Source organism: Gastrolobium bilobum, unplaced genomic scaffold (assembly GCF_033153095.1).
Source record: "Gastrolobium bilobum isolate Gb01-03AN ecotype WA unplaced genomic scaffold, APGP_CSIRO_Gbil_v1 utg7290, whole genome shotgun sequence".
NCBI classification, from domain to species: domain Eukaryota; kingdom Viridiplantae; phylum Streptophyta; class Magnoliopsida; order Fabales; family Fabaceae; genus Gastrolobium; species Gastrolobium bilobum.
In genome coordinates this window covers 578,705-649,956 of record NW_026898915.1, presented here as the reverse complement: position 1 = coordinate 649,956, position 71,252 = coordinate 578,705, and the positions used below count along the sequence as shown (strand labels likewise).

The 71,252-nt window shown below is 34.4% G+C and overlaps 4 protein-coding genes across 8 annotated transcripts; 2 read left to right on the top strand and 2 right to left on the bottom strand.

The window, feature by feature from the left end:
* Positions 1-11,841: 11,841 nt before the first annotated feature.
* On the top strand, positions 11,842-26,109 carry LOC133285410 (calmodulin-binding protein 60 A). Of its 2 annotated transcripts, XM_061482619.1 has the most exons (8): positions 11,842-11,879; positions 21,165-21,242; positions 21,833-21,911; positions 23,016-23,068; positions 23,241-23,728; positions 24,221-24,381; positions 24,837-25,043; positions 25,130-26,109. In XM_061482619.1, the coding sequence occupies exons 1-8, from the start codon at positions 11,842-11,844 to the stop codon at positions 25,712-25,714; spliced, it is 1,689 nt and encodes a 562-aa protein (XP_061338603.1). In that variant the 3' UTR covers positions 25,715-26,109. The 2 variants fall into 2 exon arrangements, with proteins under 2 accessions (XP_061338603.1, XP_061338604.1); XM_061482620.1 differs by lacking the exon at positions 11,842-11,879 and having other exon boundaries at positions 20,767-21,242.
* A 9,323-nt stretch (positions 26,110-35,432) lies between these two features.
* LOC133285412 (LIM domain-containing protein WLIM1-like) lies at positions 35,433-38,409 on the top strand. The gene is made up of 5 exons (XM_061482622.1): positions 35,433-35,682; positions 35,972-36,068; positions 36,181-36,221; positions 36,501-36,590; positions 37,957-38,409. Exons 1-5 carry the CDS (start codon positions 35,545-35,547, stop codon positions 38,164-38,166), a joined length of 576 nt encoding a protein of 191 aa, XP_061338606.1. The 5' UTR covers positions 35,433-35,544; the 3' UTR covers positions 38,167-38,409.
* Positions 38,410-44,055: 5,646 nt separating this feature from the next.
* LOC133285437 (uncharacterized) lies at positions 44,056-46,152 on the bottom strand. Its single transcript, XM_061482653.1, has 3 exons — positions 45,691-46,152; positions 45,436-45,581; positions 44,056-44,979 (listed from the first exon to the last, which is right to left on the bottom strand). The coding sequence occupies exons 1-3, from the start codon at positions 45,977-45,979 to the stop codon at positions 44,860-44,862; spliced, it is 555 nt and encodes a 184-aa protein (XP_061338637.1). The 5' UTR covers positions 45,980-46,152; the 3' UTR covers positions 44,056-44,859.
* A 17,140-nt stretch (positions 46,153-63,292) lies between these two features.
* Positions 63,293-70,097, bottom strand: LOC133285448 (nucleobase-ascorbate transporter 6-like). Of its 4 annotated transcripts, none has more exons than XM_061482670.1 (15): positions 69,599-70,097; positions 69,337-69,485; positions 67,806-67,903; positions 67,463-67,639; positions 66,958-67,058; positions 66,573-66,648; positions 66,425-66,484; positions 66,093-66,277; positions 65,614-65,710; positions 64,703-64,789; positions 64,518-64,576; positions 64,339-64,430; positions 64,142-64,219; positions 63,874-64,034; positions 63,293-63,777 (listed from the first exon to the last, which is right to left on the bottom strand). In XM_061482670.1, exons 2-15 carry the CDS (start codon positions 69,449-69,451, stop codon positions 63,559-63,561), a joined length of 1,605 nt encoding a protein of 534 aa, XP_061338654.1. In that variant the 5' UTR covers positions 69,452-69,485; positions 69,599-70,097; the 3' UTR covers positions 63,293-63,558. The 4 variants fall into 4 exon arrangements, with proteins under 4 accessions (XP_061338654.1, XP_061338653.1, XP_061338651.1 ...); XM_061482669.1 differs by having other exon boundaries at positions 69,787-70,097; XM_061482667.1 differs by having other exon boundaries at positions 69,915-70,097.
* Between the last annotated feature and the right edge of the window lie 1,155 nt (positions 70,098-71,252).

Here is a 71,252-nt window from a genome sequence, read left to right as displayed (position 1 = left end):
GCTATCTGTGAACTATTTATGATTAATGTATATGTGATGTGTTACATGTACAGATATCATGAGCAGGGCACGGGGTGGCCGTGGAGCTAGAGGTGCAGGTCATTTAGTAGCACCAGATCCTATTACTGCAGTTCTGAATGCTCTGCAGGAAGAGACTGCTGCCAATAGAACTATGACCGAGACCCTGATGAAAAATAATCAGGATATGATGCATGCCTTCATGAATGAGATGAGGGAGGACAGGGCTCGGCACAGGAGGGATGATTCTCCTCCATATACGGCTACGGATACTGCTACCCGTACGCCATCTGTTACTCCTCAGCATGAGGGGAGTGGGGCTAGTCATCATTCGACAGAGGCTAGTCATCACACTACTGATCCCACCTATGTTCCAGATCCTTCTGTGGATCCTTCTGTGGTTGCTCAGTCTGCTGGGATTGCTGGGCAAGTGTTTGCAGGTACTAATGAGCAGAGGCTCATCTCTTTTAGAAAGCACAAGCCGCCAATATCCAAAATCTGGTTCTTCGAGGACATCTGCTCCTCCCGGCAATAATAACAGAGGTGGCTACCATCAAAACAATAATAGAGGAAGGGGGTTGCAAGTAAGACAGCCCCCAGGTCAGTTTAAAAGGGGTGGTGGTCAGAGAAGTGGGAATAATGACAGAAATTCTGCTGGTTTCATCAAGGGCCTTGTACTGTTAATCAGGTGACTTGTTTCAGATGTGGAAAGGTTGGGCATTATGCCAACAATTGTCAGAGCAATACTGGGCAGGCTGCGAATCTGCAGACCTTGCCATCTGCACCTACAGTTGGGCGTGTTTATACTACTAATGCACAGCAGACGGCGAAGGCGCCGAATTTGGTAAAAGGTACAATTTTCATTTCTAATATTGATTTATCTGTTTTATTTGATTCTGGAGCTACGCACTCGTTCGTGGCTGAATATGTGGCTAAGGGGTTGGGATTAAAAGTATCACGGATGATTCCCCCTATGCGTATTACGACGGCTACAGGAGAGGTTAGTGATTCCTCCTTCATTTGCAAAGAGGTCGGGTTTGTCTACGAAGGCAGGGGTTACACTATTGACTTAATTATATTGCCCCTGGCCTCTGTTAATTTGATATTGGGTATGGATTGGTTATCTCAAAACTGTGCAATGATTGATTGCTGTGGCAAGAGGTTGATATTGTCTCATGAGAAGCCCTCGGTTACTCCGTCTCCCTTTTTATCTATGTGTAATGCTATTAAAGCCTTGAAGGCTGGGGATCAGGGTTATATTTTCTTGGGTGGTCTAGTGGGTGGCAAGGAGATTGAAATTTCTACGATTCCGGTGGTTAATGAGTTTGCGGATGTATTCCCTGATGAGATACCGGAATTTCCACCTGAGAGAGAGATTGAATTTTCTATTGAATTGTTGCCCGGTGTGGGGCCTATTTCATTGGCTCCATACCGGATGGCGCCACTTGAGTTAGCTGAGTTGAAGAAACATATAGAGGAATTGTCTGCAAAGGATTTTATTAGGCCGAGTGTGTCCCCGTGGGGAGCACCGGTGATCTTTGTGAAAAAGAAGGATGGAAGCATGCGACTGTGTACTGATTACCGGAAATTGAATAAAGTTACGGTTAAGAACAGGTACCCATTGCCGCGTATTGATGACTTGTTGGATCAGTTGAGGGGTGCCTGCGTATTTTCAAAGATTGATCTCCGGTCCGGATACCATCAGATTCGGATTAGGCCGGAGGATGTGCCTAAAACGGCTTTTCGCTCTAGATATGGACACTACGAGTATCAGGTGATTCCTTTTGGGCTTACAAATGCCCCGGCAGTGTTCATGGACTACATGAATCGTATCTTTAAACCGTATTTGGATCAGTTTGTGATCGTGTTTATCGACGACATCTTGATATACTCTAAGAGCAGAGAGGAGCATAGTGAGCATTTGAGGACTGTGTTACAGGTGTTAAAGGATAAAAAGTTGTATGCGAAGCCGTCAAAGTGTGAATTCTGGTTATCGGAGATACAGTTTCTGGGTCATGTTATTTCTGAGAGGGGTGTTGCTGTTGACCCAAATAAAATTGATGCTGTTATGTACTGGGAACGACCAAAAACTGTTACTGAAATCCGCAGCTTTCTGGGTCTTGCTGGATATTCGGAGGTTTATTGAGGGGTTTTCTACAATGGTACTGCCATTGACCCGATTGACACGAAAGGATACTCCTTTTGTGTGGACTCAGGAATGTGAGAGTTGTTTTCTGAGCCTTAAAGAGAAATTGACTACTGCTCCTGTGTTGACCCTCCCCGATCCGGAAGGTGAGTTTGAATTATATTGTGATGCTTCCAAGAAAGGTTTGGGGTGTGTGTTGATGCAAGAAAGGAGAGTCGTTGCTTATGCTTCGAGGCAGTTGAGGCCTCATGAAGAGAATTATCCGACACACGATTTGGAGCTTGCTGCTATAGTATTTGCCTTGAAAATTTGGAGGCATTTTCTGTATGGGATGAAATTTGCTGTGTTCAGTGATCACAAGAGTCTAAAGTATTTGTTTGATCAGAAAGAGCTGAACATGAGACAACGGAGGTGGGTTGAATTTCTAAAAGATTATGATTTTGAGTTAAAATACCATCCGGGTAAGGCTAATGTGGTAGCAGATGCATTGAGTAGGAAGTCTGTCAGTGTATCCCACTTGATGTTGTGGGATAATGAAGTAATTGAGCAATTCCGTGACTTGAAACTGACAGATGTCTTTATTGGTAGTGTGGATGAATTCTGGACTACACGGGTTACAGATGGGTTGCATGAGAGCTGTCGGGTGGAAAATAAATTATATGAGAAGATTAAAGAAACACAGATACGTAACGACAGTGTCAAATATTTGAAAGGGCAGAGTGGAATATCTGTGAATGAGCAGGGGTTGCTATTGTATCAGGGCAGAATTGTAGTGCCCAAGGAGTTAGCAGCAGAGGTAATGGTTGAGGCCCATAAGGGTCAGTTTGCTGTACACCCGGGTGCCACAAAAATGTATCAAGATCTGAAAGTTAAGTTCTGGTGGCCTGGGATGAAGAAAGATGTGGCTGAATATGTGTCAAAGTGCTTGATTTGTCAGAAGGTTAAAATAGAACATCAGAAACCGGCAGGGTTACTTCAGCCATTAGACATACCAGAGTGGAAATGGGAGAGCATCTCTATGGATTTTGTTGTTGGTTTGCCTCGGACTCAGGCTGGTCATGATTCGATTTGGGTTATAGTGGACAGACTTACGAAGTCTGCACATTTTCTTCCAGTGCGAGTGGACTTCTCTACGGAGAAATTAGCAAGACTATATGTGAAGGAGATTGTAAGGCTCCATGGAATACCGGTTAGCATTGTTAGTGACCGGGACCCGAAATTTACTTCTCGATTTTGGGGAGCCTTGCAGCAGGCTTTTGGCACTCAGCTTCGGCTGAGCACTGCGTATCACCCGCAAACTGATGGTCAGACTGAGAGGACCATACAGACACTTGAGGATATGTTGAGAGCTTGCACACTGGAGCAGGGCACTGCTTGGGACAGATATTTACCACTGGTGGAATTCTCTTATAATAATAGTTTTCACTCCAGTCTGGGCATGGCACCTTATGAGGCTTTGTATGGGCGTAGATGTCGTACTCCTACTTGTTGGACAGAGGTAGGTGATAAAGAGAGGTTTGGGCCGGACTTTGTGCAAGAAACCACGGCACAGATTGAAATGATCAGGGAAAAACTTAAACAGGCACAGAATCGGCAGAAAAGTTATTATGATAATAGACACAGACCGCTGGAATTTGAAGAAGGCAGTCATGTTTTTGTGCGGTTATCTCCAGTTACCGGTGTTGGACGTGCATTGGGAGTGAGGAAGCTGAGTCCTCGTTTTATTGGGCCATATCAAATAATGAAAAGAGTAGGACCAGTGGCCTATCAGCTTGCCTTGCCCCCACAGTTGTCAAATCTACACGATGTTTTTCATGTATCACAGCTGCGGCGTTATATTCCGGATGAATCACATGTGGTGATACTGGACGATATTGAAATCAGAGAGAATTTGAAAGTTCCTATAGGCCCTGTTGAGGTCCTTGACCGCAGTGAGAAGAAGCTTAGAAGCAAAGTGATTCCAATGCTGAAAATTCAATGGGAAGGACGTACACCTGAGGAGGCTACTTGGGAGCGGGAGGAGGAGATTCTCCGGCTATATCCTGAGTTAGCGGACAGGTATGAATTAATTTTGCGGACAAAATTCTAAAAAGTTGGGGTGAATATAACACCTCACAATTTGAAATTAAGTATTTAAGCCATTAAGTGTGTAATCAAGTGATGGATTAGTGAAAATCCTAAAGATTAGGCCAAAATACAAAGAAAGGGCAAAACGGTAATTAGCCAACACGCAACCCTAGGAAGATAAAAATTGAGTAGAAGGTCTCAGATGGTAAAAATAACCCTGGAAATGGATTCAGAACGAAAAATTGAGTGGACAGGCAAGTTTCAGAAAAATCAGTGAATAGTGTTTTTCGCGGGTAAAAATACCGCGTTACAATTGCACCGTAAAACGTGCCAGTTGAATTTTGAGCTCTAGGTTTCAAATATGAGTTATAAATGGTTTGTTGAGTTAGGAAATATAATTTTGATGAAATTTGATGGAATTGAGTCATTTTGGGAAAAATTGATGAATAGTGATTTTTCAGTGTAAAAATACTGCGGTATAATTGTACCGATAAGCGTGAAAATTTTATCAGTATTTTTGGGAAACAAAAATATGACATGAACAAGAAAAATACGTAGGTCATGAATTTATGGTTGAAATTAGTGAATTATTTAGAGTTAAATCGCGTATGGGACCCACATGTGGTTTAAGTGACTTAAAAGTCACATTTTCATGACATTTTCTCTCTCCTCCCTCTCTTCTCTCCCGCGCGCAGCAGCCACCATGGCCAAGGATTGGTCAAGCTTTCTTCCTTCCATAACTTGGTCATTTCTACACCGAATCCAACGATTTTTGTCTTGAAACTTGTTGGAAAACACCTCCTAAACACATTGGTACCACTCTTGAACCTTGAAATCGCGTGTGTGAGGAGATCTTGCCCTATTACAGCCGCGGTTTTGAAGGTAGATTTGGTGTTCATGGAGCTTTGGAATGCTCCAATGGTGGAGTATACCTAGGAGGAGTCATTTGCCTTGCATTTGGGTAAGTTATTTCAACATTTCAATGGTTGATTGGTGAATTGTGTTTATGAACCCTAAAGAGGGATTTTATGATGTGTTGTGTTAGAGAGCTCAAATGGAAAATGTCTATTAGATGATAATGCCTTAAAATGATGTAGTAATGCTAGAAATGCAATGAAAATTTTAAGTGAAATGTGATGATTTTTAACTTAGAAAAATTGATGATCATGATTTTGGAATTTGTGAATTTTGGTGTTGAGACTTGTTTGATGATGGTGGCATGATGGTATGATGATATAATAGGATGTATGATGGTTGGAATGATTAAAGTTGTATGGAAATTCCTTGGAATGCCATAGGTTAAAATTCGATTCTTTGAGGAAAGATTGTGGAATTGATGTTGAAAAATGGTTTGGATAATGAATTGTGTAGTTATATGGTGCTTAGATGGGTTGTGTTGTGCTTGGAGTGTGTTTGAATCATTGGAGAAAAATGAATTGTGTTAGAGACCTAAATAAGCCCAGAATGAAATATTTCGCAAAACGATGCGTAAATGTCGAAAAACGGAAAAACGACGATTGAACTAGCCTCTAAACAACCTAAGGGAGTGTTATAAAATGAGAAAGAAAATTTAGGAAAATAAATCTCAAATTTACACCTACATGGCCGAACCTCCAAGGGGAAAAGGGGTGATTTGGCGATTTTCGCGTTTTGATGTAATTCGACGCGAAAATGACGAACCGGCACTTGAACCGGCCTATTGACAACCTAATGAGACGTAACAAAATGAGAAAGAAAATTTAGAAAAATAAATCTCACATTTACACTACAATGGCCGAACCATCAAGGGAGGATGGGGAGGATTTTTGTGTTTTTGCGTTTTGATACTATTTGACGAGTACTGATGGATGTACGTTATTGTATAGGTTGCCGTACGTCGACCTGAATCCCGAATCTTGAATCAGTGAATTGCCCTTGGTCCGGGACCAAGTGGATTGAGGTAAGAAATTGGTTCATTACATGTGTAATTATAAATTAACATGTATGGGTTGAACTGAGAGTGATTGGGAATGTCCTCTGTGTAGGCATTCCGCTGTGTACCGAGTTGAGGGATAAGCTGCTGCGGAGCTTGTGGAAACGCAAATTAAGGTAACCTCTTGGTACTGGGGCTTGTTCCCCTTTTCTGTTCCACCTTGCCAGTTGATGGCAACGGTAGGAAGTGTGTATGAATAGTATAGAACACATGAGCATGCATGCATTATTGCTATGGGTACTTATGTACCGAGTCTCTGGCCAGTAGACAGTTTTTATTAGCCTTCGGGCATTTTCGGACTTCCGCTGGATAGGTCTCCAGGAGGGAGTTCCAGTTGACTGCGTGTCATGGTGTGTGATCCGGGTAGGAGCACACTAGGAATGTCTTTGGCGTTTTGGTTGGTTTGGGCATCATGGTTGTGGTTTCTGTGAACACACCTTGGATGATACCCATAGGCTTATATATGCCGAGGGCGTACGTGGAATTGGGGTTACCATCCCGTATCGTCGTATTTTGTTTTCTTTATATTCCCCATTCTCTAAATCCCTTGCTATATCCCGTTTTCAAGTGGTTGTTGTATTCTATTGATATGCATCGAAGTGAACCATTGGGTGGAGTTTTCTCCAGAACCTCTTGGTTACTGAGATATATTCGTATATCTCACCCCGTCTCGGGGCATTTATTTCAGGAGGTAGCAGTGGAGCAGGAGCCTCGGGCAAGAGGCCCGCAGAGTGAGCGATGGAGCGTTTCTTATTTTGCATTTTGTTGGCCGTGTGGCCTAGGCTAGACTTAGGGCATGAACATGTCATTTGTATTTATTAGTAGCTTCATTAGCATCTTGTTCATGCCATTTTGCCTAAGTCTAGTAGTGATGTATTTGGTTATGTTGTCTTTTAAATTAAGTTGAAATTTTAGAAGAATGTAATTTGAAGTTTTAGTTTCAAGTTGTAATTTGTAAAGCCATATTGTAATAGTATTGATGCATGTCTAATTATGATGGAAGGGCCTTAGGCCTATTTTAGGTTATGATAATATGTATGATGGAAATATGCATGAAAAAGGTGTTAGTGATTGCAACTACTTAAGAATGATTAATATGGACTCTATGTTTAATAACTATAAACTGGATTGGGTTGTAAGTGCCCCAAGGCGTTGTTGGTCCTTGTGTGTGCCACCCATTGGATTATTACTGTATTATCATGTGTTTATTAGGTACATTGAGGTTTTAAATGATCTTTTACAAATTTGGGATTATTGGAAAAACAAAGGAAACTCTGGCGAATTTTCTGTAGAATTGGCAGATTTTAGGCGAACTTCGGAAGAGCATATCTCCCTCTATAGAGGTCCCCTAGGGACGTGCCATACGTCATTTTGAAGGTTGAGATGTCCTCTACCTTGTGTCAAAATTTGAGGAAATTCTGGGTTGATCTTCGGCCTGAAATAAATAGAGAAACACGAACTGCCCATGTGCCCCTGCACCTGAGGCAGATTCTGGACCGGATTTGGGAAATTAATTCCCGCTTCGTTTCTCCGTCAAATTAAGCGTGTGATATATCAAAATGAAGTTTGAGATGTCTAGTTTGTAGGATAAAAATTTGAGAGCAAATGGTTGAGTCGATTGAGTGCAGTAATTCGGGCAAGGTGAGTGGTTTGGGCGGTTTTGGGGTTGTTTGGGCTAATTGCTTATCCAACTTCAAACGGCGATAACCGGAGCAAATGAGCTCCGAATTGAGCGTATTTTAGCTTGTTAAAAAGGGAATTAAGTAACACAAAGATATAATCTGAGAAGTAGGGTTGGTTGCGATCTGTTTGGTCGCAGAAAAACTTAGAGTGTAACATATTCGAATTGGTGTAAAACGTAAAGTTGGAAATTGGCTAAGTGAGTTTATGGGAACTCCTTAGTAACTTATAATAAGTAACGTAAGTGATAAAAATAGTTTAAATAAGTCTTCCGCAAGAGTTTATGGTTACGGTCACAGCTTTTAATTATTACGCCTTTTTATGTTTTAAATGCTCGCGTAATAATCGGAAAAAATTTATTCGCGTTTCATAAATGAACTGCTGTGATTGTAACTGCGCTTAATATCATAATTAATGTTAACAATACCGGTACGTAACGGGCTGTTACAGTGAATCTGCTGTGTTTGGACTTTGAGCTGTGGACTCTTGGCTTTTGGAGTTAGCTTGCAAGGTAAGCTTTCGTGTCCTCGGTTTAGCCATGTTGTGGTTCCACCATGTCCCATGGGGGTATGGTTTATGCATGATGTGTACATGCTTTTGGATATTTGATATGTTGATTGAACTTTACATGTAATGGCTTTTAATATGCATGTGTTGTTTCATCTTGACGGGAAGCCTGAGTATGTAGCGCCATACAAGATGGTGTACCGGGGTGAATGCAAGTGGTACTTGCACGGTGTGTAGGTGATAGACGAACGTTGCAAGTTCTACCTTACCATTTTCCTTCCAGAATAAGCTGGTGTGAACATACTGATGATGATGCTTTAAAATGTTGACTTGGGCATTGTCAACATTCCAAAGTAGCCAAATACCACCTGAATAACCCACAACTTCAGTAAAAAAATTATCACTAAAACCAAGTCTTCTAATTTTACGACCTGCTTTCAAACCACTAGAACGGGTCTCCAAGAGAACAAGAATATCTATTTTGTGTCTTTGAACAATATCTTTTATTAAGGGAATGAAGCCTTTCTTGCCCACACCCCTACAGTTCCAACAAAAAACAAACATACAAAAATCTTCAAAATAGGACAAAGAACACATGATCCGATTAACTTAAGCTCGTATAAACACGAGTAGCACCTAGGGCTTCCAAGCTGGCCCAATCTCCTTCCCCTTTATGAGTTTGATCATACCATTTCATAAGTTTTAAAGGATCAATAGGCTTCTCCTTGTTAACATCATCCTCTCCTTCATTTCCTGTTGGAAGTGGATCCAGAGGTTTCCCTTTACTACTCAGATTATTCTGCTCAACCAAATTCTTATTTTTAGCCAAACTGCTTTGAGTAGATTTCTGCAGTCTAGATCCACCAGTAATTTTTTTAGGAGCAGTTTTTCTTTTAATCTCAAAGCCTTAGAAGAAAGGTTATCTCCACCAAGATACTTTTTCTCATTGGGTGAAGCTTTATTTTTAAACCCAACTCGAATTCCCATCTCCTGATACGAATCCATACCAACTCCTTGGGACCCCTCCTTTAACAGGGAAGAATCTTGAACATTTTCATTTATCACCTCATCTGGAGTTTTGCCAACTATCACACTTCCAATCCTTGTGGAATTCCTATTATCCAACTCCATCTCAGAGTTTTTATTCTCCACACTTTGTGTATCATCCATAACCATAATTGGAGCCTCCTCATCAATGTTTACTCTTTGAATATTCCGCATAGCTGGACCTTCTGGATTGACACCTTCAACATTAACTTTCATAACTGGACCTTATGTTTCTTTGATTAAATTACTTCCTGCAATCACTACATTTGAATTACGTGGGCCCGGCTTTGATCTCCTACCCTTGGGTTGGCTCTCATCTAATCTGACCGTTACCTCATGAGCTTTACTAGTATTTTCAATGACCGTAACTGCATTCTCCTCAACATTATTGCCATCCTTCAAATTTTGTGCAATCTCCGCAAATCTAGAATCAGTTACACTTTTATTCATAACCTTTCTTGTTGTTTCATAACCTGATTTAACTCCTGCATTAACTCCGATTGAATTTTCTGTAACCGCTTTCAGTTGTCTTCCACGCTGTGGTCGTTGCACCAGCATCCATCCTCCAAACGGTTCCTCCGTCGCGAATGATCTTCCAACTTCTGGTGCAGGCTTCTTCGGAAGAGATTTACCAGCCTCATATTGAACTACTTTCTCAACAACCTTTTCACCAGGAGAAATTAGAGGACAACTATCCTTTCTATGCCCATATTTTCCACACACGAAACAAATAAGATGAAGACCCTCATACCCAACATGAAAAATCCGATTACCAATTTTGAATTTGGATAAAAAACTCATTGTAAGATCCACTTCAACACAAATTTGAGCAAACCTTGCTCGATCAGTGATCTCCACCCCTCCTGTGTCATTACCTCTAATCGAATTTCTATCAATTTTTAATGGCTTCCCAAACAAGCTGCCTATCTTCCATAAGTGTTGGGATGTATAAAATTCAATTGGTAATCTAGGAATACGAATCCAAATGGCTAGTTTCTTCACCAACTCGTCGTATGGATCAAATAATGGCCTCCATCTCTGAACAGTAACATAATGGTCAGCTATCACCCATGGACCTTCATGTAGAACAAAATCATAATCTTTTTTATCAGCAAAACAAACTAAGAAATGATCATTCTCCAGAGCAATGAACTCAGCCGTTCCTACCAAATTCCACATCTTCTGCAACCTAGAGATAATAAACTTTGCTCCAATTCTCTTTCCCAAGAGTTTGATGATTAAAGAACTCCTCCATTTTTGACAATCCTCCTTATAATCTTTAATATAAAAATTATAAGTTGGACAGAATGGGTCTTCGTCACCTTTCCCCTCCTCAATCACCTCCATGCAATCCATAGGATCCTCATCCCTTAGTTGACTTGCTTCCCAACTCTCTTCTACCAATGCCTTCTGCCTCCATACACCATTAAATTGGAAAAGGGAGTCTTTGTAAGACACTACTTTCCGCTGCTCTGGTTCTCCATTCACCTTCAATCCATTCTTCCCTTTTGGATTAATATCTTTAGGTTTCTCACTACTACGCAGTAAAAGATCAGCTTCCTCCTTTGATGGCGGAGGAGAGTTTTTCTCCCCAGAGACCCCAGATGACCCTATCATTTTTGTTAATTCTAATGTTATTATCTATAATAACATTCACCAAAAAAAGTAATTTATAATTTCGATATGTTAGACAATATTATTCAAATGAAATTTTTAGAGATCTTCGTGACATATTATTAAAGTAGGCCCGAAAGCATTATTAGGTGCCACACATGCCGAATTACCGAATTGGCCTTTTGAAAATGAATGAACTTGTTAGCCTGTAATTAATGAAGTAAATGAATCAATAAATGTTATTGAACTTACTTGAATGAATTAGTTTAATATTTACGTACATTTAACAACTTAACTTAAGATATCCGTAAATAAATAATTAAATGCATTAACATATACCCAAGAACCATAAAGAAAATGAATCAATATATTGTTATTGAGTTTATTTGAATAAACCTACAATATGTATTGCTAAAATATCCACATTCATCAATAACTTAATTAAGTTTGCTACCTCCATCCTCAATTTATTACCTAAATTATGATTATGAAAAACTAGAAATAGTTTTCAAAACAAATTATAAATATGTAATTAGATATTCGTGTAACTATTAAGTAAATTTAAAGACACCATCGCTTTTAACAAAAAATTTATTTAGCATATAAATTTATGTAATTATTGATGAGTAAATTAAGTCAATATAATATATTTTTTCCAACTAATTTATCGATGATTCAATTAGTCTAATTCGAGTATTATTGGATCCGTATTAGAGGTGACTCTCCCAAATTTATTTTTTCACGATTCTAATTGAGACCTCTAATTAAGGAAAACAATCATCTTACCACTATGGTATGGAATATATATATATTTTTTAAAAAAGAGTTTATGCCTATAATAAAAAATTATTGAATTCATCACCAAACACATAGATCAACTGATAAGAGATTGTTCCAATTTAATTAGTGATTTCGAGATCAAGTCCCTAGGAACGCAAATGTGTTAAAATTTGGTAGGAAAAATTTTGCCGCCCATATGATCCTATCCGGCTTGAATCAGACTAGTCGAGTAATCGATGAATAATATAAAAAAATAAAATTATTGAGTTCCCTTTTCTTTTAAGTAATATTTTAAGTTTGGTGTATTGAGAATAAAGAAAATAAACACTGAGATGACTTTGTCTCCCTTAAATAAGTTTACCTAATTAACTTGGTTTTAACTAGTTAAAATCCAACATAATTGTCAGATCCGAGAGTCTCCTTAAAAAATTGCATAACCTAATTAGGAGAACCCATCTCTGTTGTCTTAACTTTTAATCTTTCACCTTTCTAACTACCATGTAATATATTTTATTTATCTTTGTTTAGATTGTGATCTTAATTAGTGGTATAATTTTATTATGAGAAAAAATTTCTTCAAACGTAAAGAGCACATGCTTATATCCAATGCCTTTGTTATATGTAAAGAACACATTCAATCCAAAAGTATTCAATCCAAAAGTTTAAGTTATTGGATGGGGTTATATTAATGTTTTTATATATCTTTAATACGCTATCTCACATAAAAGCCATTCGACTTAAAGGGTGGATGATGTATTATGCACAACCTACCTGTGCTAAGAAACTCCATTAGTGTTATGGTCCTGTATAAGGCCTATATACTTGAGAGGCCCAATAGAGAATGGACTGTTGAATAACATATAGACAGCTGATCGGGCCCAGTAGAAGGAGGCCTAAATGGTTCAAATCCTAAGGGAGCGTTTGGTATGAGAGATATTTTTTTATTGAGAAAAAAAGATGGTTGGGGATTTAGTAGGAATTTTTTTAGCCCGGGTAAGTTACGAAAAAGCATTTCTGTTCGGTCTTAGAAGAACCGTGATAAATACTGTATAGTATGCGCTCAGAGATACCCTATAGAGAGCTATCTTGGTTGGCTTAAAGCCAATCTTTCAATCACTGCGCACAAGCAATAGGCTTATAACCAAGACGTGAGTGTGTGCACAATGTTGGCCGTAATAGTAAATAGGTTCAAAAAGTGTATATCTGGTATCTTTAACCTCTTATTTATAAGGATTACCTCTTGGGCTTGTGTAGATCTCCCAGTTGTAGTAGGATTCAACTTCCTTGCTGTTGGGATAAGGGCTCTAGCCTGAGCAACCTTACTGTTTTATATTGTTAGGATAATTGGGTCATTATCCTTTAATGGATTCTTGGATAGGTAGTTAGGATATGGTATATATCCATAACAGCTTGGTTGGCCAAAATTTTGCCAGAAGAATTGGGTTTATTTTACTGATGCTATGTTTGGTTGATGATAAAATATTGATGGGAATGTGTATCAGAAATACCAAAATACCCTTTAATTTTTTGAATATGAAAAATGATTCATATTCAAACATTCATATTTCTAGGTTGTGTCTCTGTGGAGCAAACGTTCATATTTCTACACCAAGTCTATTGACGAAAAAGTGTCTCTGTGGAGCAAACGAGAGTGACGATGGTGTGCTTCTGTGTTAAATCTCTTGAACACATGCGGTCATAAATCAGAAGGGTGTTTTTGACTCAAGATATTATATTCAGAATCCAAGACCATAGGAGAAAAAAATACCAAAGGATTAGTAGGATAATTATTTGCGTTTGTGTAGTTGAAAAAGGAAGTACCAGAAAAAATATTTTCTGGGATTTTTTTCACAATACCCATACCAAACATGTAATTAAATATTTCCTACTCCACTTCCCCATCATTCCATACCAAATACCCATACCAAACAGCCCTTAAAGTAAACACTATAAATAGAAGCTAAAGACCACATGTATTGACTAATCTCTCTACTATTATTACTATGCAATCACTGTGCACACCCCCCCTTTTTTTTGGCTAAGGCCTAATAATTGTGTACAATGATTTGCTACCCCTAAGATACCTAATTCATAGATATCTATAGAAAGCACAAGATTCTATATTGATCTAGTGGCCCTTGGCTAAATATCTTTGTCACACAGATAGAACAATAAAACTTAATTATTTATTAATTAAATAGGATACAATGAGAATTGAACCCATAACACCAAGGTTCTGAAACTATATAAAGAATCAATTTAATTCAAATTTTTTAAACTATTAAATAAAACTATATTAATAATTTTATACACCTCTAATATTGTCCCTCTCAATTGAGTGAAACATCGAGCGTGATAGAAGACAATTTGTGCAGCGGGTCCTCTTTTCGGTGGGGCATGCTTTAATGTTGGTGAGAATTGAGAGGGGTAAAATCTGAATAAGGGGAAACACTGATGTATCGAGGAAGATTCCTGGAAAATGAAAATGGATAAAAAAGTTGATGAGTACCTTACAGTATATTAAACAAGACGAATGGTACTTATTTTTTTTGGATAAACGAATGGTACTTATTATTTGCGCTCTCTTCGTTCTTTCATTCAACAAATATGACGCTTCCGAAAACGACATCTAGTCTTGTTGATCAAATCTAACTTGTTAAACAGTTCATCGTACGTTATTATTATCACAAGATGCCGTGATTTCATTGAGTTGTGCATAAGATTATTGGGTTAATATAATTTGAACTGAAAATAATAAAAGAATAAGAAAAAAGTGTATATCCTTTTAAAGCATATACACTTATATCCTTTTAAGAGAGATGAAGGAACAAATTTAGAGAAAAGAGAATGGAGGGAAAAATTTATAATTTGAAATTTGAAAAAATACACTACATTCATCTAAAAGGATCATCCTTTTAAATGACAAACAATAAACTCAAAGAATAAAGTCTATCTCCTGTTTTTGGCACATCGTTATTCCTATATATCACCATCTTTGTGGTTTCGAGTTTATATTATGGGAAATATAAGAATTATATTGTAACAATGACACTGATCATTCATGCAATAAGAATTTGATTTCATATCCTGTATTTTTTTTAAGTGTGGGATCCACACTTAATTTATTTGTGCATATAAAATGCTCTTTTCATGTGATATGACAAAAAGCGAACCCTTGTACTATTTCAAATGTAGCATATCTAGAATGTTCTTGAATTAGTTGTTAAAAAAAGACTATTTAACACGTATAATCAGTTTTTTAAAATTAAGTATAATAAAATTATTTATATGTTTGGATGTATTTACTGAAAAGTAATTTTATAATAATGTGTTTTGTTAAAAATCACTTTTATACAATAAATTACTAAAAAACTTAAAAATATTGTTTGGATATAATATTTGATATCTAATTTTTGTAAAATATAATGGATGAAATCTTAAAAATGCTCCTCCACTACAAATTTATAAAAAGATTATAAGCAAAATGTTAAAATTATAGTTTTTGGGAAGAAAAAATTATTTTCTAATACAAGTAAAAATAATATTTTATTATAAGAATTTTCCTTCATATTTTCCAAACAAGATATAATTTACTTAAAATAGATTTTGTAAAACGAATAAAAAAATTATTTCTGAAAATAATTAATCCACCCCAAACACCCAGCCAGTTGAAATTGTTTTTTTTTTTTTTTTAATAATCCAGTTATATTACTTTAATCTAATCCATATACCCAATAAAGTAATGGGGTTTATATTAATTAGAAGGGATATTATATTATGTTTATTTTTTTTCTCATGCTTGCTTTATTTATTTATCCTCACATCATTAGGTCACAATTTTAATTAACAATAAAGTAAAAATAAATTGAGATTATGACCTAACAATGTGAAAAGAAATAAATAAAATAGGTATAAAAAATAAATATAGTATCATTTTCCATATTAGAATCTACTATGTATAATTTATTAAATTCCCTTTTGCCAGATATATTAATAATTATTTTATATGATTAACAAATATGTCTCCCTGGTTTATTTTGTTTCACAGTCAAACTAGAGCGTATAATTATTTCCATAAGTGAGGTAAAAGTAAGTAGAGAATTTATATCACTAAAATCATTGCGTATGTATTGAAGCTGATTTGATATTATCTTTACGCTTATCGTTTTCCGCATGCAAGGTTGAGTTTAAGCGTAAAGATAAACATTTTTGTAGAAATTTGAATAATGTATAACAGTATGCAAATGTAAAATGCTGACCGTATTAATAGCATCTTTCTTTCATTTTTTGTTATTTTTTCAAACAAAATACTATATCCTTCTCATTTTATTCTTCCCAAAATATCCCAAAAAGTGGAATATAACTTTTTTTGTCTCCCCACTTTCATTCATCTCATTTCATATTGTCCGTTATCATTCATAAATGATTACTCTTCTTAAAGTTCCGTTCTTTGTTTAAAATACAAAACGGAAGATTTTATTTATAAATTTTATTTACAAACTTTTATAGATTTAACTATATACTAAGGATAGTACATAAAATAACTCATGTACTACCTTTAATATATAAATTTAACTAAATTCTTGTTTCAATTTTAATAATTAACTACATGGCAATATTATTTGTTATATATTTAGAAGTTTATGCAAATTAATTAATTTTAAAACTTAAAATCACACTACATTGTTTATAACACATACTAGAACTTAAATTATAGTAATTGTTAAAAATGAAATCAATCACATAAATAGTTTACGAAAGTTCAAGGTCAAGAAAAGCAATTTTATTTGTATAAGAAACTGGCAACGTGTGTGGCTGAGAATGATAAAATAAGAAACGCGTATTTACAAAAAAAAAAAAAAAAAAAAAGAAACGTGCGAAGAATTTGGGAGGAGCGTCAATAGAATACAAGAATGCAAAATATGCATAGTTTTCACAAAACGCAACTCCATGACTATGAGCATGGCACGCCGCGGATTCAAGCTGAGTCTATTGTTTTCGCTTAATCTGTGGGTTGTTTACTTGTTAGCAGTGCGATCGTCTCTCTCTAAACACTTGTATTGTATATTTGTATGCACATGCTGAAAGTAAAAAATATCTTAGCATTGAATATACTATAACCTCCTTTCGAAGGAAAGCAAGAAAGACAAATAATCATAGTTTCAAATATTTAGGAGGTCAATAAAATAAGATTTTTTTGTTGGTAAACAATTAAATAAGATATTAAAACTAATAGATTGGATATTAGCAATTGATTATGTTACACGAGATTAACTTTTACATGATCATAACTAGCTAACAGATATCTCGTCAATCGTATGAGCATTTTTAAATTTAGGTAAAATATAAAAAAATACGAATCAAAAGAAAATATATTTAAAATTCTAAAAAATATATATGATATAAAAAATATAGAAAAATAAATTTATAAAAATATGTGCTTAAATTTAAATTTAATTTTTTTAAAAAAATTAGAATGATATGTGTCATTCGTTAAAAGGGAATATATTAAAATTTAAATATATATAATAAAATATAATAAATATAAAACAAGACGAATTAAACCTAATAAATAGAATTGGTTTACCGATAAGTGTTGTAAGTTATAATTTACGTGGTCTAGATTCAAATTCTATTGGTGATATTTCTAAAGCATTTTGTCCAATATTTCACAATTTTTTTATTTATTTTTTTTTAAATTTGATGCCAATTTAACATCAGTTAAACCTGATTGAGGACTGATTGATCACTTTTATACCAGGTTAAATGTATAACCGGTCAAATATCTGAACTGAATCAATTGGAGATCTGATTTACGGGTCAACAGATCGGACAGGCCGAGTCGGGTTTTATAACACTTTACATAAACATATTTTAATGCAAAACAATTTGGAGATTAGATAATAAAATTGATGGTTTTTTTTGTTGGATGCTATCTTGGGAAAATGTTATTTAAAGGTAATGTAATACAAAGTTATTTGTTATTTGTTATTGCATCATTCATGTAATCTAATGCAAAACATTTTGGAGATTTGATAATAAAATTGATAGATTGTTTGTTGGATGCGGGAGAATGCTATTTTAAAGTTAATTAACTTTTAAAATAAATAAGTAAAGATATATTGACAGTATAATATAAAAATAACATTTTGTGATAATGAAAAAAAAATAAAAGCTAAAAGCTCCTAAAATATTTTTTTTAAGATATATACTATTATTTTAGAGTTCTCATTTTTATTTTTAAGTTTCATCCTTATTCTAAATTTATATTTATTATTTTGACTTTTTATCCTAATAATTCATCCTAATAAGTAATAACAATTTATTTCATATTCATAATAAATTTATATAATTATCAAATAGTTTTAAATTTTATTTTTTTAAGTTTTCTTTTTGACATTATCTTAAATTAGTTTTTAACTTTAAAAAAAGTGACAAACAGGTTAAGAGTATAATTACTTAAAATAATTTATTTATAGATTTAAAACATTAACTTATTGAGCATATAGTATATTGACTCGAGACACATGAGAGTGTAGATTTTTGCAGTCTTATTTATTCTATCACATGTTAAACTATTATATTAAATTTTTCCAACTACCAAGGAGATATACTAGTTTATATGTTGCTTTGAATAAATTCTCTATCTGACATCCTTAGCCTTATGTTCTTCAACAACTGGCTCAACCACCAACCATCCATAATGTGTTTCATTAGCAGGAAAAAAGCTTCAATTTTTTTTGTTCACTTGTTTCTTAACAATTTATTCTGAATTGATTTAATTTATACATAAAATTTGCAGTTAAAAAATTATAAACTGATGAATTAATTTTATTTTACGCGTACATTTAAAAGAAAAAAATTGCTCTAGTGGTCATATTTAATTATTTGAACCAACAACAATAAAATAAATATTAAAATAAAAAATATCTATTGTTTGTAAAAAATGAAAACTAACGTTCAACTTAATTTAAATTACATTTAATTTTTATAAACCAACTTATAAAGGTAAAATTATTTACAATCAACTCTTATCCTATAATTGGAGAGCGCACTGAAATTTTCCCTTTTTATACTAGTAAATCATAAAAGCAAAATTAATTTCCAAATAAAATTAAATTATATCTATTAACTAATGAAAAGATGTTTGTGGATAATTATTTTAGTTAAAATGACTATATTTTATTTAATATTTAAATTGAAAAAATTTATGTGTAAAAAAAGAAAAAAAGGGATAAATATTGAATTATTTTGGAAAGTGATTCACTAATAATAATTACTGGGCTGATCAAATGTGGTGTAGCATTTAAAAGGACAAATGCTCTTTGATATATGGACATGATTGGAAAAGGATTGACAGATTTGAATACAACATATGTTAAGGGAAGAAAACATTTGTGCTGATTAATTGACTAAATATATAATAGATTCTTCGGAGCAAGCTCACCAGAAATTAAGAACCCGCAAGTGGTATTCATCTATTGTATTTGGGAGACCTTGGGTCTGTGTGGAGAGATCGTGCTATGGCACTTCCCGAATAAGTTTGGTAGTTTTTCCTGTTTTTTCGGTTCTTTTGCTTGGGCTTTTTTAGCCCTCTTGATTAAAAAATAAAAGAAAAGACAAACGCTAATACCATTAACTAAAGATTCCAAGTACATTACATTGAAATTAGTATTTGTACAGCAATACAATACTATAAACACATAATCAATGGCACACTTTCTTTTCTCATACCCAAAAAAAAAAAAGAGTTATTTTAAAAAATAAAATTTGGACAAAACTTTAAAGCACAAAATCACGAGAATCTCATATCAAATATAACCTAATATTATTAAAAATTTAAGCGGTTAAATAAAATTATTTTTATTATTATTTTAAGGGACACAATTTTTATGTCACATAAATGTATTTTGATGCATATTTAATAATTTTTTATTTTTCTCTTTCACATAATTAGAAGAAAAAGAAAAGAAAGAGTATTGCATATGAAAGAGAATATAAAAAAATAAGCAAAGATTACCAAAATATAATTGTTTTATTTTCATAAATAACATAAAATTATGTGTTTAAAATATGGAAAAAATATTTTTGCAGATAAGTTATCTGCATTTATTTCTAAAACGACGTTGTTTTAGTATTAAAATCTTAAAAAATTATAAATATAAAAACTATTATAATCTTGAAATAATTAAAATTATAAAAATATCATAATTTTCGTCCCAAAACGACGTCGTATTGAACTTACTGCAGATAACTTATCTGCATCAGCACAAAAATGAATCCTTAAAATATATATATATGGGTTTTATTTGTATCAAGTAACATGACCAATTACTTTTTTTCCATTTGATAGAGTGAGATATGGGTCCCACGCAAGAGAAAAATAAAAAAATAAAGAAAACAGAAAACGCTGCTTTCGATGGGAGAGCAGGAAAAAAAAACATGTTTACAGTAACATGAGAATTGATTTTTCATATATATATATATATATATAGGGTTCTATTTTTCTCATGTTGTAGGAGATATTTATCTCCTACTATAGATACATAATATGGTGGAGCCCACCATCCATTAAAAAAAGAAAAAAATGATGTCATAACTTTTTATGTGAGAGAAACATGAGATAATTATGTCATGTAAAATGAGACAATGATTTCCCATATATATATATATATTTATTTCACATAAAAATAAAAATATATGAATAATATCACATGTAAGTTGTAACGTCATTTTTTTGAAGTTTGAAGGCTTGAAAGGGGGGAGACGAGTCAGGTTTCACGGGAAGCGCGTTGAAGGATGGTGTGTTGTGGTGGTGGGTGGGACCAATTTTACCAAGTCGCATAACGCGCTTTGGCGTGGACCCCACTCGCATTTTATCTCATGCTGATGTGTTCTGTTTTTCCTTTCAATTCAGTTTAAGCTATAGCACTAATCACTCTTCCTTAATCCTCCATCACATTCATGGTGGTGTTACTGAAACCGAAGATAGTAGATGACGAGAAAGGTTCATGGCGGAGAAGCATCCCAGACCCAGACAAATCGGATAATGGTTAGAAACATGACACCAAAGTACTAGAAAGAAAAAAGAAAAAAGAAAAAAGTAGAAAGCAAGAACAACGCAACCACCTTTTTTTATTTTATCTATCAGGGGGGGGTTTGTTGTCGTTTACTAGTTAATACCTCTTTTGGGTGTTACCATATACACATATATACATATATTGGTGTGGTTGTTTGTTCCTCTATCCTTTGTATCTTGTCTTGAGCCGCATGTTGTTCGATTTGAATGCCCAACACAACCGAATAGCCTCTTTCTTCTGTTTCTGTTCCTTCGACCATGTCGCTAAAGAGGCGCCCCGATGATGGCAAGACTCCTGATGATAAGCGTAGAAAGCCTCCTCCTTTCTCCAGGTACAATCATCTTCGTTTCTCTCTGAAACTCGAAATGGGTAAGCAACAATTTCACAAAGTTAACACCTTGGAGGGTGGATGAGTCTAAACCCAAATGGGGTTTTTGATTGAATGGTCCCTGTGCCTAAATTTTTGATGGCTTATTTGCTCTGCGGAGTTTTATAAGTGAATTGTGCTTTTGATTTAAATGTAGCGCAAAATTAACCCCGGGCTTCGTTTGTTTATGCTGAAACGTTCACGGCGTAACATTAATGGTCTTTCGATGAATCTATGTGTTGTGCTTTAGATTGTTATAAAATAAAAATAAAAATGGGCGTTGTCCCACGAGTGAATGGGGTTTGCTACGTTTGAAGGAGAATTGATGTCAGGCATATTCCTTAGGGATGAGAAATTAGTGTCAAATTAACCCCTTTTTGTCCTATCATTTAAGCAGGCATAATTTCATATTAAAAAAGGACCAATGTGATGATGTATTTTATTTTATTTATTTATTTTGGGGTGTGTATGCAGTGCAGTATATTCGACTAACAGAACTATTGAGGCTTTTTTTTTTTTGACATTTTACTTTGTTTGTAATGAATAATGTTTAGTGTGGTGCGCGAGGTGATGAAGTTACAATCTGTCAGGAATTTGCTGGAGCCAATTTTAGAGCCCTTGGTTCGTCGAGTGGTATGAAGTCCCTTATTTCACTTATCATTACATTTATATTATTGGTATTCAATTTTTTTCTCTGTTTATGCTGTTTCATGGAGATGTGATAATCTTTACTTTTGGGATTCTATATATATTAGAATTATTGAATTTATTTAGTTAGACAATATAAGTATTGTTCGTGAGTTACCACCATGCTTTTCGGGCTGCTGATAACTTGTGTTGGATCCACTTTATGGTGGCTATTGTTTTGGCCTGATACCAGGTATCCTTCCACCTTGTGGGCAACAGCAGATAGAGGGCTTTCTAACTAATCCTTTATCTATATAAGAGAACTGTGTGTTTGTCCTTCCTCAATCCTCATGCAGTCACATGTACTACTTCGTGATTGGAGTTCGAGCTTGTCATGTCACAGAAGACTCACAAATGAAAGAAATACTTTAAATTCTACTTCATTACTTTTTTGAAACCCCATTATCGGCTTCAATTACTAGATTTAATGAAACAAGTCTGGAAATATTTAATAAAAGTTGGCTACTCTCCTAGTCTCCTAAAGCATACTTGTGCCACTCGTCTATAAATAAAATGAAAAATGAGGAAAAAGAAGAGAAAGAAAACAATTCAAGAACTTTCTTGGATGAATGTGAGCTCACTGACTGGTCTCCTAAGTCACCAACCTTGATTGATGGGCTTTGATCGAGGGAATTAGAGCATAAATTTGTTTCAGTGCAGGATTTACCATAGATAAATTTTATGTTTCCATTCCAATTTATGCCTTGCATATAGAAAGCATATAAGCTGAATAACATGAATAAAATATTAGAGGTTTTAGGTTATGCATTTCATAATTTATACTTTTGCGATATTGTGAGATAAATGAACCAACAAGATGGAAATGTGTTCATATTGTGCTATGGGTGTCAAGTCCAGTAATGTTGCAAAATATATTTGCCTTTCTAGGTTAGTGGTTTTAGAAATAATTGGATATGTTTTTTTTGAGCTGATATCTTATGTTAATACTTTTCTGGGGTAGCAGGTTTGGATCTTGGTCCTGTAAATGTTACTTCCACTTTTACTGCTAGTTGATATCAGATACCAATCATATATGTGAAATCTTTGCAGGTTAAGGAGGAAATCGAAGTGGCCCTAAGGAAGCATTTAACCAGCATAAAACAGTAAGAAATGATCTTCTGCTGATAACTTAAATTCCAGTGCCTCAAACATGGGGCTGCTTGTTAAGCAAAGGGACAATGGATTAGGGAAAAAAAGCTTAGCTGAATGGTTTGAAATTGTTTAGCTTGACTGTAGTTGTTTCTCATGCATCTTCCCCCCTCCCCCCCTTTTCAGGACCTGTGGAAAGGAGATGCTCACTACTGAGTCAAGAAGTTTGCAGCTGCAGTTTGATAACAACATTTCTCTTCCTGTCTTTACTGGGGCTCGAATTGAAGGAGAGGATGGCTCCAACTTAAGGATAAGTTTAGTTGATGCCCAAACAGCGAAGATTGTTACTACAGGATCTGAATCTTTAGCTAAGGTAGAAATTGTAGTCCTCGAGGGTGATTTTGAAGAAGAAAGTGACATTTGGACACCTGACGAGTTCAGGAGCAATATTGTGAGAGAGAGGGAAGGAAAAAAGCCCCTCCTTACAGGAGATGTAATTTTATATCTTAAAGATGGGATTGGTATGGTGAGTGAAATTTCATATACAGATAATTCAAGCTGGACAAGGAGCCGTAGGTTCAGGCTTGGGGCAAGAGTTGTGGACAACTTTGATGGTATTAGAATAAGAGAAGCAAAGACAGAGTCATTTATTGTCAGGGATCACCGAGGAGAATGTGAGTATATAAATATAACCCTTTTCTGCTTAGATGAATCGAGATCTAATGTTTGCAGATCCTATCAAAGTCGACTTTTTAGACTAATTTTGAATCCTTCAGATGTCAGAGATGGAGTTTACAATATTGAACAATAAGAAACAAAGAACTGTACAAAATTAATGTGACTTACATGAAAATGTTGGTTTTGCTTGACTGACATCTTTTTATGTGGAAAATATAGTAACAAAATAGCAGGATACCAAATTGCTCTTTACTGGTTCTGAACTTTTCTGATTCCATATCCATATGTGATTTTCTTCTTGGTGTAAATTAGTCAATTATTTACCTTGCATTCTCTCTCTCTCTTTTTGGAAAAAGCGAAATCCTAAAAAAATTGAGTCCCTTCAGTACATAGATATCACATAAGAAAACATATCTAAGCTTTTCAAGTCACTTGTCAAAACAATGTAGGGATTAAACTTAGTTCCAATGTCTGAATTTTGGCTGCAGTGTACAAGAAACACCACCCTCCTAGTCTGTCTGATGAAGTTTGGAGACTGGAAAAGATAGGAAAGGATGGAGCTTTCCACAAGCGTTTGAGTCGGGAAAAGATCTTTAATGTTAAAGATCTTCTCACACTTCTCAATCTGGATCCAGCAAAGCTGCGCAATGTAATAACTAATTTAGTAGTATTTTAATATCTCTCTCTCTCTCTTTCTCTCTATTTTGCAGCTACTAGTCAATAAACCTGGGAATTTTAGTTTAGAGTGTCTTTTATTTCCGATATTTTTGTCATTCAAAGGATTACAGGAAAAACTTCCATGAAACAGTTTAGTTGTCCATTTTTTGTATCAAGGTATTTAGAGTAGCTTTGGTATTATCAAGTAAACCTTCAACGTAATGGATTTATATATTGATGAGGACATACCATACTATTCTGGTAACTGGCACGATTGAACTCCAGGGGAAAAACATTGTAGAAGACATATCTGATCTTATTCTCATATAAATTTATATTACTCCTTCCGTGTTCTGAATGATAAGCATTCTCCTAATTTCTGGAAATAGGTAAGTACTTGGTTTCTCTAGGGCAAATGAATAAATACATTGCTTCGGGAATGTGCAGATATTGGGTACTGGGATGTCAACAAAGATGTGGGAAATAACTGTGGAGCATGCTCGAACTTGCACACTTGACACGGCGAGGTTAGTGTACTTCCCTTCTCATTCTCAACAGAAATCTGGTGTGGTCGTCAATGCTGTGGGACAAGTGACAGGGCTACTCTCTGAATGCGAGTATGTCCCAGTAGATAAGATGTCTGAAACTGAAAAGGTATTTATCTCTGATCACCTATTTATTTTTTCCCTTTATTTTGTTATTTCTCCTTAATACTTACCAATATGAATTTCCACCATCAGGCTGATGCTCAAAACTTGGTTATTTCTGCATATAACCAAGGGGAGACTTTTACCTTTTGTGATGATGAAGGCTCTCTGATGAATGGATCTTCAAAGTTGACTAATGTACTTTACTCCCCAAGTTCTCCGAGGACCGAGGGATCAAGCGCCAACAAGCTTTTGGCTCCTCAAAAGAGTGGGGGATTCAATTACACACAAGCAAGTGCCTCTTCTCCAGATATCATGTCATCCATATATTCTGTTGGAACTAGTGGCTTAGATGACTATTGCTTGCCTAATTTTGACAGCATGGGCCTTAGATATGATCATACTCTTAGTTTTCCAGCCCAAGTCTCCAACTCTTTGATCTGTGACACGGATCCAATGGCCCATGTTTTTAGTGATGAAGATCATCTGCAATTTTTTGATACTGATCTTCAATCTCAGTGCCACATTGAAGCAGATTTACAGAGTGCTGTTGATAGCTTCATGCGGGCACATTCTACACCCATGGTCAATTGTAAAGCTAAGAGGAGATGGAGAAAGTTATTCAACGTTCTAAAATGGTTCATGGTGAGCAAACGAGGACCCCAAAGATACAGGTAAAACTTAAAAGGTTGTGAAGAGCATGAAGGTTCAGTTACAATTGTACATTGTGTTGATGAATGCAGCCCAAAAAATTCTGTTCAGTTTTTAGAGAAAAGTTATGGTTTCTCTTAGATGTAAATACATCTTCTATGCATTGGCTCTTATAGCTCGCCAGAGGTCATAGAGTTGCTCTTCCCTTTAATTTGTCAGATATTTGGTTGTAAATACTTTTATTTTACAGTCAGGAGAGGATTTCTGCTTGTTGGCAGATGCTTAGTAAGGTAGTAGTAGTAGTAGTAGTAGTAATTTCAAGATCCAGCGACCTTTATTCTGGATCATATTTTTGTAATCATGCTTTGTCCAACAAAATCAGATTTTCACCTTTTGAATGTTGATCAAGTAGAATCAATGATTAATAAGAGTGTTAAGAGTTTTTTAGACGTACATTGTTATATTCTTAATAAACTACAATAAACATAATATATGCTGAAATATTTTATAAATAAAAGTTTATGCTATTTATCAGCACGGATGATTTGATTTACGTTCGAGGGTGTGTTTGCCAAACTAAACAGACCAGCTAAAAATGTGCACAACGGTGTCAGATTTACAGTTTTGAGTGTTTTTGTTATGTTTAGAAAAAGGGGGATATATTTCTCATATTGCATGGGATGATATTGTTTTATACAACATATAAAAAAGTGATTGAGACTTATTAAGGAAAAATGAGAAAAAGAAAAAAAGTAAAATTGATCCACTTTTTGTGTGCATGAGATAATTTTTATCTCATGTAATGAGACATATTTTCCTCGGAAAATCCAAATTATTTTTTCATTATTTCCTGGTCGAAATAAGTCCCAACTATTGACTTGCTTAAATTAGAAATGTTCTGAACCAGATTCGAGGTTTGGCAAAATCCATTATGCTTGTGCTGTTGCCTTTTAATTGCTCAAACGAGTTTACTTTTCATATATACTGGAGTTGCTGAATATCATAAATTAATAAATATTATTCTCTAGAATTTTCTCTGAAAAAATAACCACTGAAAAGAGCATGCTTTGTGTCAACAGGTCTTTTTTTGTGTATGTATGTCTGTCTACATTGATCATTTAGTCAAATCTTAACATCTTTAACCTACACAATCTTTCAAAATTCCATTCTTTTATTTCTTGTCACTTCATGATAAATCTTTTCAAAGTATTAATTTGTGGAGAAGGTTATAGTTACTACCTCTTCTTCTTACTATTAAATTTTAATTGTTGATTTCCGTCAATCTAACGGTTGTAATTTATTGGGTCATACTTATTAATTAATTGTTAATTTTTCAATAAATTATAACCGTTAGATTGACGGAAATCAACAGTTAAGATTTAGTAGTAAGAGATAATAAGAAAAAGAGGTAGTAAGTATAACGTCTCTCATAATTTGTATACTTTTATGATGCTGTTATGAAATATATGTCAAAGCAGCAACAAGAGAAGGAGCTCAGGAACAGAGAATCGCTGAAAGTGCACGATGAGTGAATATTGTCGTGGTATGTTTTTGTTGCATGTTATCTTTCTGCAACAATATGGACCCTCTTTTGGTTTGTCATATTAACCAAAAATGCATGGGCAGCAATAGTTTTTTCATCTAACATGTATGCTTCCTGCAGATATTATTAATTGGTAGAATACAAATTTGTGGCTTTACCATCAAATTTGAGGGTAATCAGTTAGGAGATAGAGGAGTTGATGATCATTTTTGAGCGGTTAAATGCAATTCTCCAATCAAGCTTTGTCATATTTGTGAATATGATGATCGTATTGATTGGAGTTGTTACCTGTTGCTGGCAAAGATCTTTAATGACAGCTTCTTTTTATGTAATCATTAAGCCTGAGATGCTTAGAATGGAACTCACAAGTCACAAGGATGTAAATACACGTGGAGCAGAGCCAAACAACGTGTAGTATCATAACTGCGCAGAAAATAGAGCTATGGCGACATTTACTTGTAAGCCCATTTAAATAAGGGTTATATTTATCTACTTTTATATAAGATAACTACATTTCCTACACACACAAAAGCTAGGTGGGTCCCATTTTTTTTTTTTTTCTCTCTCCTCTTACCTATGGTCCCACTTGCAATCTTATTTCTACAACATAAGATAAGCATTTTCCTACAACATAAGAAAATTATTTCCCTTTAAATAAAACAACTACTTTAAGAATAGAAACACATGAAATTGTTTTGTGATAATCAAATAGCTTTACATATTATCTTTAATCCATTAAGACGGAGCCATTTTAGAACTAGTAAATATCTTGGCATTTGCTGATTTTTAAAAATGGTTGATTTCATATTTATAGAACTATAAAAAGTACAGTTTCCTCCATAATTGGTACTAGCTGATTTTTTTTCAAGAATTGATATTTGGCACGGGCTAAAATTTTTGTCTAGCTCCGCCCAATTTATTTAATAAAAAAAGACTAGGAATATAAAAATATATTGTCATTTTGTCCACAAAAAAGTCTTTCCAACAAAATTATCACCAAATGTGTTAGCTACAGTAATCAACTAGCAGATAAATTGACAAAGTGTCTTAGGGGTCCTTAAATTTACTTAGGTAACAAAGTTACTACATATAATTTATATGTAATTATTATAGTTTTGGAAACAATAGGAATTAATAATGCATCGGGAACAATAGGACCTTAGAAAAGAATCCATCCTTTTATTATTCTTGTAGATATAAGTTGTACTTAATCTTTTACGCATATAAATATCAATATACAAAGAGCAAAACACTTAAGCAATTCACGATAATCTCTCTTTTGAGATTTATTCTAAAGTTCCTAGAACATAATTTTTTTAATACTTTTCAATTTGATAATTCAAGGGATTCGAATGAGGATTGATTAATAGAATTTAAAATTAATGGCAAAAAATTAATAATTTTAAATCCTCCTAATTAATTTTCCTAGTATTCTTTCTAATTATTAAATGAAAAATATTCAATATTTTTAAGATATTAACTGCATCTATTTTTATTTAATACTTTTATATTAAATATCAGTGGAACTATTAGGAGGATATAACATTACTAAAAAGAAAGAATTTGCACTATAGTAGATTAAAAAACATCTAAGTAGGAAAGCACAAGAGAGATAAACATGTGATTTATATATTTTAGCAGTACAAAATAAATAGAATTTATTTTTTGTGCACTATTAATAAAAATAAATTTTTTATATGTAGCGATAAAACTAAACTTTAAATTTATAACCTCACGTAAATAATCCTAACTCCTTACTGTTATCAATAGTTTTTTTATGCATTGTCAATAAAAGGAAATTTGACATTGACATTTATTAATATTTTAGAACATTATTATTTATTATTTTTATTAATAAAAAATAATATATCAAAATATTGATATCAATATAAAATTCTTTTTCCCTATAGATACTGATCAGTCCAATATCAAATGGGCTGAGCCTAATCACACACGGTTGAAGATGGAGGATGTTGATGAAGAGATGGAAGAGATTATGTTGTCTGCGAGATGCTTGGAGTTTGATAGTGAAGCGAGATGATTGGACAACGCTTGTGCTTCACTGGGTTGTATGAGAACGACTGAGGGTACCTGCAAAGACATTCCGACAATTAAGTCAATTTAATATTTAAAGAGGCTCAAGTATTCAAAGAGAGATATTATACTTAGACCAATGACCTCTGTATTTATAGTGACTGAGCGCCGTGTTTATCACTGATTCACTGTCCTTAGTGGCGTAGCCACGTTATACTTAGGTAGGGCCTGGACCCTAGCTACATTTCAACAAATTTTATTTATTGTATATAATTATATAAGTAATTATAGTTGAGCCCTAGCTAAATTTGTAAGTTGGTTTTAGTTTAAATTGTAATAGTGGTAACAGATGAAAATATGGAGCTGCTTTGCGTGTATCACTAGATAACAGATTGTTTTCTTCTTAATTTCTTCTTTTTTTTCTTCTTCTTCTTCCATCTTTTCCCAATTGGGATTTTCTTCTAACCTTTTTTTTATTCGCAGTCACAACTCGAAACCCAGCCATTCTACGACAAGGTGCGATGTTTCGTTTCTTTCTTCAAGATTTTACGGATACCTATTTTTGGAATATGCATTGGTAATTATATTGACCGCTGGAAAAAAATTGATTTATATTTTTGAACCTTATAAAAGTAAAATTCTGTCTTTGCTGACCATAATTGTTTATTGGGTGTTTCTAACCTGAGTGAAATTCATGCCCCCTTATTTTTATTAACAATTTTTTTTTTTTTTGGGTACATTGCCAGCAGGTATCCCCATTCAACCTTCTCCGGGCACCATGCCCTCGGGGTACGGCTCGTTTGGGCTAGCCCCTCATTGTAACAGTGGGTGCACTAAGTTTCGCAACCGGAGAAAGGACGAGACTAATCCCCCAACCGAAGATTTTTTTTGTGGTTGTATTTATTGATTTTATTTCTTTTGAAAAAATGGAGTGTTATTTTACGTTTACCTTTTTTTTAATGTAGAGCTACAGTTGTTATTGGTAATGGAACTGAGTTGTTTCTTGGTGTTATTTGTATTTTATCTCACAACAAGAATGGGAATTTTGGTGATTAATCAGTGAAAGCTGTTAAAGAGAAAAATCAATAAAGATATATGTATATATATGGAGTATGGAAATTTCTTATACATCTCCATTAACAACTTCTTTTTTTGTATTTTTAAATTTTTAAAAATATCTAAACACTAATTAAATGATTTATGTGGATCCAGTGTCATTTAAATGATTTTAGACATTTGTCGCTGATTGTTCCATGTTTCTTTTTAATTGTGAAGTTTGTTGTCCCTATATGTTGATGTTCTTCACAAGTCTCGGCTAGGGGTATAAATGGGCCAAGTTAGGCCAGACTTTGACTTTGATAGTCTAAGACTATGTAAAATATTTAAAACCTATATTGACCTATTAGCCTATTAAAGACTTGATTTATAAGTCTGGCCTGACCTATTATAAAAAAATAAAAAGTCCTAATACGACTTGTAAGGCCTACCAAGTTGCAAACTAAAATTTTATAGGCCCAAATCAAATTAAAATATAAAAAATAATAAATTTTATTCACAAAGATCACATGAAATCAATTTTCATTAACATCACATGAAATAATGTTACCAAAGATCACATGAAAAAATTCATAAAAATCATATGAAAATTTCATATATGTATATATACATATAATTTGCACTTTCTTTACTAATTTAATTTTATATTATATTCTAAATTTTAAATAAATTATTATTATTTTTTAAAATAACATCGATCTTATTATTTTGAAAATTTTAAGTAAATTTTTTTCCTAATAGATTTGTGTAATTATGAATGTTTTTTGATAATTTGATATGTCAAAATTTTTGGCCCCGACTAAAATTAAATCTTGGTTCCGCAACTGGTTGTCCTTCATGAGGTGGTGTGATTGGTGGAGAGGGGTGAGCTCTCCTAAGCTATTTCTTAATGGGTAAGCCTATATTCAAAGTAGACTATGCGGTCCATGGCGGCAAGCAAGGGCTGCCAACCTTTCACTGGTTACTGACGATGGACAACTTGCTTCAGCTGCTGATTTTGACAATGATGATTTCTTTCTGGTTCAAATTATGTAAGCTTGGTGGCCAAATATGTAGTGAGATCCATGCTTCTATGCGAAATAGTTTGTCTTTGCGACTATGTCGCATGGGTGGGCCTTTTAGACTCTGTTTACAATTGAGCCTCTACATTAGGTCCGGATCATATACCAATCAAATTAAAAAATAATTGTTTCTGTTCAACTTTATATATGCTTTTTTTATTGTAATTCTTCCAACTATTCATTTTGGCGCCTACATCATGTTTTGTTTTAATTTATTATAGATAAACGATTAGCAACTAAAATGATAATTTTCTTATGCAATAGGAGATAACTATTAACACTTCTACAAACTCATTTATGCAGGTGGAGTCCACTTTCAGGGAAAGAGAAAAAATAAATAGAGTGAGACCCATTTTGAATTTGTGTGTGTAGGAAATAAATTCTTTTTTACGTAACATAAGAATAATAAATCTCTTATAGAATAGATTTGGGTCAGTTTACCAAAAAAAAAAAAATAGATTTGGGGCATCAATAAATGTATGCTTTGCAAAAGCATTCTTTTATGGGAAATATGTTTCTTACGTTGCATGCGATAATTTATTTCATATATAACACATAAAAAATAAATAGGATTCACAAAAGAGAAAAAAGAAAAAAAAAAGAAAATATGAATTTCATATATTTTTATGTATGTATAAGAAATAATTTTATCTTTTACCAGATGAGAAATATTAAATCATTCTTTTATACTACAAAATTGGTTTTTTGACCCTTTTACCCCTTATTAAATAAAAAATAACCATTTTTCCCTCGTACCAAAACTATATATCAATCTGCCCCTGTTTAATCGATTACACTATGAAATTAATCGATTAAGTGTCTAAAATTTAGTTAATCGATTAAGTAATCGATTAAATCGCGATTTTTTTATATTATACTATGGCTCTTCTTACTAGAGCCGCTAATATTGTCTTTGTCTGCAACTTTTTATTCATTCGATCAATGATATTATTTTCTTCCACTAGCTCACTTTTCTTCATTGCCACAATGCAAGTGGCTAGACAATTCCCAAAGTACGTTGAAGGAAAAGAAAGTTAGGGACGATCTTGACAATCTGCGAAATGTCAAGTAGCAGAGTTGGTCTTTTGCAACACAATCACCTTTGCTCTGCTCTGATTTGATCATACAAACCCAAACCAAGGAGCATGTTCTAATTTCACACTACAAAAAATTATTAAGTTGATGATGTAAACACAACCTTTTTTAACTTGAACTTGATAGAAAAATTATTACTTTTAAAAAAAGCTTGGCAACTCTTTTTTATCCACGCGTTTGCAGAAATATTTTTCCTTCACTGCAAACGCAATCATCATAAACAATTACCATTGAAGGAACTTAAAAAAAAAAAAACAAACAAGAGGTTGCGTCTAAGGAAGAGAAAATGGTTGCCTCCTGGTTCGTTGCTACTTTAGGGTACTGTTAAGGGACGCGAACCCTTAATGGAGATTCTGCAACAGAACAATGAAATTGGGGAAGGAAAACCAAAGAAAACGAAAGAAAGAACAAGTATATTTCTCAATGAATGTTTCCAATTACAACAGCTGTCCCTTTTATTCTAATGACATCAAGCTATGAGTGTAACAACCAATGCCACGTCACAATTACTATTACAATGGCTAACTCAGTAACATGTATAACCGACTACTAACATTCTATTCCATTTCTAATACCATCACAGTAACTATTCTATACAATGTATTATATCTAACAGCTCATCTCCTCCTCTTCGTAATAGGTACATTTCTTATTAATGAGATGAGGTCTATGCCTATATATTTATTGTGCGTTCCAATGTTTCATTGTAATGGATAGTGTCTCCTTTGGGGTATTGTGGCTCAGGGTGGCACAAATGTCTGCCAAAGAAGTGTAACTGCCGAAGGGATATTTGACAATATTTATAAGCACAAGGTAATCCACATAGGGGAGCACCAACAATTTTAAACATGATAATAAATTCACCACTTGAAGTCTGAAAGCCACTTCCAAGAAAGGTAGCAGTGATGGCATGTGCTTCTCCACCACCCCCGGATGTGATTTTCAGGATGGAAGAATTATGATTCATTGTAACTCATTTATATGGTTTGACAAAAACTTATGGTCCAAAAAGTCGCAGTTTAATCTATTAGTTAATCGATTAACTAAATTTTAGACACTTAACTGATTACTTTCCTCGTTTAATCGATTAAACAGTGACAAATTGGTATATAATTTTGGTACAAGGACAAAATGATTATTTTTTATTTAATAAGGGACAAAAAGGTCAAATAACCCTACAAAATTCCTTAACTACTTAGTTGAAGCAATGTGGCTACGAGAATTTATAAATAAAAAATTTATAAATATAACTATCCTTCAAAACTTTTGCTCGGAATAAATCATTCTCTCCATTAACTAAGAGAATATTCTTACGGTCTGCTTTGTATTTGATTATATATTTAAATATTTTGGAACTTTCAATTTTGGGATGTTCGTCTTAATCCTACTTTTAGTAGCTTTTGAAATATTCTTTTTAGGATTTTTTTGTCTGCGGATGCTGCAGATAAGTTGTTATCTGCAGCAAGTCCAATACGATATCGTTTTGGAATAAAAATTATAATATTTTTGTAATTTTAATTTATTTCAGGATTATTATAGTCTTTATAATTATAATTATAATTTTTTAATCTTTCAATTTCAAAACGACGTCATTTTAAAAATAAATAAAGATAAATATGCAGTAACTGCAGAAATATTTTTCAGTTGTTTAAACTGTTGTTAATAACGCAGATTACATAATTTTGTTAGTGGTCCTCAAAATTGTATTAAGAACCCATTTATTTAAGCTTTTTTTAAAAAAAGAAAAGTATACGTTTTTAATCAAAAATTATATTTTCAAATTTTATGATAAATGGATAATTTTATTAAGAAAATAAATATATAAAAATGTTTTTATTCTTAAAAAAAATATAAAGATTAGCTTCGGGAAAAAAAATTTAAAATTGACTATAAAATTATTTTTTAAAAAGCTTATTCAAACACACCTTAGTTATAGTGTGTAAGGTTACTCCTCTACGTACCGTGGGAAAAATTCTAGTATATTTTAAAAGTATATTGGTTAAATTCAATTTAAAATCTATTAAATAATTTTTTAAATTCAATCAAATGACATATGAACTCAAATAATTAGATATTCGTGTAGCAATCATAGTCAACAAAAAGTTTAAAGAAAAGCTTACAAAAAAAAAAGTTTAAAGAAAAATATATAAAAATCAATGCTTAAAAATGATTTTTTTTTTTTTTTTAAGCAAAAGCAAAACGGGATAAAATTTTGAATTGAGGAGGTGCCTCCTCGTGATTGATTACACTGCTAACAATTAAAAGTTAAAACGATGGGCCACGGTCATAGGCTTTGAATTAGAGAATTGTGCTTGCACCCTCCCTTTTTGACCTTAAAAAATTTCTCAGTCAAATCTTTCGGCTGAGCATGGCAGCATGGAGCCGCAACTACTCAAATTCTTGTGTGTTGGGTCACCATGCCCCTTTCTTTAAGGGCAACTTTTTTTAAAAAATATATATATATTAATAAGATATATGGTCATTAGCAAATGTTAATTTTGGTAAATATCTTCTTAACTCATGTCATTATTTTTTATTTGCTTAACTTTTTAGTATGCACAACAGGAAAAAAAAATGTCATTGAAATAAATTCACTTGTGTTATTGGTGTTTAACTTAAAATCACATGAGAAAAATCATTTACAATTTCATCTGTACGAAAGTTGATTGTTCTTTTTGTTGATTGGTAAATATCAGAGGTGATTAGAAGGAAAACCATATCAGTTCTCTGATAAAAATGTCAATATACACTTGATTAACATAACACTGAATAATGATATTGATGATGATGGTAAGGGTGGCCCAAAGCTCTCATCAGGTGGCTCCAAATCAAATCATCAAACTTGCCATTATGAATACAGCTAACAGATTATTTTTATTATTATTATTGTGACTTGTCTTTAATATAAGTCTAAAATGTAGACCCATTAAGTTAGCATGATCACAAATTTGGAATACATGAGCTGTAAGTTTCTACAACACAGAATTTGAAAAAAAGAGGAAGGAAGAAAACAAGCAAGAAAGCAAGAAGGGTACCCTCAAGGTTAGATTTTTGACTCTTGATTTGAGATGGCATCATTTACAGGCACTACCCAGAAGTGCAAAGTATGTGAAAAGAAAGTCTACTGGGTGGAACAGCTAACTGCTGATAACAAGGTCTACCACAAGTCTTGCTTCAGATGTCACCACTGCAAGGGTACCCTCAAGGTGAGAAATTGAGTTTTCTCTGTTTTGATGAATGCTTCCTTTATTTATTTTTTATTTTATTTATAGAAATTTAAGAGTTCATAAAGCATACCATTTATCTAACTGCTGCTTATTCTGTGATATTTGAGTTTGGGATGCACATTAAATTACTTTTATTCATTTCCATTGGTGTCAGCTGACTCATTAGTTTTAGAAAAAAAAATTCCAACTTTGAATCTGTAAGCAAGTAACATGAAATTGGAGCCAGTGACTTGCACATTAATCCTAATTTCCTTATGCATCCCTGCAGCTGAGTAATTATTGTTCATTTGAGGGCGTTCTATACTGTAAGCCTCATTTTGATCAACTCTTTAAGATGACTGGCAGCTTGGACAAAAGTTTTGAAGGTGAATTGCTACTATGTAATTGTTTCTAATGCATAAGCACTTCTTTTAAGTTGTGTATTTTTATTTTTATTTTTATTTTTCTCCTGTCATATGTTATATTTATTGCTTGTAGGTACTCCACGAATTGCTAGAATCGAAAGATCTGCAGATCAGGTTTGTACACATTCTTAACAAACAAAATATTCCTTTTTATCCTTAGGATTCTTATTTGGTGTTTGTAAATGAAAAAGTGATCATGTTGTTTGATTACAATCACTCGTTAATAATGACATAAGAGAGAGAAAAATGTATGATTTTTAAATAAGTGATTATGATAAAACAACATGACCATGTAACCATTTTATACACGAGAGAATCCAAATCCCAAGGTTTTTGCTACTTAGCTCTTTGATTTCCGATGCACAAACTAAATTGTCTCTAGGAATTTAACAGGTCCAAACCAACAGCAAGGTATCGAGATTGTTTTCCGGAACTCAGGAAAAGTGTGTTGGTTGCAACAAAACAGTGTATCCAATTGAAAAGGTATATAATTATTTTTAGCAAACTTCTAATTATTTAGATACATCCTTAAATTTAAGCAATTTAAAATTATAATGCACTTTCAATTAAATCATAAATTCACTTTAGAAGTCATTTGGTGATTTTTTTTTTTTTTTCTGGTGAAATCATTTGGTTATCTTTATTGTTTAAGTCATTTTTTTTCTAAATTATTATGTAGATTGAACAAAAACGTGCGAGAAAATAACGCAGTTCACACTAGCACAAATGTTCAACTAGAAAATCTAGCTTCAAACAATCTATGCCCAAAAAAAGAGTGAAAAAACAGCCAAATTAAAATATGAGGTAGGATATTCTTGCTACCAATTATTTCTACTATCAATTCACTATCACCCTAATCACCGTTAGATCCCATTTTTTAGTCGACAATCTCTGAAAAGTTTTTGAAAAAAGAGAAAAGAAAAATAACTTTTAATATATTCTCCGAAGTACATAATTTTAGTAGAATAGTAGTGGATTATTAGGGTGTCCATGGGTCGAATTGAACCAATTTTTTTGAAAAACTAAATCGAATTGGTTTAAACAGTTCGGTTCAGTTCAGAACCGGTTCGGATCGACCTTATTCTAAAAAAAAAAAAATTAAAAATTAAAAATTAAAAATTAAAGAAATAAAATAATAAAAATCAATTCGGTTCGAAAACGGTTTGGTTCTTGAACTGGCTTTAAAAACTGGTTCGGTTCATAAACTGATTTTTTTAAAAATCGTTAGTTCATTAATTAGTTTTTAAAAATCGATTATTTTAAATACAGTTCAATTCGATTCACTATTTAGTTCAATTTTTTGATTATTTTTCACATCTCTAATAAATTAGTAGTAAAAATAATTAATAGTACGAATATCCTACATCCTATAATATAACTACATGGTGTAAACTACCTAAAACCTTGTTAGATCTGCTTGGACCATTCCTATAAGAGTAAATACTCTTTTTGGTCCTCAGCAAATTTCACGATGCCCGCTTGAGTTCCTAGCAAATAAAAAGATCCATTGTGGTCCTTAAGAAATTCAAAATGGACCTATTTTAATCCTTTTAGGGACTAATATGGATCTTTTTTGAATTTGTGAAATATGTCAATTTTAAATTTCTTAAAGACCACGATGAGCCTTTTTATTTGCTAGGGGCTAAAACGGACATGATAAAATTTGCTAAGAACTAAAAAGGATATTTACTCTTCCTCCTGTAATATAACTACCTGGTGTAAACTACCTAAATCCTTGTTAGATCTGCTTGGACCATTGAATATCCTAGATCACCCTGTGTCTTATATTCCTGTGGTTGAGGCCCAACTGCCTCCATTGATTGATGGCACTGCCGCTAATATTTTTCAGGTGACTGTTGATGGCAAATGTTACCATAAGGCTTGTTTCAGGTGCACCCATAGAGGTTGTGTAATTAGCCCATCAAATTATGTGGCCCATGAACATCGTCTTTATTGTAGACACCACCATACTCAGCTTTTCAAGCAGAAGGGCAACTTCAGTCAATTTGATAAGCTTGAAAATGTTCAAGGGATGACCGAGAACTCAACATCCGAGTAGCAATACTATGCAACTTTCACATTACAGTGGTAATGCAGGTTCAGATGATGACTCTTTTTAGGCTTCAAATGGCACTGTTGCAATACCCAGTTCCATTTGTTTTAATATATGTAATTATAATATTTGTGAGGCAAGCTTGTAACGAGAACTATGATTTTGTAGCAAATTTTTTTGGAGGTTGAGATTTGGGAAGTAAATAGTATGTACTTTCTTCTATTATTCTTTTAAATCATATGATAGCTGTTGGTGTATGAGTTGTAAAAGCAATAAAGTGATATGAAAGAGTATTATTCTTACCAGAGTTGTGTTTCAATCACGACGAGTGGCGGAGCCAGCACGACATTTTAGTCAGTGTCAAAAAATTCAGCTGATGTCAAAATAGTTACGATTATATAGCTACGATCAAAATGTGGCTCATTTTCAAAAAACTTTAAACATGATTTGCTACATTTCAAGCGTAGCTAAATAAACGTGGCTAAATTAGCCAGTGCCAAGGCACCTGCTGGCACCAACGTAGCTCCGCTTCACATTATTTTGTTTACGTGAAATGAATTAGATATAAGAACAATGAACCAAATTGCGAAAAATAAAAGTTAAGACAAAACCTAATAACGTAATTAAATAAGTAAAGCAAAGGTTAAACACGAGAAAGTTGCACTAATAAAAATATTTAGGGTTTCGACTTCCACCAATTTTCACTCATGTAACTTGAATTAAATTCCCAATTAATTTCTGTTTCAATATCATCAATTAATTCAACAAAGTTAGTTAAAATCTAATTTCTTGGTATCTTGACCATTTACTCCCTTCCAAGAAAACTAAATCATAGCATTTCTTACAAGGGCTTAACTATTACAAACAAAAAATTATGAATATTGATATATTCATATTTTTATATTTAGAATCATATAATGATATGGTATAATTATCCAAGTCTAGTTTATATACTAACATTCCTATTTGTCATATATAAACCTAAAATCAATCAACAAGGAAAAATAATTCACTCAATATTGAAAGAAAATATTGTATTGAAAATATAAATCAAAATTTGATTGGTTTCCATCTAACATTAACACAAGAAAATTAGAAAAACTATACAAAAAAGAACAAGAGAGAGCAAGAAGTAAAAGAAAACCCCATTAAGATATTGGGGAAGAAGATTGGACTTGATATCTCCATTATAGATTACTCCTTCTCCCACCATAAACATACGCAGACAAATCACTTCGCAAGAAAAGCTCATAGTCGTCACTCATGAAGGTCATATTTATAAAGATGCGACACCGGATGTAACACCCGGCCACTTGCAGGATCAATGACTGTCCCCATAAACCAACACAAGATTTTTCAGCATGCTTTGTCCTCACTCACACATTTTCTGAGGAACTTTCCAGGAAGTCACCCATTCCAGAATTGCTCCAAGTCAAGCACACTCAACTATGAAGTTCTTAAGTTATGAGCTATCGAAAAGTAGATGCACCTTATTAGTATAGGTAATACATTTTAATTCCTTTAAGTCATCCTTAATTGTACAGTCTCATATTTGCACAGCATCTGAATCCCTCTCGTTCGAGTGTTGATTCGATTCATTTATGTACCCATCCTGTTGGAAGCATGCTAGGAGCCTATTGTCACAGCCCTCCTACCTTAGCGGGTCTGGACTCCAAGCACTAGGATTTTCCACTGGTAGAACATGTTGAAGAAGAAAGTATACAACTTGTATTAGGAGAAACTCAAATTAAAAGTATTTTCACACTTAAACTTTACAATGACTACTTCAACTTACACCCACTTACTTTTGCTATTTATTCTCTCAAGCTCACTTTTACTCGACACTCTTCTCTCTTTCTTTCTTTCCTCACTTCTTGCTTCTTCTCACATATTGTAACTTCCCACAATTGTTTCTAACCTAGAGCCTCTACTCCTATTTATAGTTGCCTAATGAGATCTCTAGATTCTTTTCCTAGTTTCTTCATTCCTCTTTTGCTTCAGTATGTCTCTTGATTCTTCTATAGGTTTCTTCAATCTTCCTTAAGTTTCCACAAGCTTCCATGAGTTTCCGCAAGCTTCCATAAGTTTTTAGAAGCTTCCAGATTGGCGTAGCAAATTAGCCTTGTAGTTTGACGACTAATCTAGATTAGTCGTGTAGAGATTCAAATTGAGTTTGATTTCTAACAGTAGAGTCCAACTCACATACCAAAAGACAATCTACTTCCTGCTCTCGTCAGCACCCGAGATATTGCCCTCGTCAGCACCCGAGATATTACACCCGACACCTAACTGTTGAGCGCTCACGCACTCAAATCACAATGTTGAGGATTTTAGCGTGTATTGGGTGCCTGGGCATTGGGCTTCCTAAGAGCAATTTTAATTCTAGTGCATTAAGCGCCTAGGCGTCAACCAACACAAAAGCAACATTCCAATTTTTGCATTATAGCGCTCAGGTGCTGCTAACTTACGTGTGCTCAAGCGCCAGACATTATGAATGAGATTTCATCTATTTATACAACAATCATTATGTTTCTATCTTCATATCTTTCCAATTGTCTAAAACACCAAATAGCATTAACATTGGTTTAATTAAATGTGTAAAAGATAATTTAATAACAATTCATCTAATGACTTCAATTTTAACAATTTGAGATGTTAAGTTCGTATTTTTATTCTGAATTTAGGAGTTTCAAGGTTCTATTTTGCATTCAAAACATTTTTAATAGATGGATCTAATTTTTTTTTTGCTTCGAAGCTTTATGATGTTATTTTTCATCTCTTTAATCAAATTTATTAAGTTTTCATTTTAAGGTTTCCAAATCATGTAAATAGATCACTATTTTGTTTATGTTGAAGAAACATATAAAATAATCAATTCAACCCAAAAATTTAAGTTTTAGAAATTAATTATTTTATATTATGTTTATGTAACACATCATATGTGTGAACGTGATGCAAACTGTGTCTAAGGTTGAGGAATCCGCAGCCGCTCTTTTATGTCCTGGAACGTAAGGGGTGTTTGGTATAAGTTTTTTAGTTGAAATGCTGGGAAAATGGGATGAGAAATTTTCCCCCCCATGTTTGGTATAAGTAATAGTAAAAATAATCCTATGATATTTTTTTCTCATCATTTTATTTTTAACTACACAATCCCAAAAATAATACCATCCCACCTATGGTATTATTTTTTTTCCCACTGACTAGGAAACACATAACACTTTGAGACGAAAATGCCCTAGTATAATGAACGTTCGATCACTGACAAGAGATTCAATATTCGAAATAATGGGTAATTTTGTCATTTCGGTTCAGATTCCCATCAATATTCTACAATCAATCAAACATAGCATCAGTAAAATTAAACTAACATTTTCGAAAAAAATTTGCCCTACCAAATACCTTTTTGTAACTGGCCCGGAAAAAAATATTTCTCACCATAATTTTGAAAATCTTTTTTTCCTGTTAAAAAAAATATCTCATCTACTAAACGCCTTCTAATTACCAGTGTTTTAAAACCCCACCCCACCCCCCAGGTTGACCCGGGTCAACCCTGACCCCTACCCTCTGAGGGTTGGGGTCACAAGTTGGACCCTATATGCACATCGACCCCTCCGACTCCCAAAACCCGGCCGGGTTTCAGTGACTCCCGGGTCAGAGTGGTCAAAGGGGGTCACTGTATGTTTATTTTTTTAAAAAAATAAATTCCATGAAACAACTTCGTTTTATTAAAAAAATAAAAATAAAAATGCTTCAAACCTAAATCTAATCGTTCTCTTCTCTCCCAGTGACCTATATGTCTTCAATCTTCACCTCGTAGACGTGAATCTTCTAGAAAAGGTAAGAATTTTATCTATTCAAATGAAATCCTTGCGGTCGTCGATGGAAAACAAAAACTCATTCTTACTTCCTTTAAATTTTCCTTTGTCAGGGACCTTCTCGAAAGAGGCAGAACCGGGTCAGCGTATTGATCCCATTAGAATATGAGTTTTGTACTTTGGTATCTTGATACTTTAATTAAGTTGTGTAATATTGACTTGTGGTTGTAATTAGATAATTATGTTAAGTATATTTTGAATCTTTGATAATTAGTGGTTTGTTTTTTAATATTTTTATATATGATATATATATTTATATACTTTTAATATATAAAACCGGATCAGCATAGTGACCCCGTGACCCCTCGGTTGAACCCGTGACTCCATGACCCCTGACCTCGGCCGGGTCGATGGCCGGGCCGGGTTTTTAAACACTGCTAATTACTACCTAGATAAAGGATTATAGATGTCTTTGTTTGTTTTTTTTTTTTTGAGATATTTCAATCAGTTCATCATTTCTAGTCTTATTTGAGATGGATTTTACGAAATTAAAACCTTAAACTCATTCCAAAAATAATATTGGAGAGAATCGAACTGCTTTTCTGAGTTGGTTGATTATTTAGTGCAGCCAGAGAGAAGGATTTTGTAACGACTGATAAAGTCATATACATTATCAGTCAACTTTGAAGGCGGTTTCTTTGTTTACAAGCTGTTGGTCTCTGCTTCCCATTCTGATTTGGTCTCTTTCTGTACATATACACTTTATGTTTGATTGAATTTGCTTGCAACAAGGATTATCATCTCTTTGGAATCCATTAACAAATTAAAATAAAATAAAAAAGACGAAAGAGACATCCACATCCTCTTTTTCATCTATTTATATATCATATACATGCATCTCTAGTATTCTTGTGGAACAGTGTGCAACGAAAAAGATAATATAAACTCATTACCCAAACATATATGTAGCTGCAATCTGGAAAGAGAAAAAGCATGTTTGCTCGAATATCTATGTGTATCCTCCATGATTGTTCATCATATATACAAAAGGAAAAGGAAGGGAAAAATAGACAAACAAAAAAGAAAGAAGGAAATAACGCAGCGCCTGATGTTATGTAAAGAAACTATTCAACCTGAGGGTTTTTTAATGGTTTTATATATCTTTACACGTCCATCTACTTGTGCGAATAAAGAAATTCCACCTGAAAGAAAGCGAGGGCGACAAGGATCGAACCCGGGACACGAGGCTATGATACCATGTAAAGAACCAATTCAACCCAAAAACTTAAGTTTGTGGATGAGAACTTTTTAATGGTTTTATATATCTCAACATGTTATGAATTTTAAAGACACTGAAAAAGCAATTGGGAAAAAGAAAAAGAAAAGTTAAAGAAGCCAAAGATTGGTGGGCCGTGTGTAGAAGGAATTCTATGTACTCTATGATGGAATCTGGAGACCCCTCGTGCAGTGCAACTAACTTTCATGCGTAGCAAGTGCACGAGTGGTGAGCTGGTTGCAATTGTCCTATTCTATATGCATAGTTTTATTTATTTGACTTGAAGCAATATCTTTAAGTCAGGGAAAGAAAACAATTAAAAAAGACAAAGGAAAAATAAAAGGGATCTTTTGCTTTACTAGCTATAGACAGAAAGAAAGTTGTGGTACGAATAATGCAATAATGGGCCATGAGAAAATTTCTTCTGCTTCTAATGCAACAAAAAATATCCCTGGGGTGTCACGGATGTCTAAAGTGATAAACTGCACAGGCACATTGATTGCAAGTATGTTGTGTTCTGTCCCATCTTCTTTCTCCTTAATCTTTTTACTTTTTATTTGGACTCCACTCGTTTATCTTACTACTTGTTTCTTCAAAATGATTTAAATGTTATAGAAATACCCTCATAGTTGAAGACAACCAAACCCTTGCCCCATTCTAATATTATTGTTGATAATTAACAAATATCGTTAAGATAATGTGTTTTCTTCGTGTTCTGAATCTATTTTACGAGGCCATATCTCAACAACATAACAACATGTGATAGACTAAAGAAAAAGGATAATCACATTAGATAAAGTATAAATTACTTATTTATTCTACCCCAACAGTCACATTATTATCAGGACTCTACACTTACAGTCTTACAGATAATCCATTCTATAAATAAAGGATTAAGTCTATCAGCTACTCATTCTGAATTCCTTCTTCTCTTGTCTGCACACACACCCCACGTCTTTAGCTATATGCCAATATTATTATTGTGCACTGTGATCCGTTATCCCTTGCGGTGTTTCTTCCATAGACTCCGACAAGCATACTGATCCAAGATACAAATACCAACCACCAATTCCAGGATCGAACACTTTGTAATAAGCCGTATGTGGAATATGACAGACCTTGTTACGGTAAAGTTTAACTGAAGAAATAATAACAATATTTGCGCATCAATATTCTTTAAAAAAAAATGTATTATACTATTTTTTCTACCCGTAATGCAAATTTATTATGGTCATATATTTTGATCTTTGGTAAGTATCTGTCTTGTGTTGATGTATTAATCATTTTGAGCCATGTATTGATAAAAATTAAAAATCACATAAAAGCAAGGGTGAACTTGTTGTGATGATGAAGCCTGGTTTAACTGGAGAGTAATATCTGAATACATTAATTGATGTCCGATATGTCAACCTTTACTATACACAATTATTATGCGCCAACCCAATTGTTCAATACTGCAGAGAATGTTACCATCTCCTAGTTGTTCCTGACTTCCCTGAATGCACTATATTTAATTTCCACAGATCTAAGCAATCATGGAGGGATTTATTTTGGTGGTTTGAGTGCTCTGTCCCTCACGTTACATGTTGGTAAGATTGAAGACACAGATCAGCTGGTAGACTCTGAGATTCTTTGTAAAGAGGGTTGCCATGTTCTTAACTTAGCTGTGGTGCTAGCTGCATTAGTTGATGCTGTTGTCCTTGACCCATGTCTTTCAGGTTTTGTTTCCTGAAAATAATTTATAAATATAAGAATTACATGGGAGAAAGCACCAATTACTAATTAGCATATTGAACAGAGTTCTCTCTCGCTCTTTCCCTTCTTGAACAAAATCCAGTAGTCTAATTCCTTGAAATTAAATTTAAATCCTAATACTTCTTAGGTTCCTGTAAATACAGGAGAGTAAATGGGTCAAGAAAAAGAAAATTATGAAGTAGCAAGTTCTTGAACAAACTAATCAAGCCTTAATTAGCTAGTATAAATAAATCTGAATCAATTTGCAAAATCAACCCTTTTATAAAATACTCCATTAACTAAATTTACTGTTCATAAAAAATATGTTGTTTGACAATAAGCAGAAATACTTTAAACACCAATTCAAGCTGTTCCTGTTCTTGAAGATTTAATAATGATAAACTACTTGGAAGTAGAAACAGTAAAAACCAAATTTTGATTGAGATATACCTGGTTGTCCTCCGGCTTAGACCTCCTTGCTGTTTTGTCTGTCTCCAACTCTGGTTTTTCCTTACTCTGATCTGAATTTTGTGCTGATTCTGACAAGTTTCTCTTCATCTTCGCTTGTTTCTTTGCCCACAGACCCTTCATAACCTCTGAACCCAAGAAGCACATAAAGACTCAAATTTGGAAGAAAGCATAAAACTTTTTAAGAGGAAAGGCCACAATATATATATATAGGTCAGGATCAAAGTTGCAACTAACCTTGAGCTGAGATGAGTCTATAAACTTGGCCAAGCACAAGGGTATCTGTTGGCTTGAGAAGCTTGATTCGGGTAAGTCGAACTGGGTTGGTGTTGTTGTCACTCTTATTTGGAGAATTTTCATTGTCCTTTGATGTACACAATGTGGTGGAGATAAGAAGGGCAACATAGTGACCAGGGTTTGTCTTCATTACTTCCCTTGCACTCACAGGCCAATATAACCTTTCTACTTTCCCTTTTGGTTGCTGTATCACTAGAGTTGCAGTATCAATGGCTTGGCAATTTCCCATGATCTCCTTCCTTCCCCTTTCTCTCTCTCTCTCTCTCTCTCAAACACTATCACACAGCAAGAAGAGGCTAACAAGGGGAATATTGAAGCTCTTTTACTAGAATATTTATAGTAGCCAAAACCACCACATGTTTTAAGGGGCAAATTATAACAAACTGATGTACATATATCCTATCCTATATGCTATGTACACATGGAGGCATATAAATACTAGTTAAATAAGGTTTTGAAGTTTTAACGTCCCAAACTTTATAGCACCACCTAAATGATGTGTGGATTGAAAAAGGGTAGTAGAAAGAAACATCTTTGCAAAAAGATGGAATGGAACCCAAAATGGGGTGCGCCAATTTAGAACAAGACAGGAAAGATGAAAAATAACTTAAACTGTTATCCAAAATGGATGGACGTGGCAAGCAGTGATTGGAGGGGTGAGGAAACAGACTAAAGTATAGGGGGGACCTTGGCAAGAGAGGTGATCATGATGTGCAGCTCTGAGATGTTACATTCCCGTGGTATAGCTACCATCTTTGGGTAAATGAACTGTCCCTATTCATAAGGTAATTTCATGAGTGTCACCCACTTATGTAAGACTAAGACATGCTTCTGGTCTACACCCTTTTATCCACGCACGGAAATTTTGTATACGCAAATCACACAGCATCTTCGAATGTGTGGCTTCAAGAATTTTATCTGTTACTTTTTACTCGCACAGAAATTTTCATCCCGACATAAAAGGGTTTGTGCATTGAATTTGTATGCACCTAGCTTTCTCCTTTTTCACTTCCTAATGTTTTAGGGGTTTATACATCTCATGTGGCTGTATTGGAAAAATATCTACAGCTCTCAAATCGATTCATGTGCCCAGCCTTTTTTTTTTTTTTTTTTTTTTAAATAAATGAGATTCACAGAAATTGTTTTTACCGCATAAGAAGGCTGTTCTCCTTTTAAAGTAAAAATTGTTTTTCGAATGTTTTAACATAAACAATTTTTGTCGTCTAGTGGATCATTTTAACATTTTTTTTATATTGTCAGACTTATTATACAAAGCGGATCTCTTACGATTTTTTTATTTTATTTTTGGGATTCGAATTCAAATTTTTTTGTTGGATTTTTTTAGACATTAAATGCTTTTAGTTTTTGTTTTAGTAATTATAATATTTAATAATTTTGAATAGCTAGTTTTAGAACCATACTTCGAAGACATGGTGTTTGTAAAAAGTTATGTGTCGATATTTCCATATTATCTACTAAGAAAAAAATAATTATGCTGAGGGCAACATTAATGTGTCATTCTATGAAATGAGAAGATAAAAAATTCATTAAATTTTTCAATTAAATGTATTTAATGAGTAGGAGAATTTGTTTTACTGTACACGAGAAAAGATATGAAGAATAGATTGTGCTTAATTTTTTAGATGATAGCCTGGCACAGTAACGGACACTGGCCATTTGTTCTACTAGTAACGGGGCAATGGGGCATAGCACATCATATCAGAATATATATAACCGAAGGAACACATACATGCTGACAATTTTTTGCTGACGTTCCAATATTATTATAATATCGATAAATATGGGGTCTAAATTAATAATTTTTATTTTTAGAGTAAACATCCAAATTGGTCCCTGACAATAAATTCAGTACCCATTTTAGTCTCTAACAAAAATAAATTAGCTGGAAAGTTCCCAACAAACACAAATAGGTCCCACGTTAGTCCTTCTATTAATCCAAAACACACGGCGTCATTGACGGAGCTGACGTGTAACGTTAATGGGCATGGTCACTGCCACGTTGGAGGGGAAACGACGTCGTCTAAAGAAACTTGCTTCCACGTTGCTCAGTGAAGATGCAAAAAATTGAACGTCAATTTCATCAAAGGAACGTCGTCGTATGCTTTAGGGTTCTTCTTAAACCAGAAAGAAGGGGATTGAATCGAAGATTGAACGTTTAGGGTTTGGGGATTACTGATTTAGGGTTTATCCTTAATTTTGTGCGTTATTTGAAACTTAGTGTTTAGGAGATAAATATTTCTTCTGGGAAGGGGAGCTCAAGCCCTTGTAGTTCATTTCGGTCCAGAAGTGAAAGAATGAGAGTTGCCCCATTATGTAAATGTGGGAGGCACACTGTTGTTTACACCTCTAAGATCATTAGAAACCCAAATAGAGCATTTTTTGGGTGCCCCAATTTCAAGGTGAGGTATTTTTGTTGCATGCGTTCTTTGTCTAATTTGAATGTTATTAACAGCTTGGTTTAATTTGGTGTTAGGAAAAGAAGCCACACTGCAACTTTTTTACATGGGTGGATGATGTTACATCTGATACGATGGAGCTGGAAGATTGGAGAGTTAATAAGCTGGAGTTGAATGTAGCTGAAATAGAATTCAAGTTGAACTTTGTGGACATGAAACTCAATGATGAACTGCAGCTGGAGGTGAATGACCACAAGAAGAAGATTAATGAGCACCATATAAAGATTGATGAACTATCAATGAAGATGCAGACAGAATTTGAAAGGGTGGAGAAGGAAATTAAGCATGTGTGTAGGTGTGCTAGGGTGTTTGCTGGATCCATTATTATTGTGTTTGTAATATGTATATATCTTCAAGTAAGGTGGAGTGAAATAAAAAATGTGGTTATGTTGAGATTTGCTGGTGTATGTACTATTACATGTTGTAACAATTTTGGAATGTAAAGATTTGTAATGGAAGGACCAGTGTTGAAATATAATGACATGTTGTTCGTGCAATGTATATAGCTTGGCTTATGTATTTGAAGTTATGTTAAGAGGCATACAAAGTGTTGTATAAACTTGATGCAGATAAAAAAATTGGAAACAATGTATGAACACTAAAGTAAGAATGTGATGGTGTGAATTATGCAGAAGTTAATTGTGTTAGTCATGACTGATATCAGCATGAATAAGGGAAAATGACATTGCTGGTCTGTTAATAGCAAATGTACATTCTTGTTAACAGAACTTTAGCAGGGACTGAAAAGGGCCCCCGATAAAATTGTTAGGGACCATAATGGACCTATGAGTTAGAAAACAAGGACTAAAAAAGTCCTCAATAGAAAATGTTGAGAACTTATAAGGGGACTTAATTGCTGATGGTTTACAAGTGCAGTGAAGGTACACATGACCCGTAAAAGGACACAGCAAATAGAACAAAAGTACCATTATTGACAGAAACCAGAAAGTGTATCAACAGACAGATGGTGTGGACCAAAATTTAAAAATTGCAGCATTGAATACATTAATGACAGCAAAGACAGATAGTAAGCAAATATTTTGCATCCATTTCATCATATCCTAGTTACAATTACTAACCATGGCCAACATGCCACAGTCATACAAAAAAAAATTCCCACTGCCATATTTCCATGAAGGCCACTACATATGTGTTCCAAAAAAGCATAATGCTCCTACTAACTATGGCCATAACAAGAGGCATACAAAAAATGACCTAATGACATATTTCAACAGGGCCAATACCGAAGTATTTTCAAAAAAATATCCTAATTACAATTCCAATCAATTCCTATATCAGAGGCATCCAAAAAATGACCTAATGTCAGTGATTACACAATATTCCAATCAATTTTGTGGGGCTGGTCTTCGTGGCTTGAACCCTGATGTAGACATGAAGCTCATGAATCCGACCCTAGTGCCACTACTTGCTGCATTTACTGTCTCATTGGTCACAACCACAATAGGATTGCATGGAGGTGGGCTGCTGCCTCTTGATGCTCTTGAACTTGGTTGAGCCTTAGTTGTTGCATGATGGCTGCTTGTTTCTGGTACATGACATCCTTGACTCATGACTATTTCTTCAACTGTCCTTGATTGAATTTCAACATTAGTTGGTTTTTGCTTTGACCACGAAGGAGTTGTAGGTCCCTTACATGTCTTGGGGTAATGACCAGTCTCCCTTACAAAATTAAGGATAAAACCTAAATCAGTAATCTCCAAACCCTAAACGTTCAATCTTCGATTCAATCCCATTCTTTCTGGTTTAAGAAGAACCCTAAAGCACACGACGACGTTCCTTTGATGAAATTGATGTTCAATTTGTTTCTGCATCTTCACTGAGCAATGTGGAAGTAAGTTTCTTCAAACGACGTCGTTTCTGTCAGGCGGGTCCAGGGGGAAGCCCGTGGCGGGGGGCACCACCAATGAGCTAAGGCTACACCAACCGTAGCAAGTGGATCCGACACCATGTCTCAACCCAAAACCTTAAGGCATTGGGTTCATGGGTCCTTTCACTTATATATTCTTCACTTAGCTCATTACCAACCAATGTGGGACTCATCACACTTGAATATCTCAACAATCTCCCCCTCAAGTGTGAAACCCACCATTGGTATGCTCCCCCTCAACCGAGTACCCGAAGCGCAAAGTACTTGACCCGCCTCCTAGCCAATCACCAGGCTAGCTCGAGCCCAACCCGGCTCTGATACCACTTGTAAGATATTTTTAACACCAAGATCAATATATGTATGATATATAAAACACCACATAATAATTTTTACTCTGAAATAAATTTGTGCACCTGATTGAGTCATCTTATCTACTGAGCGAAGAACCTTGATTGTCACAGCTAGAGTCTTCCTCTCTATGACCTATTTCAGAATGGCAGCTTTCAGCGATGGGAGCATGACGGCTCGTGAGGCTTAACCCCAATATAAATAGGCTAGAGAGGGGACCTAGCAAAACCCTAATCAACAGTATTTTTAATGGGTCCACTCATCACAGAAGCCCAATCAGACACCAATGCCTACATTGTGCTGCCAACTAGGCCCAATACCAAAAGATGCCAAAAGTCCAACTCAACATGATCACAATGGGCTTATCACAATAAAATAAATTGGAATATCCATTAACCCGATTATTTTAGAAAATACAAAAGTCATTAATTAATATTGCCCACATATAAAATTTCTAACCGTTTCCCCTCCAACGTGGCAGTGACCATGCCCATTAACGTTACACATCAGCTTCGTCAACGACGCCGTTTGTTTTGGATAACAGAAGGACTAACGTGGGACGTAGGGACTAAAATGGGTACCGAGTTTATTGTCAGGGACCAATTTGGATATTTACTCAAATTTTTTTTCTCCCTCCTCTCTTCTCTCTCTTCAACTTTTTTTTTTTTTCTTTCTCTCATCTCTGCCTCACCAAAATTTTTTTCACACCCGAACCATAGAAATATGGCTCCTTTTGAAGCAAACTCAACCGTGATCAGTACAACTTTTTTATTGTTAGATAAATTTTTAATCATATTTTGAAATGCTGGCTTCTTTTTTGGTATCATTTGCTAAGCATCAAGACGGGTTAAAAATATTAACGAGAGATTAGAGGTGACAGAGACATATTCTGCCGCAGCATGCATCCCATGTTTGACAACTACCACTAGTCCACTTGCACCACTAATGATTATTTCCGAATACTGGATTGCATGAAAAATTCAATCACTTGTTTTGAGACTATTCTACATGTTCTTTCTTAATCATACTAGAATGAGAATATGCGTAGTCAATAGACTAGATAAATGATATTATTTCTTTTTATGAAAAAAAAAAAAAAACACACACACACACAATTTATATATACAGTAAGGGCATGTTTGGTGTGACGTATAAGGCATGATAGTATAAGCTTATACTATACGTTATGACATTTTCAGTTGTTTGGTGTGACCATCGTATAGTATAAGCTTATACAGCATAATCTCTTAATATATCAAAACGATGTATAACTTAATCCGGCCTAAGGGTGAGGGATAATGCCTGATAAGAGATTGATGTATTAACATCGTTGACTAATGTAATTCTCAAAAATTAATATATATATTTTTTTTGGTAAACCAATAATTATATATTATTTTAATTTTAATCTATTAAAATAAAAATTCATTTTTCAATATATTAATTTTTAAAATATTGAATTTTTTTTATAAAAATTAATTTATATTTTGGACACATTGATCAATAAATTTTTATAAAAATTAATATCATGACATTTTTTGAAAAATTATATAAATTCTTTATTAAAAGATATTTTTATTAAAAATATTTATTTTTATCATATATAGTATTATACAGTGCATTACCAAATATTAGATGATATTATCTTATACAATATATTATTTTATACAATACCGTGCCAAACGCTGGATAGTATTAAAATTCAATCAGGCCTTATACTATCAGGTCTTATACTATCAGGCATTATCCTATACTATACACCAAACATGCCCTAAAAAAGAATTGTAGTGGATTTCACTTTCAGCTTGAGGATGAAAGGGCCAACTTAATTTGGCATGGCAATGACATTACTTTCCCGGACCACGTAGTAGAGAGAGGAAAATGCCCCAGTGGGGTTCGCATCTCTTAAATGATCCAGTTTAGGTGAGCGGTGGAGAATGAATGAACAATTCACAAATTTCTCACTCACGCCTACCCAGAGCGCGTGTCGCGTTGCAAGTGGACAGACACAACCTTAGGGGTTTCAAATTTCAATTTCAATTTCAATTTCAATTTCAAGTTCAAGTTTTTCTTCCGCTTGCGAATTCGATGATTGAAAACGGGGAAGCTGTGAAGGGTAAGTTTAACTCACTCAATTTAGTTTTTTACTTTGTTAAAATATTTATTTATAAAATTAATTTTTTTTTTTTCACTTTCAAAAGCGTTTGCGTTACAAAATAAGCAGCATCCAATTATGAAATGGTCCTAACCGGGCCTTTCTCATTCAAGGCCCACCGAAATTGACCTAACTCTCGCAATTTCTCTGTTAGCTTCTCCAAGAATATGTTCCTTTCCTTTACAGATTTTATTAAATTAAATTATTATTCGTTTGTTTATTGAATAAATAAAACTTTGCTGGTGCGTGTACCTATCCTTAATTACTCTCTCTCTCTATAGAATATGGGGTTTACGCTGGAATGAACTTAAGAAACTGACTCTGTGCCATGTATTTCGCTATAGAAATCACCTCCCATATCTTCATGTTTCATATAGCTTGGAGAAGTTGGGAGCTAGTCAACGTAACCCTTGTTTCGATGTCCAACAATTTACTATTTTTTTATACAATAGTGGAAATTGAGATTTGAACCTATAACTTCATAAAAATTATCAAAATCTCTCGTCACTGTGTCAATTCTAGTGGATTCAAAACGAGCTTTTAAAGTGTAGTTTAGAGGCTTTGGGTCTGGTTGATTGTGTTTTGGTTTTTTTGTTCTTAAAACTATTTTGTAGAATAATTATGGAAACAGTTGTTTTCTATGTTTTTTTTATTTTGAAAATTAAAAACCAAAACAGAAGACAAAAACAACTCAGACATGTTCTCTAAATTTTATTCTAAAAACAAAAAAACAATTACAGTTTTTAAAACTTTTTTTACAAAACAGGCCTTAGCAAACGAATTTTTTTGTTTTTTTGTTCTAAAAACTAAAAAACTGTTTTTGAAAACAGTATTCAAACAGAGCCTTTGTAGCGGGCTTAAGAGGAACCAGACCCAAAAGGAAGGTGCAGAAGCCCAAATACTTGGAGGAGTATGAGATGGGAGTCAGGAAGCCCACTCCTTGATTCCAGTAGCAATTAGTTGTTTATTTGAAATCTAGTTATCTGATTAATGGTTTAGCTTATTTTACGGGTTGTTATCTTCTTGGCTTATCTGGTTGTTTTCGTTCCGTGGAAGTAGTATAGGATTAGGATTCTGCTTGATTTTATTATCTCTAGTGTTAGTTGCTGATTGCTTTAATTTCCTATATAATTCAGAAAATGAATGGAATAAACATGATTTATTTGATTCCCAAATTCTCTCTTAATTTTTCTCTCCCTTCTCTATTCCCTGCTTCTTTCCTTTCTCCACGATCTCTTCTTAAATTTACTTCCTTCATTGGTGCTTTCATCTGATCTCATCCTTCTCATGGCAGACAACACACGTCTTGGTAATTTAAGTCAACGGATTGATTCCATGGAGCAACAACTACAGGCAGCCGAACGGGTTAGAGAGCAACAATTTCTTGGTCTACAAGAGTCACACACCCAATTGAAAGAGGCGCAGGAACAACAATTTCTTCTGTTAAATCAGAACTTGAACAAGCTGCTAGAAAATCAACAAGGAACTGCAAGTTCAAACCATTCAGCCTCCGGAATATTGGGTCATGGCCCGATACGAATAGCAAACAATTCCAATGATCAGAATCACTACAAGCAGCACAAAGCCACCTTTCCCAGGTTTGCAGAGGGGGATCCCTCAGACTGGGTATTCAGTGCCAATCGGTATTTTGACTATTATAATATTCCAGAACAAGAACGTTTGTTGTTAGCTTCCTTCAACCTAGATAAACCAGCATCTACGTGGTTCCAAGGATTATTCAATGACGGGCTACTACCAAGTTGGACAGCATTTGTCACAGCATTGCAGCAGCGATTTGGTCCCTCTGAATTTGATGACCCAGCAGTGGCTCTTGCCAATTTGCAACAACAAGGTACCGTTAGTGCCTTTCAATCTGCTTTTGAAGCACTAGCTAGCCGCGTCCCCGGACTATCACCAACATTGCGTCGTGCACTATTTATTGCGGGCCTAAAGCCACATATTCGCCGCGCAGTACAAACTCAAAGGCCACGAGACGCACATTCAGCATTCTCTTTGGCTAAGGTGTACGAAGATCACTTTGCTGACACAAACACCATGGCAAAACCTATCAGACAGTGGCCCCCTAGACCACCATTACAACCACCTTTCTCTACCACTAACCCAAATCAACCAACTCCTTTTTCTAGAAATCAGCCTCAAACCTCCACCCTTCCTATTAAGCGCCTTACCCCAGCTGAAATACAGGCAAAAAGAGAGAAAAATTTATGCTACAACTGTGACGAACGTTATGTGTTCGGTCACAAATGCAAAGGAAAAGCAGCATTGTTATACTTTGAGGGCACAGACGAGGACGATCCTCCCTTGATCCCAGCTGACACTACACAGGATTCACCAGATCCACCAGTCACAGAATCCTTCTCGGAGATAAGTTTACATGCCTTATTCGGAAATTTCTCATCTAGGTCCTTCCGTTTGACAGGTTGCATAAAGGGAAAACCAGTACAAGTGCTGATTGATGGCGGGAGCACACATAACTTTATTACTGAACGCATGGCTTCCCATGCAGGTCTCATTTTGCAAGCCATCACGCCATTTAATGTCCAAGTTGGTAATGGTGAAGGCCTTTCTTTCACTGCAATGTGTAGCAATGTCCCACTGATGCTCCAAAAGCACACATTCACATTGGATTTATTTGTACTCGACCTTAAAGGAGCTGATGTAGTTCTTGGAGTACAATGGCTGGCTACCTTGGGGCCCATAATAACAGACTACGCAGAGCTCTTGATGACATTTACTCACAATGGCGCTTCTATTGAACTACAAGGAGACCCACCCAACCTTCCAATGCCAATTTCCTCATCCACACTGGGTAAACTTATGTCCCTTGACACTATAGCATCATGCCTTATGTGCTTCGCCACCACTTCTGTGAATTCATCATCCCTTGTTGACCACATCGCTCCCATAACTCATCCCATACCTGATATTCAATCCTTACTCAAGCAGTACGATATGGTTTTCTCCACACCATCCACCCTACCACCCGATCGTACCCATAACCATCACATTAACCTACTGCCTAACTCCAAACCTGTACAAGTACGACCATACCGTTATCCCCACTTTCAAAAAAATGAAATAGAAAAACTATGTAAAGAGATGTTGGATGCAGGAGTCATTAGACCGAGTCAATCTCCTTTTAGCTCTCCAGTTTTGCTAGTGAAAAAGAAGGACGGCACATGGCGATTTTGTGTGGACTATCGGGCTTTAAACTCAATTACAGTAAAGGATAAATTCCCAATCCCCACTGTCGATGAGCTTTTAGATGAATTACATGGCGCCACGGTTTTCTCCAAATTGGACCTTCGTTCCGGATACCACCAAATCAAAATGCACTCTGCTGACATCCATAAAACAGCATTCCGAACACATCACGAGCACTTTGAATTTCTTGTTATGCCGTTTGGATTGTCGAATGCCCCATCCACCTTTCAGGCTACAATGAATGAGGTGTTTGCAAAGTTCCTCAGACGTTTCGTCGTCATATTCTTCGATGACATCCTTGTCTTCAGCTCAACAATACCAGATCATGTGGTTCACCTTCAACAAGTCCTCGACACCCTCCGTGCCCACTGTTTGTATGCTAAGATCTCTAAATGCTCCTTTGCTACAGATACGGTGCATTTTCTGGGCCATATTGTGTCAGCGAAAGGGGTATCACCTGACCCAGAAAAAGTTCAAGCGGTTAAGGAATGGCCAACACCTTCATCCACAACTCAGGTTAGGGCTTTCCTAGGTCTATCCGGGTATTACCGCCGCTTTATTCGTGAATATGCTAAAATTGCTGCCCCACTCACGGACCTACTGACCAAAGGAAAATTCAAATGGAATGAAGAAGCTGCTAAGGCGTTTGCAATGCTGAAACAGAAATTAATTGAGGCTCCTATCTTAGTACTACCAAATTTTAATATCCCATTTGTTATTGAAACAGATGCTTCAGGTATTGGTATCGGGGCAGTTTTACTACAAGAAGGACGTGCTGTGGCTTATTTTAGTAGCAAATTATCTAAACGGATGCAACAACAATCTACTTATATCCGTGAGATGTTCGCAATCACCTCAGCCGTAGCCAAGTGGCGCCAATATCTCCTAGGGTCTCAGTTCATCATCCGAACGGACCATAAGAGCCTCCATAATCTGATGTCCTAAACCATTCAGACACCAGAACAACAATTATTCTTAGCCAAATTGTTGGGTTATAATTACACGATTACATTTAAATCTGGTAAGTCGAACGCTGCCGCTGATGGTCTCTCACGAAAGTTTGAAGGGGATGTTGGATTCCCCATAGCTCACCTCACCGCCCTCACAGCGCCTCACTCAGATTATTCTTCATTATTACAGTCAGAGTTACAACAGGATCCCTACACTTCTACAATTATTAAAGGGTTACAGTCATCCACAAATAAAAACCCACATTGGGAACAAAAAAATGGGCTACTTCTACATAGAGGGAGAGTCTTCTTGCCAACTGGATCCGCAATGATTCCCAAACTCTTGGTTGAATTTCATTGTTCTCCAATCGGTGGCCACGCTGGAATACATAGGACCTTATCTCGCCTCTGCACTTTTTACACATGGAAAAATGTCAGAAAAGATGTTCAAAAATTTATCCAGCAGTGCGATACATGTCAAAAGGTTAAACCTGACAATCACTCACCTTATGGGTTGCTTCAGCCTCTGCAACCACCTGCAGCAATCTGGTCCGAGCTATCTTTAGATTTCATCACGCATCTTCCTCATGTTAACGGTTTCTCAGTGATACTGGTGGTAGTGGATCGACTCACTAAGGGTGCCCATTTCATTCCCCTCCCGACCCGTTACACAGCTGCTAAGGTAGCACAGGCGTTCTGGGACTCCGTTGGCAAACTCCATGGCACGCCGAAGAGCTTACTATCTGACAGGGACCCATTATTTTTGAGCACTTTCTGGAAATCGTTGTTTCAGCTACAGGGAACGCAACTCCACTTCAGTTCAGCATACCACCCTCAAACAGACGGCCAAACAGAAAGGGTTAACAGAACATTAGAGCAATATCTCAGAGCTTTTGTGCATGACAAACCGAAAGAGTGGATTAAGATGTTACCTCTGGCGGAGTACCATTATAACACAGCTTACAACAGAAGCATCGGGCTATCACCCTATGAAGCCACCTATGGCAGACCCCCACCATGCCCTCTTCGCTACTCCCTGGGATTATCCGCCTTGGAAGCTGTTGACTCAACCTTAGCTGAACGCACCTCGGTCCTGCAGAAGTTACGAGACAACCTGAGGCGAGCACAACAAACAATGAAACGCGAAGCTGATAAAAGGAGAACAGATCGAACCTTTAGTGTTGGAGACTTGGTCCTTTTGCGACTGCAACCTTACCGACAACTATCCCTTCACCGTCGTTCTTGTCAGAAGCTGGCACCGCGCTTTTTTGGCCCCTTTACGATACTGGAACGCATCGGACCCGTGGCTTATCGCCTCCTTCTCCCTCCGGAAACAAAGATCCACCCAGTGTTTCATGTCTCACTTCTACGACCCTCCTTCCCTGGCACGGAGTCATCTAAGACAACATTTCCACCTCTGTCATCCTCATCTGAAATACATCACAAACCATTAGCTATTGTGTCAACAAGGACCATTTGGCGCCAAGGTAGACAGACCCAACAAGTGCTAGTTCAATGGTCTGACTTACCTCCAGATGCGGCAACTTGGGAAGACGAAACCGAGGTACAACTACCTCTGCCCAGCTCTGACATCACCGACAAAAGGGAACCTTGCGATGTGTTTACCCAACCAGAGGGCGTGGTCCCTGACATCTCTATAAAGTTGAAGGAAAATCAAAACGAATTGATTATACAAAATGGACGAATGGGAGTGAAAGGGGACACTCAGGAAATGGGTGATAACCCAGTTGCGATGTTTGACGGAAATACAAAGCTGAAAGAGAAGTGGGCAAATGTGTATAATACAGGAAGAGCAAATGAAAAGCATTATTGTGAATCCAACGGGCAAGTGATGGGACAAGACTCCTCAGACCCCTCTTTTGGAGACTGTTCGAGTAAGCAACAGAGCGTGAGTCTCGAGACTGACACCCCTGCTCCCAAAAACGTGTCTCAGCCAGCTTTCATTGCACCTTTTACATCCACCACTCAAAATGAGGCAGCCACATTTTCGACCAATCAGGGTCTGTCTTGTGGGATTACATTATCTCCTTATGGATCTTTCCCACCGCCAACAGGAGCCGTTGCTAGTTCGCCTTCCAACTCAATCAGTGCCACTCATCGCACTCAAGATTTGATCAGCCCAAATTTAGTGGACCTTGCGGACAAGGTCACCTTTGAAGGGGGAGGCAGTGTAGCGGGCTTAAGAGGAACCAGACCCAAAAGGAAGGTGCAGAAGCCCAAATACTTGGAGGAGTATGAGATGGGAGTCAGGAAGCCCACTCCTTGATTCCAGTAGCAATTAGTTGTTTATTTGAAATCTAGTTATCTGATTAATGGTTTAGCTTATTTTACGGGTTGTTATCTTCTTGGCTTATCTGGTTGTTTTCGTTCCGTGGAAGTAGTATAGGATTAGGATTCTGCTTGATTTTATTATCTCTAGTGTTAGTTGCTGATTGCTTTAATTTCCTATATAATTCAGAAAATGAATGGAATAAACATGATTTATTTGATTCCCAAATTCTCTCTTAATTTTTCTCTCCCTTCTCTATTCCCTGCTTCTTTCCTTTCTCCACGATCTCTTCTTAAATTTACTTCCTTCAGCCTTTATCTCTATACTTTTGGTTTTCTGGAGTAAATAATTGTTTTGACTAAACCGTGAACTTTCAACCGACACAGAATCAATCCACACCTTTTTTTATTTCTTATGGTATAAAAGCTATTTAGCTGCGGATTTTTCAGCAACTTAATATGAGTTAGGACCTCAAACTTAAAATAGCTTGCAGGTATTTATAAGTTCAAAATGGATGATGGTCCTTTTTTTTTTTCTTTGATACATACCCTTTTAATTGAAGTATAATATTTTATTAATAATAAGATTTTTTTTATATTTTTATTATTGTTACTTAATATACGACAAGCGGATAGGGAGAGAAATTTGGATTCTTCGAAAGCACCACTCACTCGGTGCTCCCTTCTCGTAAATGGGGAGGGTAAAAAAGAGAAAGGGAAGAAAAATTTTCTTCCTAAAAGAGAGATTATCAAATTTTTTAGTGGTCTTGAATCACTTTAGATTTTTTCACAGGTAGTGTTTAAAACTTAGAGCGATAGATATGTCAACAAATATATTGAAAAAATTAAGAATAAAGTTAACAATTTTATCAATTTACACGTTATATGTAATAACACTGTCTTTAATTGACTCATGTAATTTATTGTTTATGGCTTATAGGGATTGGTAGCTTACTTTATTTTGTTTCAAACTTGTATTTTAATGTGTTAAGCCTCATTGTTGTTAGAATTGGATGGTTAGAGTATTTTCATAAGTTCGAATTTCAGTAATATTATTGTATTAAAAAAGAATTGGATGGTTTGACTAGTCTAACGGTAAACTAAATTCTTATCTGGTCATAAGTTCATCTCCAACGAATTGACGATCTGATTACTTTGGACTAGCGAAAACCTACGTAAATTCACCAATTAGATCACATTTCATAAATTTTTGTAATATATTTTATGTAAATTATTTTGTAATGTAATTTGGTTTGACTTACAGTTCAAACAATTAAACATGAATCAGACACTTGATCATATTGGAAACGAACACAAACACACACAAGTAATCGCAAAGTAAAAGAGAGAAAGAGAAAAAAAATGGAGGCACGAAATTTACTCTAATTTACTCAATGTGGTTATACTAAGTAATATTCATTACATTCTCGTACGTCATTACACTCATTATATTACTTAGTTAATAAGGAAAATATAAATAATTTCAAAAATTCTAAGCAGTAACAATTATTTACGGACCCAAACCTAAACTACTAAAGAAAGAAAAATAAAATAAGCCAAAGGCCCATAATAATTCTAAGCTTGCGCTAGTCTAGGAGTGTTGCCCCCAAGCCCCCGCCAACGAGGGTCGTTATCCGAAGGTGGAGTATGAGTCATACCTAACAATTAATAAGACTTAGTGCATGTTTGGATCCTTTCTTTTTTAAGCTAGAAACTACAAACAAGTTTTGAGAAAAGCTCTTATAATAAAAATCTTTTTTTATATAATGAAAAAAAGCTAAAAGCCAAAAGCTCCTAGAATGAGCTTTCTTTTAAGTTCTTATCAGTTTTTCTTGAATTGTGTGCTTTTTTTGAGATGAAATGCTACAGAGACATAGAGAGAGAGAGAGTGAGAGAAAGTTTTCTTGAAATTTATGCTTTTAAATAACTTTTAAGCTAAAAATTTTGTGTAAGTACCAAACAACTTCACCTTTTTTAAAAACTTTTTTTTTAACTTTAACTTATAAGTAACTTCTAACTTAAGAAAGAGAGGATCCAAACAGGTTCTTATTATGTCTTTATGCTTTTAACGCAAAAAATTTATTTCTACCATTCTCATATGAAAGTGAAAGAATCTCATTATAATGAGGAGAAAAAGAAAATATTAGTGAAATATAATGAAACTCACTAACTTTTATATAAGTGTGACAGATAAAAAAATTCTATAGTACAAACAAAATTATTAAACACTATCTTTATTTAATTTAATTGAGACTTATTCTTATTTAAGACTGACTACCTTACTTTTTAGTTTATTAGAACACATTTTGATGTTAATTTAGGTTACTAATGAATATCTAATTTTATATTTTGACATGTATTTCAATATGAAAAATATTTTCTCAATGTATTTAACTCACATATGTAACTTGAGCTCCTTTTTTGTGCTTCCTTGTGCTCCCTTTCCAAATATAAGAGGAAAAAAAATTAAAAAGAAATTTAAAAAGAAGAAGGGAATATAAATGAGAAAAAATATTTCTTTTTTTAATAAAGGACCGCTTGTAGAGCACATTAAAAAAAATCCGTGTAACTCAACCTAACATACTCGTGAATAAGTCTGACAGGATTAAAAAAAATCCGACAAAGGGATGTGAAATTATTATGGTGTGTGGGTGAGCATGGTAAGGTGCTTGGCATTTGCAATTGGAGAACAAAATAATATTGAAACTATGAGGGAGGATATTTTGACTACTAAATTTTTTTACTATTAACTTACTACCTATCTAATCACCATTAGATCAAAGAGAAAGAATGTTAAAAAAATTTTGAAAAGAGAGAAAATCCTAATTCAATGGTGATTAAATCGGTAGTAAATTGATAGTCAAAATTTTAGTACTGAAAATATCCTTTATTCTGAAACTATATCTTGCGGCAAAGCCAGCATCGTATCAGATATACAAATATAGTGTCATTCCTGACATATCACGTGGCTCCCACATCTATTCTTAATCATTTTTTTTTTTTATTTTAAGTACACCTCCCTTTGAAATAGTTCTATGGAATTTTTAAGTTTGAGTAAATTCTTCTAAGTTTTTATATTCAAAATTATGGAATTCAATAGATTCTTCTGTCTATGCATTAATGTAAAATGAATGATTTCAAAATTTGCATACGTAGGTTAATAACATCATAACATCTTGTTTGCTCATATTATTTTCGAAAACAAAATCATATTTGTCTTTTTATTTTTTATTTCTCTAAAATGGAAAATATTCATTAATTTTAAAATAATAAAAGGAGATTTTTTTTTTTTTGCATAATAATAGTATTAAAAGGGATTAACTTTTTTTCAGACAATGTGAGATAAAATTATCTCATGCTTAGAAAAAATAATACATGATATTTTAGTAAAATTTATTATACAAGAAAAAAATAAATTTTTTAAACATTTATATTTCGGAATCATAAGAGATAACTTCATCTCATATTAGAGGAGAAACAATTAACTAAATATGATGAATGCTTTTGCTTAACTTATTTGTGTATCAAGAAATATAATAATCCTTAAATAATATTTTGTTATTTATGTGTTAAGAATTAGGTAATATAATTTCATATGCACACACAAAAAAATGGGCAAAACCTATTTAGAAGAAGAAAAAGAAAGAAAACAAGTGAATCACATTCACTTTTTTCTGTGCATTAGACAATTTTATCTTATACAACATGAGAAATTATATTCCTAAAAAGGGTTTGTTTTTTCTAAAGTTACTTTAGATATCTTTATCTAATGTTCATCGAAACGACGTCATTTTGAAACGAAAATCATGGTATTTTTGTAATTTTAATTTATTTCAGAGTTATAATAGTTTTATCATTCTAATTTTGTAATTTTTCAATCTCAAAACGACATCATTTCGATGAACATTAGACAAAATTATCTAAAGTAGCATTAGATACTTTTTTCCCTATGGTAAGTGCAATAAACAAAACTAAGAGAAAATAAGTTGTTGCTAATAACCAATAAATAATTGAAGATAGAAATGTGGCAAGAATAACTGCTTTTAGCAGTGTATCCGTTCAAAAATAAAATATGGTCAACGATAAAAAAAAATTATATTATTGTTGAACAAAAGAAATACTACGATATGGTAACTAAGATTTAATTGAATAACGGTTAACTAGGAGAATATAACAAAAATGCACTGTATGAAGCAAATGAAGATAATAAAGGGAACGTGATATATATAAAATGAATGATAAACAAAACATGCACACTACTACCGTGAATCCACTTTCCAGGTTAGCATTTACAGAACGAAAAACAATAAAACAAATGTTTTAGAATATTCTACAGCCAAGGAGGACTTCATATAACTATGCCTGTAATAAGATCCAATCTCTATTAGAACAAAGATTAAATCACGACCTTTTAGATACTTTGGTGAAGCAGTATTTGATGAAACCACCTATTATTAGTTCAGCTGCTTTGCACAATTACACAGATGGGAAGTATTTGTTTAGATTGAAAGGAAGTGAATAAAACTCCTCACTTCTTGTGTCAGTCTTGAAGGACTTGTACTTGTCCCACCAATGTTTTCCTCTATCTTTCCGAATTGAACCTTCCTTCTTATGTATTGTGTTATCCAGGAAATATGCCACAACACCCGCAACAAATGCTTTTGATTGGAATGGGACATTGACTATATCATTGAACTGCCAGGTACATAAAAATGTCAGTGTAAATGAACTCCTCAAAAAGCTAATAAGAACAAGTTCATGGCTTTATATATCATATCTATAGTTCCATACCCATCTTGCTCCGGTGTGGACTGGACCAAAACCATTGATTGCTGTGTACTCATTGAAGTACTGTGGCACAGACAAGCCCAGGAAGATAGAGAAGCCTAATATGAACTTTGTTCTAAAACTGTTGAGGTTGCAGAATTGAAGAAAACTTAGACCTCCCGCACCTACAAATGATGAATGAAAGTGAAACATCACATGCTGTTTATTGTAAGTATCAAGATAAATCAAAAGTCTGAATATGCCTTATGAGTATATCTTAAATCATGCATACCAACATAAGCAAAGAACAAGCAGTACAGTGCAGCAACAATGGGAGGTGGAATGGAGGCAAATACTGCTCCAAATTTCCCTACATAATAAAGAAAAATTAGTAAATAGTAAGTGTTGAAGGGAAGAAGTGCACTAAGCTAAGGCAAACTAGATATTCAAATTATGAACATTGCACTAAGCTTCATACATTTAACTCACCGAGAATTGAAAAGAAAATCATAAAACCAGCAGATATTTGCACTACTCTTCTACTGCCAACACGAGTCAAAGCCAAAAGACCTGCGTTTTCTCTATAGTGAAACCAAACAAATACCTCATCAACAAGGAAGTTGGTTCCTCTTAATTGAAGTATATAAACAGAAAGATTTCAGTCTTACACAGATACAGAGGATCCATTTACAGTTCCAAACAATCCTGATAACAGAATGCCAACTCCCTGAAGAGCAGAAGTAAAATGCACAATCATCAGTGTTATCAATTTTGACTTTGAACTACCATTATTTATAAATGCAATCAAAATTATTTACAGATATTTAAATGCAAGCACTAGCTATTTTTATACCTGCCAACCAATACCCCGACTAAGAATAGATGGTGGCATTGGTGTTGCACTTGCATACCGATAAACAGCAATAAAAGCTCCACTGGACTGCTTGTAACAAATAGAACGTGAGTATATAATTTAATTCTACTTAAGCAGTACTATTCAATGAAAATGCAAATTAGCAACCACATAATCCTAATTTTCAGTTAATGCACATGTATACAAGCCAGACAATCCCAGCATGTATAGTAACACTATTATGTGCAGGGCCAAATTTTGATATAATAACATGTTAATATTACTTTACTCAAGTGAATTGCATAAAAAATGTCAAAACTATTGCATTACTACGAAGAAAGTAATTTAGACCCCCTCCCATTTGGTGCGGTTACATCGTATTATCCTTCCAGTCACTGTCTCCGCCCTAAATCACCATGATTTAGTGTAGTAATCATTTTCAAGTTGACTGCTAAATCTCTCATACAAATCCATTAAATATATTAAGTGGTTAAAGTTATCAATATTGTTCCTGATTAACAATTGTCTCTTTGCAAATATGCAAAGGTAAAACTACGTACAAAGATTATCTTCACTCTTACCCTTGCTAGTTGGAGTTTAATGGGGAATGGTTTTAACAATTGCCATTCAAGAAAACAAAATCAGCTGACTTTTTACAATAGCTAAACTACTGATAACTCTTTTCTCAGAGTTATAAACCCGACTTCAGCACTAGATACTTTATTAAAAAAAATAAAAATCAACCATGATGCTAAGCTACAATAGTTGTGAAATTTATTTTAAAAAAACATGATAATTTCACCAGAGGCAAATTGCATAAGAATAATAATATATTAATACCAGTTAATAAACAAAAACGAATTCTTGCTCCAACTTAAAAAGAAATAGAAATGATATAAAGAAAGAAATACCTCTACAAGAGCAACAAAAGTTGCCATCATCATAGCAAAGGCTTCACCTGCATCAAATGAAGGTGCTCCCCATTGAAATGGATATGGAACTCGTATCCTGTAAACCCAAAATCCATATTGAATACTTCCCCATAAGTTATAACTCACAAAGCTCTGCCTAAATACTAACATTTAAAGGATGTAATTGAATCTTGCTTGAAAAATATCAATTAGCCCATCCTATAAGGTTCAAAATAATAAGTAGACAAAAATGGTTCAAGAATGATATTTGTGACATTTATTCACCAAAAATGATTTGTGATTCATAATTTCAACAGCCTCGTGGCATAAAAGTGGCTTCTCCTATAATTGATATGGTATTGTATTCAACAGATGGGATTTGGGAAGAAAAGGTCGTATAAAATTGTGTAATCAAATGATCAGTTGCCAAAGAAAAAACACCATTTAGAATAAATAGTCAATGAAATTCCACAACTAACCATGGAGCAGCATCTATTAAGCCAGCACGATCAGTGCGGCACGTTGCCTGTGTTTTAGGTGCAGCATGATTATAGGCCCCTCCAATAGTGAGCACAAAAGCATATAACCACACAATTGCAATTGTAAATAAAACAGAAAAACGGTCGAAGACATGTTTTCCTGAATGTAGTACGTGGGGTACAAACTGCATGACAACCATTAACTGTTATTAACAAACTCAGTTTGATAGAAACCATCATGCTAAAAAAGTAAAGAAATCGAGAACACGATAAACTGAGATCATGACGCTGAAATGTAGACACTGGGTTTATGATACTTCAAAGAACTCTACCTGTGAAACAAATACTAGCAATATAAGCTCCGGCAGTCCAATCTCTACACATTTAGCAACCTACACCCAAGCCCAGGCATCAATATTGAATAATTTTTATCAATCAACTTCGAAGGCTTGCAGTTTAAATATGTAAATGAAGACTTACCCCAGGAAAGCCTAACTCATACAGCCCAAAACCAACAAGAGATACCAAAGGAACTGCTGAAAGGGGACTTAAGAACCTGAAGAAAGAAGTTGAACTTACATCAATTGGGAATATTACACTCAATCACAAGAATGTTGAGTTATTTTAATCTTTTCAGTTTCTGGGGACAACATAGTTAACACAAATTCTATTGCACAAATCACTCAAGCATGTCAGTATAATATGTACTTCAAACATCAATTCAGCTCATAGTAACAACTGGCAATGACCATACTTGGAAAAGACATCCATAAATCTGGTCTATTCTTCAGTTTAGACATCTTTAAAACATATATAAAGACCAAAAAATTATAATGAAGCCACTTACTAAGAAATCGAGACCAACCTTGCAACATTACGCCAAAGGCCACTAAAGCCTAGTACAATTTGAAGAGTTGAAGCAACAATAAGAGAACCTTGGATTGCCCGCATAATCCTCTTGAATTTCTGAATAGAAGAAAAAGAATAAAGCCAAAAAGCAGGGGAATAAAGTAAACAGCATTTCATGCACCCCCCAAAAAAATGTTATGTCATGTTCTGCTTCTTGAATAATTTAATTTTTTTTCAAATTGTCCCATTCCATGGTCGAGGCATGCCACAAGCCCACCAGGAATTGAAACCCAGACCTTGGAGTTGACGTAGTTCTATCTTACCACGATTAAACAAACTCTCATTGGAAAACTTATGCTCTTATTATTTCCAATAGAATAAAGCACGGCATGGTTGCTAGTTTTCTGATGACATTTATGCCATAAAATATCTAGAAATTGATAATTGATTACAATGTAAAGTAATAAAGCAAGCAGATCAACCATGCACAATATACAGCAATACTATTTCTTATACAATACCTCTATAGGATCTGGCTCGTCACTGAATCGACCAGCTAGAATAATTGAGATTGTTGTTGGAACAAAGGTATAAGACCCTCCAATTACTGCAGGTAATCGAGTTCCAAACAGTGTTTGCAGCAGTGTGTTAATTCCAGCTACAAAGAGTAGTGTTTGGATAACTTTTGCCTTCTCCTCCTGCAAAAAATGGACCTTTATTTTTCTTTTCTTTTTCTATAAATATAACTTTTGGCTAGAAGAAACGAGCAACTTCAATAAAATTGTCAGATATCCCTTTTGAAATTATTCCGCAAATAAATTTAAAAATTGTTTCTATAAGTATATTTAATTTGTTAATGCTTACATTGCCACCTCCCATCTGGGGAACAAGAGCAGTGGGAATTAGCACAGATGTACCGAGCATCACAATATAATGTTGAAAACCGAGAAGTATTGCCTCAGCTGCATCAGAATGCCACCAAATTCTCATCAAATTAAAGAAGAAAAAGAAAATAAGATATTTTAGTCACAATTCCCACAATATAAAGCCCAAGGAAAGAGAGTATCTAAATAATCATTTTAACCCAAAACTTAAGCTATTTTACATTTTTATATTATATTTCTCTAACACGTCTTTTCACACGAGAGGAGCTCATTGGGCGGTGAATAATACATCAGGCACAGCTTATCTGTACTAAGAAACTCCATAATACTATGATACAAAACCCAAAAGCTTAAATTGTTGGTGAGTTTCCATTAATGGTTTTATTCTCTAACAGAGGGATTTTTAAAATTTAAAATTTAAACAACTTAGGATGATGACAGGAAATGGCATTTTCTATACATATATAAAAGTGTATAGGGCTCATATTTTCCCTTTCTCGCTCTTCTCCTCACATAGTTTCACATGGGCCACGCACACTTTTATGTATGCACAAGAGATAATTTTATCTCCTTTAACATGAAAAACATCGTAAACTTATAATTAACCAATAAAAAATTTTAAAATGATTTCATCAGGGGTCAGAATTAAAAGTAGTACCAAAATGTTTTGTAAAGCACCCAATCCGCATCTAGAAATAACTGCAAAGAGGCCTCGATACGGAAGTAAAATTACAATAGAGTTACAGAAGGGAAAACAAGAAGCACAGGGCTTGTTTGAATTGTGTTTTCGAGAACAGTATTTTAGTTTTCAGAATAAAAAAAAAACTTGTTTAATAGGGCTTACTTGGAAAAAATAGTTCTAAAAATTATAACTGTTTTTTTAGTTTTTAGAATCAAATTTGAAGAAAATATCTAAGTTATTTTTATTTTGTGTTTTGTGTTTTGACTTTTAATTTTCAAAACACAAAAAACACCTATTTCATCAACTATTCTACAAAACAATTTAAACAGGCCAATAATCTCAATCAATTGGAAATAGGACTTCAAATTGGTTCCACTCATATGAGAAATAAAAATACTTCGATTGCCACTGCATAAACCAGAACCCCAAGTTCCTCTGACAAACAAAACGATTATTAATTTGGAAAAAAAAAAAAAAAAACTTATGAGGCATGAATCATGAATTAAACAACCCTGAATTCTTTTTTCTCTTATTTCCCCCCTTATTTCCTCCACATCCCTTGCTAAACAAAAAATCATAATCAGCTAAAGAATGAGGTCTTTTTTAATTTCTCAATAGAATATATATATATATTTTTTTTTTTTTCTAATCAACAATCAGGCAACTAAAAGGAAAAAAATTAATAGAAAGCCACTTTTGACAATTACAAAAAGTTAGCATATCAAAAACACAAAAATGCTTTTAAATATACCCATATCGATTAAGACTTAAGAAGAATAAGGTTCAAAGTAAGTGTTGATAAATGGAATCTATCATGAGAGAAACTCACGCCATGGAGGAGGACTTGTAATGCAGTAAGAAATATTTGGTAGCTGATCCTTTGGTGGGTGTGGTTGTGGCTCATCTGCCTTAGGCGCTGGAGCTCCTCCCCCACCTCCTGCCATAACTTTTTCCTTCTCTTCCTAACTTCAACACACTCTGAACAACAAATTGCAAGAATCAATGAATCCAAACCCAAATCTGAGACCAACCCTCATCCTCCCAAAACACATAAAACACACACACACTAAAAAAGAAGAAGACCCAACTACCTGAAATGACTGGCAATTAAACAGAGAAGAAAATAAAGGGAAAATAGAGTTAGGCTAATAACAGCAGAAAACGATAGTGTAACAGTGTGACTCTGAGAGTACTAAAGAGTTCCTTTCCCGAAAGTAAAAGTCACAATAATTGCGCAGTTTAACAAAAGAAAGATAAGAAGAAAAGAAAAAAGGAGCACCTTTTAACGATGTTTCAGTAAGCAGAATCAAGGGATTTTAAAGTCAAAAACTCAGGTACCCCACACTCACATACACGAAAAAACTAAAAAAAAAAATGATTAGAGTGAAAAGAAGAGAGAAAGGAAACCCGGGTGGTGGTGTTATGGGGGAGTGTAGTAGAGCATAGAGTAAAGCAAACTCCAAAGGCTATGAGATTCTCTTTCCTCCTTCACTTTCTCTTTCCTCCTTCACTTTCTCTTTCTACCAGAAACTTGTGTAGTAACCTTTCTCTCTCTAGGCATTTGTATGAACATTGAACATGAAATAGTAGAGTAGTATGTTTAGTTAACTTTCTGACGAACATTTTCATGTTTTATGTTTATGTTTTTTAGTTTTCCTTTTTCTCCTTTATTCAAATATTTTTTTTTTTTTTCTGTTGTTGTATTTTGTAGTAGTGGCGCGTGCCAAGACAAGCCTCGTGGAGCGATGGGGATAGTTGTCGTATACCGACCGCAAATGTATTCATTAAGGTAAGTGAATACTCGAACGTAAGAGAGAGAGAGAGAGTGGGGACAAAACAGCTTCACTATAGCTAGCGGTCTTTCTAAACGGCGCTTAAAGTCGTCGTTTAGTTTGGCTGTGACTGTGAGCAAGTTGCGAAACCAGCTTAATGAACTTTTAAATTTATTGTAGATATTATAATAGAGGCAGGTTCTCTGACATCGGTGTCAAAGGAAAAGTTTGACACCTCATCTGAGAGTCGTTAAATTAAAAAAAAAATCAATGGTGTCACATGCTTACAAATCAGAATTGTTGATATTTTTTAATCTAACGGCTCTCAAATGAGGTGTCAAACTTTTCCTTTGACACCGGTGTCAAAGGATCCTGTCTCATTATAATAACTGGTCAGGATCCTTTTATATCAGTGTAAGTTACACTCTCAATCTTATCCATTGATATCATTTATATTTAAGGGTTCTAATTTTTTAGTAATGTGAGCCATTGGATACAAATGGATCAATGGTCAAGATTGAACTTAAGACTTCTAATTCTTATACTGGTGTAAGAATATCATGGTCCTATAATAATTTATTAAAATTAATATTTATCGTGTTATAAAAAATAATTTAATTTTTTATATATATATAAATATATATAATTTTTTTTTTCTTTTCTCTTCATGTCTGCCCATATAAATTCTATATATTTTTATATATAAAAAATAAAATTACGTTTTAGGTCAGGACTCAGGAGAAACATTAAAAAAGAGAACAAAGAAAAGGTGAAGAATTGAAAAAACGATGAGGATCACGTGAAGAGGAATATTGGTAACTGGGAGCGAAGCGCCCAAAGCATAATAAAAAGAAAGGAATAAAAAGTGAAAACACTACTGAATTGGATGACAGCGACAAATGCTCTTATCACTAAAATTCACTGAAATCCCCAATCCGCGTTCGCTTCGCTTGGCTGTCCCTTACAACTGGCA

What these genes read in the sequence shown, in the direction of transcription:
- LOC133285412 (XM_061482622.1), top strand. Translation starts at nt 35,545, where the DNA reads ATGGCATCATTTACAGGCACTACCCAGAAGTGCAAAGTATGTGAAAAG. An exon ending in ACTGCAAGGGTACCCTCAAG is followed by an intron (nt 35,683 to 35,971) that starts GTGAGAAATTGA and finishes GCATCCCTGCAG; the next exon opens with CTGAGTAATTATTGTTCATT. An exon ending in CAGTGTATCCAATTGAAAAG is followed by an intron (nt 36,591 to 37,956) that starts GTATATAATTAT and finishes AATATTTTTCAG; the next exon opens with GTGACTGTTGATGGCAAATG.
- LOC133285410 (XM_061482619.1), top strand. Translation starts at nt 11,842, where the DNA reads ATGGTATGGAATATATATATATTTTTTAAAAAAGAGTT. An exon ending in AGCCCTTGGTTCGTCGAGTG is followed by an intron (nt 21,912 to 23,015) that starts GTATGAAGTCCC and finishes AAATCTTTGCAG; the next exon opens with GTTAAGGAGGAAATCGAAGT. An exon ending in CAGGGATCACCGAGGAGAAT is followed by an intron (nt 23,729 to 24,220) that starts GTGAGTATATAA and finishes TTTTGGCTGCAG; the next exon opens with TGTACAAGAAACACCACCCT.
- LOC133285448 (XM_061482668.1), bottom strand. Translation starts at nt 69,451, where the DNA reads ATGGCAGGAGGTGGGGGAGGAGCTCCAGCGCCTAAGGCAGATGAGCCA. An exon ending in ACGAGCCAGATCCTATAGAG is followed by an intron (nt 67,059 to 67,462) that starts GTATTGTATAAG and finishes TCTTCTATTCAG; the next exon opens with AAATTCAAGAGGATTATGCG. An exon ending in CTTTTGTTGCTCTTGTAGAG is followed by an intron (nt 64,790 to 65,613) that starts GTATTTCTTTCT and finishes TGTTACAAGCAG; the next exon opens with TCCAGTGGAGCTTTTATTGC.
- LOC133285437 (XM_061482653.1), bottom strand. Translation starts at nt 45,979, where the DNA reads ATGGGAAATTGCCAAGCCATTGATACTGCAACTCTAGTGATACAGCAA. An exon ending in TAGACTCATCTCAGCTCAAG is followed by an intron (nt 45,582 to 45,690) that starts GTTAGTTGCAAC and finishes TCTTGGGTTCAG; the next exon opens with AGGTTATGAAGGGTCTGTGG. An exon ending in CTAAGCCGGAGGACAACCAG is followed by an intron (nt 44,980 to 45,435) that starts GTATATCTCAAT and finishes AATTATTTTCAG; the next exon opens with GAAACAAAACCTGAAAGACA.